This window comes from Malaclemys terrapin, chromosome 13 (assembly GCF_027887155.1).
Source record: "Malaclemys terrapin pileata isolate rMalTer1 chromosome 13, rMalTer1.hap1, whole genome shotgun sequence".
NCBI lineage: Eukaryota > Metazoa > Chordata > Testudines > Emydidae > Malaclemys > Malaclemys terrapin.
The window spans coordinates 38,683,435-38,747,448 of NC_071517.1; the positions used below are offsets into that span (position 1 = coordinate 38,683,435).

Genomic DNA, 64,014 nt, shown 5'->3' on the forward strand with positions numbered 1-64,014 from the left:
GGGAGAGGGGGGCTGGGCGGGGAGAGGCTTGGCTGAGTGAGAGGAGAACCAGGCCCTGCAGCTCAGAGCAATGCTGAACCAGAGCACAGGGGTCTGGGACACGAGGGACGGGGCCTTAAACTGTCTGCGCTGTTTTTTTGGTGAGCTGTTCGGGGCAGGGTCTGTCTCTCACTGCAGGTCTGGGCAGTGCCCGGCCTGACGGGGCCCTGATCTTGGTTGGGGTCTGGGCAGCGCCCAGCACAACGGGCCCATGATCTCCGCCAGGGCCTTTAGGGACCGGTGTATTAAACAGTAAAAGACAAACCCGAGCACCATCTGTGCAAAACTGCTCCGTGAAGTCAGGGAGTGAATTAGCTCCGTGAGCGGGTGCAGGGCAAGCACAGCTGGGATCTCAGGGCAGGACACCGGGGCAAAGCCCAGGCAGGGCATCAGCCTGGGAAAGGCCCCACGGTGGCTGGGCAGGGAGATGAGACACAAAACCTGCGAGAGCCGGGGACTCAGGAACAGAAACCTCAGGGTGTTTGAGTCAAATCTCTGTAACAGCCACCGACACCCCCAAATCCCTGTAATACAGCCCCTGGCACCCCCAAATCCCTGTCACACACAGCTCCTGACACCCCCAAATCCCTGTAACACAGCCCCCAACACCCCCAAATCCCTGTAATACAGCCCCTGGCACCCCCAAATCCCTGTCACACACAGCTCCTGACACCGCCAAATCCCTGTAACACATAGCCCCCAACACTCCCAAATCCCTGTAATACAGCCCCTGACACCCCCAAATCCCTGTCACACACAGCCCCTGGCACCCCCAAATCCCTGTAACACAGCCCCTGGCACCCCCAAATCCCTGTAACACACAGCTCCTGACACCCCCAAATCCCTGTAACACAGCCCCCAATGCCCCGTCACAAATTGCTCCCAATGCCCCCAAGTCTCCGTCACTGTCAGACATGAGCACGATGGGTGCGGAGCCCGGCGCCCCCGGCAGGAGGATCGGGGGGTCGGGATCTCAGGGTTGCCAGGGTGCGTAGCTGGGGCAGGGTCGTTCTGTGCTGAGCACTGGGGTCCCACGATGGGGTCTCCGAGAGGACAGGGCCCCTCCGGTCACGACGCGGCGCTGGGACCAGCATCCTCTGCAGCCGCTGCTGGGGAGACAGAAGGGACCAGTCCAGAGGTGGCATCAGTGTATGGGGTGGGGGGGTCAGGGTTGGGATCCCCCCACAGGAACCCCCCTCCTTGGGGAAATCAGTGCCATGTTCACCCACTGCCCCTCCCCCACAGGATCCCCGCCCCCCTCCATGGCACAGGGGATCAGGGCCGCTACCCTGGAATTTACTCACAGGCTGTTGGGGTGTATCTGGGTCCGACGGGGCCTGGACAGAGAGAGGGAGCGAGTCATTGCAGGGGAATGGGAGGTGTTTGACCTGGGAGCGACCCCCCATCAGACCCCCCTGCTGCCCTGGGGCCTCACCCAGATGGGAACCCCCTGGTGACCCCTTCCTCCCAACTCATCTAGATAGAGACCCCCAGTGACGCCAACCCCTGACCTCACCCAGATGGAGGCAGCCCCCCCCCGCCCCAATGATCCTGGCCCCATCTCTCCAGGCCAGACCAACCTTCAGTGCCCCCAAAGAGAGCCCAGGAGCCCCTGCCCACCTGCCCGCACTGCGCTCTGCTCAGACAAGACCCTGCCCCTTCCGCTTCTCTCGCTGCCCCCTCCCTCTTCCCCCCAGCCCTGCCCCCTCCCTGGGCTCTGCGCCCCCCCCCAGCCCTGCCCCCAGGGATCTTCCTCCATCCCTTTACCTGGGCGATTTCTCCTCCACATGATAACACCGGCTACTGAGGCACCAGCCCCAGCCAGCATGGCCAGAAAGAGCGGGACCAGGACCCCAGGGGGCAGGAGGCCCTTCTTACCGGGGACTGTGGGGATGGAGACAGGAGATGGTTACTGGGGGGGTGAGAAGGGAGGGAGGCTGGCGCGTGGAAATGGAGGCAGGAGGGCGCATGGGGACAGACCCCCCTCCTTACCCCAGATGAGTGTGGGCTCCGGCAGGCTGGTGTGCTCCACCCGGCAGGCGTAGCGGTGCCTGTCCTGCTGCAGGGAGATCTCCAGGGACGACTGCGTGTAATAGGTGCTGTCGGCGTTAGGCAGGATCCCGCTGGAGTCTGTCTCTGCCAGGATGTCTTCTTCGTCCCGCACCCAGGAGACGTGGATGGGACGTGGGTAAAAGCCCCTGGCGTGGCAGGAGAGGGTGACGGAGCCGTCGGGGGCATCTCTACAGGAAACCGAGACCTCGGGGGGCACTGGGCGGAGACAAGACGTTAGTGAGTGTGGGAGCATTTTTCTGCACCAATCCCATCTCTGAGGCCAGGTATGTCCCTGCCAGCTGACTGTGCTCAGGTTCCCCTGCCCAGCTGGGTCCCCCCGGGACAGACCTGGCTGTTTAGGGGCCCGCGGTCCCCTCCTCCCACCCCCAACCCCCGATGCTGCCGGCTGCTCCCACTCACGCTGGCGCCCCAGGGTCTCCCTGCCGTGCCGGACGAGGCTCCTCAGCGTCTTCACACACTCCTGCTGCAGGTAGTGCTGCAGGAACTGGCACCAGGGCCGGTCGGCCTCCCAGCGCCGCTTGGACAGCACGGCTGGCTGCACGGCCGCCACCCACAGCCCCCGCTGCCCGTCAAAGCCGATGAAGTCCTGGCTGTCGTAGGCATATTGCAGCACCCCGGCTTGGGGGGAGTCGTCCCGCAGGGAGCAGCCCACCCGCAGCTGCAGCGTGTGCACCCCTGCCAGGGAAGGGAGAGAGAGGCAGCGTCACACGGTGATTGTGGATGAAGAAGTGCTCGGGGGTCTGCAGAACTATCTGTCACAGGATATTACCAGGGTAGCACTGACAGCCCCACCAGCCTCTCTGTGCCACCTCTCCCATTAGCCCCCCATAGTCTCCCTCGGGCTAAACCCTCTGCCCTCTCCCTGCCCCACACGTCCAAGACCTCTGCCAAAATCCTCTTCCCAACATGGCTCGTCCCCCTGGGTCTCCTGGACCTCACTGTATCCAGTCCAAGCTCCTCTGCCCCCTGGCCCCTGCTCCAAGGCCCTTGGTAACCTTCTCCCCCCAGCTGTGTCTCTGCTTTCACAACCCCCACACCCTTCAGCTTTGTGTTCCCCCGGATCACCCTCCCAGCACCCGCTCTCTCCTCCTTCAGATCCACTTCCCCTCGCCCACTCGCCCCGCAGCCCCCGGCACCCACATGCCCTGCCCTCGCCGTGGTCCTGTCCATCTGCCCCGTCCCCCTCTGCCCCGCCTGCTTCCTTCCTTCCCTCCGGTCTCCTCAGCATCGCCCCCTTCACCTTCCCCCTCGATCCCCGCTCCCGCCTTGGATCCTAGTTGCTCCAGCCCCTCGCTCGGTCTCCCTGCCTTTCCCCACCAGGTAGCTTTAGCCCCCGACTGTAACTCACCAGCTCTCTGGGGGTGGGGCCTTTCCCATTCCTGCTCTGCATGGGCCGTGCTGTAGGGGGGTTGTTTTGTTACCACCACCACCCCCAATCGCCTTCCCCTTGCAGAGCCCTTTGTACCCACAGCTCATCTGGGGAGCGAGAACCCCCTCCACCCCGGGCTGAGGGTCAGACCCCTAGACAGCCCTCCCCCACCCAGGGGCCTGTCGAGCTGGATTGGGGGCCCCTCAGGAGTCACCGGGGTCCCTCACCGCCCGTCTGGTTGTAGCGCTCCAGCAGCCGGCCCATGATGCGCTGGAAGCCCTCCTTGTACCCCAGCAGCTCCTGCGTCTTGCTCCGGAAATAGCCGGGCTCTACAGCCTGGCGCATCCAGTCCCGGGTGGGGATCAGTTCCAGGGTGGTGCTGTCGTAATAGGCCACCCCCAGACCATCCACCTGCCCGAGCACAAAGAAGCTGGGGATCCCCTTGGAGCCCTGCACCCCCGTGAACAGGATGTCCCAGCTGTGCTGCGCCACTGGACCTGGACAAGAGGACGTGGGTTAGACTGAGCCCCCAGCGCACCCTCTGGGATCCAGAGAGCAGGACGCATAACCCCTGATGCTTCCCATGTGGGAGAGCCTCACAGCTAGGGAGAGAATCCAGGAGTCCTGGCTCCCAACTCCCCACCCCTACCCACCAGACCCCCAACTCACCAGACCCCACTCCCCTCCCAGAGCTGGGATAGAACCCAGAAGTCCAGACTCACAGTCCCCATCCCCACCCCCCTGCTAGAGCCCACACCTCTCTCAGAGCCAGGAGAACCCAGGAGCCCTGGCTCCGAGCCCAGCTCTGTGGTGTGTTGAGGGCGGTTGGGGTTGCAGGGTAAGAGCCAGAGGGGCTGTGGGGCCGCGTGGGAGCAGCAGTCAGTGTGGACAGAGCAGCCCGAACACGGTGGGCTGAGCGCTGACCCAGGGGGCAGCCTGCTTTGTCTCTCCCGGGTCTGGGTTCACGTTACCCGCCAGCTCTCAGCAACACTGGAGCCGCGGTACGGGACGGCCTCCCAGCAAAGCCTTGATCAGACTTCCCTGTGTGTGGCCGGGAGCACAACAGATCTCCCTCCCCCCCCCCCGCGTCCCTCTGTCCTGTCCCAGCCCCACTCACCCGCAGCTCCCGCCGCCCCCAGCAGGCAGAACCAGAGCCCCAGCACCAGGGCCATTCTCCTGGGGAAGGGGCTGCGGCCGCTCTCCCCCCGCCCTGGGGAAGGAGAGACAAGCTGCCTGCGAGCCTGAGCCTGGTACCCACCCCCCTCCCCGCGGCTTCTAGTTTTCCTTTCGCTTTCGCAGGGTGCTGCCCATGGGAGCCCGGCCAGCCAATGAGAGCGAGGGAGGGGGTGCAGCGCCGGGGGCTGGCGAAGCAGCATCCCAAGGGGTGATAACGGGGCTCGGTCGGAGCAAGGGCACCCTATGAAAATACCCACCGGAGAGGCGATAACGGTGAGTAAGTGACAGAGCTCGGATAGAACCCAGGAATCCTGGCTCCCAGCCCCCCCCCACTCTCCTGCCCCTCCCCTCCCAGAACCAGGGAGAGAACCCAGGAGTCCTGGCTCCCAGCTCCCCCGCCGCTCTATCCTACTAGGCCCCTCCCCTCCCAGAGCTGGGATAGAACCCAGGAATCCGGGCTCCCAGCAAAAGGGACCTATCTCTACCATCTACAGTTCAGGAACAGGGCCAGCAGACGGCCTCATGCTGAGAGCTGGACCTTTTAGGCAGAAAACAGCTTTATCCCAACCCTGGTGGTCTGGTGTTCTTGGGGTGGTGTGGAGGTGGGATCCCCGTATGACTCACCGCCACCAGAGCTCAGTGAGGCCAAGATCACCACAGAATTCAAAGCAAGACCAGGCATTTATATGGCTAAGGCGAGGATCCTGTTATACCAGAGGGGAGAATATAAGGGGTCTGAACTGTGCTATGTCAGGGGACAAGCCCGTAGCTGATGGGGTTAGGGGAAACGAGAGGAACTTTAACCCCCACTCTTCACACAGTCTGTTGAACACCCGGGGTCTGCTCCAGGATGGCCGTAGCGGGGTGGGGGAAACCGGGCTAGAGGGGCCCAGTGGTTTGACTTTTTGTGGAGGTCTCTGAAGGGAGCGCTCAGATCATTTCGATGGGCCTCCTGTGGAACAGTGCGTCACAGCCAGGGAGCCCTGTATCCAGCCCATATCTGCTGGTTGAGCTAGAGCGTGTTTTTAAAGAGACGTCCAAGCTCGATTTAAAGACTGTACGTGTCTGTAAATACACCACAGCCCTAGATAAACTGGCAGTGGGGAGAGCCTTTCCTTTCTTTCTCTCACCTCAATTAACAAAACACAGTCCCCAACCTCAAATGCATCTTCCTATAGATAGAAATCTCTTCTATAATCTCCACTTTTTAGTTTATTTTTCTTTATTTTCTTTAGAAATATTATTTGCAGGCAATGGACTGTCAGTGTCCACTGCTGATTTCAATGTTCTGTTGGGCTCTTCATGTTCTTGGTTATAAGGACACAACAAATGTAGTTTGATAAAGAAATATAGGATGGGTTCTACTTTACTGAATCATCACAAATTAACTTAATTGTATTAAAGACACTGGCACTTAATGACACATAACAGGACATTTGGTGAAGCTTTATTGGGAAACTTTTCTTTTCAGCCATAAATCAGTCAAAAGGGCGATATTGTTGTTGTCATGTGAGGTTTAGAGTACAAAGAAAAGAAAGTTGCTCCTGGAAATTCATCACAATTCCTCTGGGTTCTGTCTGCTGTTCCCTCTAAGCTGTGTGCGTCTTAAACCCCGCGCCCAGATCTTAACCCCCGCGCCCGGATCTTAACCCTGCGCCCGGATCTTTAACCCCTGCGCCCGGATCTTACCCCCTGCGCCCGGATCTTACCCCCTGCACACATGGCGAAACACCGCACGCACAAACATTTGCACAGAAGCAAACAATTTGCACAGAAGAATTTTTTTGCGCACGCGGTCTGTCAAAAATTAGAGGGAACATTGGTTCTGTCCACCACAACCAAGTAGGGAAGCAAATCCCACGACTCTGCCCCCCAACAATTGCAGCTGGAAAACTATAAAGGGACAAATCAGAATTGTCTTTTATGCTTTATTTACCGTGAACACCTGTCAGAGCGAAAAGGAGCCAAGAAACAGCTTCAATACCCACCCCAATGGAAAACAGACCCACAGGTTTTGGGAACAGTTTTTTTTAATGACACTGAAATGGCAACAAAGTCAAGGAAGAAACATATGAAATGAATGAGTGACAGTCTCACCTTCAGTGACATTTTATAAATCTCTGTGCTGCAGGGAGGGAGGGGGGAGGAGTTTCTAGGGGACATAGAATTAAGAGGCCATAGGTCTGGGTGGACTAGATGATGCCAAGATCATAGAGACTGGGGTGTGGGAGACTAGAGAGGCTGATTTCAGGGTCCCCAGTGGGATATACCCCCCATCTCTCAGGGACACAGTTTGAGCCGGCTTTCCATCCCCAGCCAGAGCCAAGGGCGGATTCTCTCCCCAGGGACAGAGCCCGGCGGGAAAGTGAAGATCGGGGCCTCGTCACCAGCATCGATAAATGTCACCTGCCCCCATTCACAGTCCAGACAAACCCGGATCCTGCTGGGGGCCCGGCTCAGGAGCAGGGGGGTCACAGGGGTGGTGAGAGCCTGGTACTGGCCCTGCCTCTGATCCACAGCCCAGATCCCCTCCTCAGGGCTAAGGCTGATCCCTCCCTTCCTCCTCACAGACTCTCTGGCCACCCCCACAGCCCAGAGTAGCCCAACTCCCACCTCCACCTCCCAGTAATGTCTCCCTGAGGTGAACCCCTCACAGCCCAGCACACAGTGCTCAGTGTCAAATCTCTTAGGATTGTTGTCGGGCAGATCCTGCCGTGTGTCGGCCCATCTCACACTTTTCCGATCCTCAGACAGGACAAGTTCTGGATGAGCCGTGTCTGGATCCAGAGTCACATTCGCTGGGGGGGGGGGAGAGAATCAGAGCGTTAGGGGCACAGCTCCACCTTGGGGGAGTGTTTCATTATATCAGTGACAGAATCTGTCCCAGGGGGAGAGTGAACCAGGAAATATTCCTCCAGGATTTACCTGGCTCTGAATGGGGAGCAGCTCTGAGATCTCAGCATTCACTCCTGAGTTTCACTCCCCAGTCAGAGACAGGTCAGTGACAGAGCATAAAGATTTACTGACCCAGTTCTGAGACTCATAATCTTTCCCCTCATGCACCCATCTATCCCCAGAGTGGGGATTAGAGACCCTGGAATCAGGGAAGCCCTAGTTGATTTCCCCTCACATCACTCACATGGTCACAACTATCTTTTCTCTGATGTGCCCTCCCTCTCTTGTATTTAAAGTCCTGGCGCTTGGATGTCTCTTGTTGATGCCACCCTGACACCTGCTCCATCCTGCCACATAGCTGAGATCTGTCGATAATGACATGATTCAATAGATTCCCTAATTAAAATTCTGTAGCTAGTCATCAGGGCCAGACCAAGAGAATTATCACTCTAGATTTCATTTCTAACATAAAGATTTGTATTTATGAGCAAGGGGCTTCTACAAGAGAGGAGAGTTGGTGGTGGAGAGAGAAGAAAGAGGGTTTGATATAAATGAATGCATGGAGGAGAACGTGGATAAGATGGTTAAAAACAGCAGGAAGCTGGGATCTGACAGAGAGAGCAGAAAGGGGAGATCACTGGATGGAGAGAAGAGAAAAGAAGCACAAGCTGAACACTGATCACAGGGACTCCTTGGTTTGAACTCGTGTGTCTGGTCAGCGCTCTTGTTCCTCTACCTGACACTAGGGCGGGATCCTAAGAAACAATAACTGCTCAGTCACTCGGAGCAGGGACGTTTCCAGAGTTATGGGAGCAATGTGTAAGGACGACATACGAGGATGGTCCATTCCTCTGCCTCCTTTGAACCTCAGCACCCTCCCTTCTTCCACCTGAGACATATTATAGTTTTCTCCTTGTTTATTTGCACAGCGAAAGGGAACATGATCCCCCCATTGATTAAATATGATTTTTAATTACCTGCATCACCCAGGGATCTCCTCCACTCTGGAAGCAAACACGTAGATGGGGATGAGAATTAAGCCAGACAAATGCAGTATCAATTGGATTCATTATCATAGAAAAGGTTGCATCAGTGTGAGAAAAAAATCAAAACAAAAAAATGCCCTTACCTAGCTCTGTTTGAAGTTTACCTAAATAATAAACAGAAAGAAAATGCCTCACTCAAGATACATGTACAGTACTGGCTTCCTACCCATTACCGACATAACAAGTTATGCGATTAGTATTGGTTGTATTGCTTATGATTTTCAAGTTGACATGGTCACAGTCATTCAAAAATCTTTCATAACATAACATCGGTTCTACCAGGAGCAAAAATGGAACTTACGGATAGTGTTGAGATGTTTCCCTAAAAAAAGAAAACATAAATACAATTATTTAGAGCCTTTTTCAGTGACTCCAGATTTAAAAGGATCTTTTCATTATGAGTCCTCAAGTAATAATAATGTTGCCCGTCTACCAAGCCATTGCAGCTCTCCAGGGACTTGCAGTTTGGGTTCCCAGTGGAAGAGAAATCCGTGACACAGAGGCTGGGTACCTTCTAAGTGTAATTTGATTATTTACACACATAGACCTGTCCTAGAACAGAGATGGTCACAAACAGCACACAGGCAATCAAAAACCCCATAAGGCAGGGATTTTCATAGGAGCCTAGGGGAGTTAAGAGCCAAAGCATATTGAATTCCAATGGGAGTTGAGACCCTAACTCCCTCAGGCCCCACTGAAAATCTAGTTAAACTAGTGCAAACCTAGTTTTAGGCTTATATTAAGATGATAGGAACAGTTTTAAACTAAACTGAAGTAAGCTCTTCTTAAACTGACGTTTCCACATAGGAGCTTGCTCTGGCTTTAAAAATCAATTTAAATTCACACCTTAAACTGGTGTAACTTTCTCATGTAAAAAAGTCTAAAACTGTCTTTTCTAAGGAGAAAACCTCATTCTGATTACACTGTATTTTCCCCTTTGGAGATTTACCTTTTAATTTGAACAGAAAAAGAGTAAGGACGATGAACACCAACAAAATCACCAAAGTCACACTCCAACCCACCATCCAGGGAGATACTCTTGGGAAAAAAGAATCTGAAACACAAAGCCCACATTAGTTTGAAAATAGTAGTAACAAACAGTACACTTTTATTGTAGGAAAATGCATCATATCAGGATTTGTGTGAAATACGTGTGGAAAAATTTCCTCCGGGCAATATAAAAACTGGCAGAAATTAATTTTAAAGAGAGGTTCTGCTCACACTCTTTTGGTAGTACCAAATGATGTATTAAATACTATCAAAAGTACTACCACCCAACACCTCATCCCCTCCTCCCTCTCTCTAGGTGGAGCTAGTTACATCACTTGTTATTAAAGTTGTTCGACACGTCCCATTATAGGGCCTTCTTTTCATTTGCTCATTACTTTGCCAAACTTTACCATTTGGGGAGAAAATTCCCATGCTTGTTGTCTGCCTCAGGCTGAATTTTTTTTTGAAAAGTTTCAGCCAAAATGGCTCCATGATTTCTGAGAACAGGGTTAGGGAATAACACATTGTTCTGATACTTAAAAAAAGAAATATCAATATGTGTGCACACATGGCTGTGTGTGTGAATATATATATATATATATATATATAAAAATAAAAATTAGTGGTGGGTTTATTTATATTTTAATTCTGCTTGCCTTTACACACGTTCTTAATGTTGTTGGATAACCAGGGCTTCTGACCCCATCACCCAACCCAGGAGCCAATTCAGGGAAACGTGCTTCCTTCTTTTTATGAAATTAATACTACAGTTAAAACATGTAGGAAGAGAAATTATAGTTAATCATTAAATTTCCCAACAGAAACCTTACACATAAGTAAAATTTAAACTTTTGTTACACCAGGGAATTTCATAGTAAAAGAAAACCTGAGGCTTTAAGAGAGGAAATCAATAATTAAGGGAGAGCAGATAAATATCCAAATACTCATAGACTCATAGACATTAAGGTCAGAAGGGACCATTATGATCATCTGGTCTGACCCCCTGCATGCTGCAGGCCGCAAGACCCTTCCCTGGACTCTACCGTTGAAGTCCCCAATCCTGTGTTTTAGTGACTTCAATCGGCTGAGACCCTCCTGCTAGTGATCCCTGCCCCATGCTGCGGAGGAAGGCGAAAAACCTCCAGAGGCTCAGCCAATCTACCCTGGAGGAAAATTCCTTCCCGACCCCAAATATGGCGATCAGTAATACCCCGAGCATATAGGCAAGAGTCTCTAGCCTGACCCTTGTTGGCCATTATGCTGTTCATGTACCATTGCTTGGTTTTCCTTGGCTAGTATGTTTTATCATTAAACCATTCCCTCCATAAACTTATCCAACTTAATCTTAAAACCAGACAGGTCCGTCGCCCCCACCGTTTCCCTCGGAAGGCCGTTCCAATATTTCACCCCTCTGATGGTCAGAAACCTTCGTCTAATTTCAAGCCTAAACTTCCCCCCGGCCAGTTTGTATCCATTCGTTCTCGTGTCCACATTAGTACTAAACTGGAATAATTCCTCTCCCTCCCTTGTATTAACCCCTCTGATATATTTAAAGATAGCAATCATATCCCCCCTCAGCCTTCGCTTTGTCAGACTAAACAACCCAAGCTCCTCTAATCTCTTTTCATACGACAGGTTTTCCATTCCTCTGATCATCTTAGTCGCCCTTCTCTGCACCCGTTCCAGTTTGAGTTCATCTTTTTTAAACATTGGAGACCAGAACTGCACACAGTACTCCAAATGAGGTCTTCACTCTTCACTTCAGCACAGGAATTCCTGGCATAGGAACTTGTGCAAATCCTATTGATGTCTTTAACGGGCTTTGGATCAGGCCCACAGGGTTTTGTTGCTATGGCAACCCCTTTCCCTGTGAAGTTTGCTAAAGGGTGAGAAATCAAACTTCATATTAAAACGTGGAGCTTTTAGTGAGTGACACTCAAATGACTGTTCCCGGGGCTGCAGATTTTCATGGCCCTGCCTTGCTTCTGACCTGCCATGAGCAGAGATTCAACAAATTTCCTCTGTGTTGAAGAGATCACAGCAGATCACATCTCCCTCTGCATATTCACTGGGGCAAGAAGCCTGGACCTTGATTCACCAGTCTACTAGGCGGCAGAAAGTCCAACCAATCAGTAGGGCCCCCAATATACCTTACCACTGTCCTGTGGTGACTGTATGAGAATGAAAATTGAATGTGACTTTAAATATTCGTTTAATGTAATATGGGACTACAAACACTAACCATCATGTTTGAATCACAATAATATACATATATAGTGTTACTACAGGGCATTTCCATGCATTAACATATTTGGATTTCTTTTCAATTTAACCTTAACCCTGAATCTACTGGGTTTAAAATGCTTGTTTTTGAGATAACAACAATACCCTTGGAATGCATTTTATCCTAAAGTTTGCTCTCAACCTAAACTCTATCTTAATGTAGCTTTTTGTGAGGAAATATTTTAACTTTTGTTATTATTTAACAATCTGATTTCTTCCTCTTGGATAGTACAGTGTGTGGTTTGGGTGGTAACTGACCTGATATATAAAATGTTATTGATTCTTTTTCTTGGTTCAGGTGGGTGTTCCTTATAGCACAGGACAAATTCTTGTTTGAATTTTCTGTTATAATGATAGAATTTTTTATTTCAAAGAGACCATGTTCCTCTTCAGATTTGGTTTTAGTTGACGAAGACAAAGGCTGCTCTTTGAGATTTCTCCACAGCACTTCGGGCTCCGGGTACCATCCGGCCGACTGACACACCACTCGGATCCCTCCATCCTGGTGACCCTCAACAGAGATGTGAGGTGCAGAGCCTGAAGCTAAAATGAATCCGTGTTAAATGAGATTAAATATACAGCCCAACATATAAAAGTTTACATTTTCAATAAAACAATTGAATACACTTTCTTTATGGCTGATATTCATGGAAATGTGTCTTCAACGGGACTTCAGCACTTGTTAAACCTTTGCTTAATTGTGCTGCAGCGCTGGGGCCTCAGCAATGGAAGTGGAAGCCTTACAGAATGTTGGAGCGTGTTATCAGCAGGGTTGTCGGTGATGTGAAGGGGACAAGGAATGCAAGGGATTTCCCCCTCAATTTCTGATTTTATAATGTTGGAGGCATGTTTGTTATGCTCATTACCTCCGGGTGGCCAATGTGAGGTAGCTATTTACTGAGAGAGGCCTTAAGGGTGCTCCAGGGAGTTGTGGGGCATGTGAAGAAGTTTCTCAAGATGGAGGCTCAGTTAGTTGTCACTGTGAATGTGTACCAGAATAAAAGATCCCCTTTTCAGTTCTAATCTCTTTTGGGTCTCCATGTCCACTGAAGGCAGGAGAAGGAGTAATGGGCTTAATCTGCAGCAAGGGAGATTGAGGTTTGATATTAGGAAAAGCTTTCTGACTGCAAGGATAGTTAAACTCCGGAACAGGCTTCCAAGGGAGATTGTGGAATCTCTGTCAGTGGAGTTTTTTAAGACCAGGCTGGACAAACCCCTGTCTGGGACGGTCTAGATTTACTTGGTCCTGTGTCAGCGTAAGGGGGCTGGACTTGATGACTTCTCGAGACCCCTTCCAGCCCTACATTTCTAGGATTCTGAATCCTACATAGGTGATGAGGATAAAATGAAAACCACAGGCAGCAAGTTCCACACACTGCGTAAGTGAAAACCTTTTTATTTTATTGTAAAGAAAAAATGGTTGCATATGGAAAAAATGAAAAAGAGTATAATGTATAGCAGGAGGACTGGATTCAGTACTCAGAGACAGACTCTCTTAGTACTTCATCACAAATGATATAGAGGATGATAAAAAGAAACACGCCATTTTATTGAGCATTTGTAGAGCAAAAACCTATAGTTTGGTGGCCCTGGAAAAGCCCAGTGCCAAATCTTTTGATGAGCCGGTTAAAGTTGTCAGGTGCTATTATAACCACCGTGGGGTGAGGGAGCCTCATGGGTGCCTGCATGGGAGACATTAATCACCATCAGGGGGTGATTGCTGGGCATGCATGAGTGCCAACAAGTGAAAGAGACTCTGTCCCTCTCGCTTGCTACTGCAGCTTGCCCAGTGCGGAGGGATAAGGCTTTGGGTTGTTAGGCATGAGGCAGGCTCTGTCCCCTGAGGCAGAAATGTAGCAGCCTGCCTGCCTATGTTCCTTCATTGCAACGAACCAATCAGCTGTTTTGCCAGGGATGGAAATGCAATTAGCCAGTGCTATCCCTTCAATTGCCTGGATGCTCATTTTATAGCAGACAACAGGAGTTGGACTGAAACAAAATTCAGTCAGTTTTTGCTTGAGAAGGGATAAGGTATGAAAGAATAAGAGTTTGCTCTGTGCATTCCTGAAAAACTGTTTCAAGGCTTGAAATAAAACATTGTTCTTGATGTAAAAAACAAAAACAAACCATTGTTAATGGTGCGATTGATAGTTAATTGATTTCATCCTGAGGCAGAAATTTAGCAGCGTACCTGCATAGTAACATTGTTAATGTTCCTACTGTTACTTAACTGTTCCCATTCTCAGTCTATTCCCCCAGGAGCATAAAACCTGTAAAAGTTTTAAGACCTGGAGCACCCACAGGGTCGGCACCTATGGTACTGAGCATGCTCCAGGGACTGGGGTGTGAAGAATTTTTTCAAAATGGAGGCTTCTTGGTTGTCTATATGAAGCTGTAGCAGAATAAGAGATGTCCTCTTTCAGTTCTAATCTGGTTTGGGTCTCCATATACTACAGACTTCTACACTTTAAAGCTTTTGCTTTCAGAGAGTCAGAGATGTTAAGGCCAGACGGGACCACTGTGATCATCTGGTCTGATGTTCTATCTAACACAGACCATAGGGGTTCCATGAATTAATTCTGTTTGCCAGAAGCTAGGAATGGGCAACAGGGGATAGATCACTTGATGATTACCGGTTCTGTTCATTCCCTCTGAGGCACCTGGCATTGGCCACTGTCGGAAGACAGGATACTGGGCTAGATGGACCATTGGTCTGACTCAATATGGCCAGTCTTGTGTTCTAATTGTTCTTCAAGTCCATAAGCTGTGATTCAGCTACAGCACTTTTTAGAACCACAGGTATTAGAGCTGGTGCAGTGTGTCTGGGTGCAAATGTTAACAGTCACTAAACAAAGATTTTTTTGTTTTTAATGCAATTGAGGTGAGGAAATGGGCTCTTTTCACTACTGTCCCAGCTGAGACTAATTGCAGATCAACTGATACCTGCAGCAAAGAGTGACATGTTTTGGGAGCAAAATCATCTTTAGGCCTGACAGAAGCCTGCTGTGGATTTTCAGAGTTTGTTCTGATAACGTTTAACAGCATAAGCAGAACTGGGGGGAGGGATTTTATAGCTACTGGCTGGCTGGGTGGCCATAAAAAGGGAGCTACCGCCCCCCCCCCCCCCCCATTTATCAGACTAATACATGCATATAATATAACAAAAAGTTATAAATAAGCTTGGTTAATAAAGGGAGGTTGAAGCTGTATTGTCCATTGTTAGAGGTGACTGATGAGATCATCCCAACAAGCTTCCCGCCTGTGAATAACTGATCGCTACTTGCTGAGTATTTTGCCTTAAAGATTTGTTAGACCCACCAGCTGAGTACATGAATCTCAATCCAACAACATGAACTGTTTATCTGTTCATTCTAAAATATTTTCAATTAAAGGATAATGACCTAGAAAAATCTTGCCTCTCTCTCTCTCTGGCCCAATAACTTTTCTACTATTTATAAATATTTAAATAGTCATTGGGCCAGAGAGAGAAATAGACTGTAGTCCAGTGGCTAGGGTACACCCATGGGAGGTGGGAAAACCCCAGTCCAGCTACCCTCCTCCAATGACTGTTTATTTGTCCAGATTGGATAAATAATCAAAGATTAATTAGCAGGACGACTGGCCCCTGGGTCTCCCACCTACCAGGTGGGTACTTTAACCACTGGACTACAGAGTCTCTCTCTCTCTCTCTCTCTGGCCTAATGACTATTTAATTTAATGACTATTTTGAGGATCTAAATTTTGGACTGAAGTGGGGCGTTTGGTGCCCAAGTGCTTTTTTGGGTCCGGGTCTAAGAGCCATCTAAAAAGAGACAACAGACACATGTTACTGACCTGCCACCTTCAATTCCAATACAGCTTCTTCATGAAAGACACCATCTTGAACAAAACAGCGGTACTGTCCCTCATCAGAAAGTCTGATATTGACAATTCCCAAGGCAACATTCCCATCCACGATGCCAGCTTTCAAAAGCTCTGTCCTTCCATGATATTCTGGCATCTGCTGCCCATACTCATCCTTTCCATGCTGATAGAGGTGCACAAATGAAGTGAACTCAGATCGGAACCATCTCACTTCCATGTTCTCAGCGCTCATCTTGGGAGACAGGTGACAGGGTAAAATGATGTCCTCACCCATGATGGCAGTGACAGGGTGATCAGGTCCAATCACTGTGAACCGGGCTGTAAAATGCACCAGGGTACCGAAAAGATAAAATAAATATATTACGTTTTCTGTGCATCTATTGCAGTGCTCTGTTATCGATTAGGATCTGTCCTGAATTTATATATGAATTTTACAACAAACAATGCATTTGGATAACCAGAACCGACAGATTTCAGGTTGTTTGTGCTGCTCTATTTCTGTCCACTTGTGTGTACGATACAGACTTCAGTTACGTGATATTACTCGCCTTTCTCCAGGACCCCCACTTCATTCAGAGCCTGTTCAACTGGCATCCATGGAGAGGAAGAGGAGAAGGTTTCCTTCAGCCAACCGCTTGCTTGACTTGCTGCACACAGGGCGTACTTTGCACTCGAGTTCTGAGAACTCAGCTGGGGTGTTTGAGCCAAGACTCCCCCCCCCCCCCCCCCCAGTTTTTAAATGGGAGATAGGGAGGTGGCAGGAAAACTTCAGTGAAGTCTTCAATACTAGAACTACTTTGCTCCCTGGTTCCTATGGAATCTGGATTTCCAATCCAAGCTGATGAGGTTTTTGAGAAGAAAACTGGCATGTTAAGGAGGACATGCAAGGAGGGCCATATTAAGAACCTGGACGGATGGGATGTGGTGGCTGTGACTCTGGCAGACCAGGTGCCAGCTCTTGCCAAGACTGCAGCTATTAGCTAAGAACTGACAAACTCCTAGCTGGTGATGTGACCAGTTCACCTGTACGTTAGTTTTGTGCAAAATAGCTAATAGTCTTATTAGAATGTATTTAGTGTTTAGACTCTATGAAATGCTGGTAAGTTGCTGCATTCATTGATCTCACTTGTAATGTCTCTATTCCAGGCTACAAGAAAATACATACATTTTGCTTTATAACTTTGAGGATGTTTGCTCTGAATTTATAAACCCAGGCACAGGAATAATCTTCCCCCGCCCTCTCCAATCCATCCAGGAGATCAACATTTATATGGGCCATTATAAGACAAAAGTTTTGTTAATTGCCTCATCCACCCATGGAGAAATATGTGCAGGAGGCCTTGTCCCATCACTTGGAATGATGGAAGAGGGAAATAATGTAGCTTACACATGAAGATTTTTCGTCTCTTTGCTGTTTGAACTCTCACGGGGCTAGAGAAACCAAGCTGAAGCCAGAGATCCCCAGGGGTTCTCCTGGGTCCACCCTGAAAGACACTTTGAATGGGCAGATCTCTACAACTCTGCCACTCTTAGGATTTAGATGGTAACTCATTTGTATATATATTTGCTTGTTTTAACCTGTAAATAGCTCATTTCTTTTTCCTAGTTATTAAGCCTTTTGATAATTTATTACAGGATTGGCTTCAGGCATTGTCTTTGGTGTAAGATCTAGGGTACCAATTCATCTGGAGTAAGAGACTGATCTCTTGGGACTGGAACAGGGCCGGCGCTTCCATTTAGGTGACCTAGGCGGTCGCCTAGGGCAGCAGGATTTCGGGAGCGGCATTTTGCCGCCCTCAGTGGCAATTCGGCGGCGGCAGCGGGGGGTCCTTCCGCGCTCCGGTCTTCAGCGGAAATTCTGCGGCGGGTCCTTCACCCGCCGCCGAAGTGCCCCAAAGACCGGGAGCGCAGAAGGACCCCCTGCCGCAGAATTGCCGCCGAGGACCGGAAGTGCGGAAGGACCCCCGCCTAGGGTGCCAAAAACCCTGGCGCGCCGCTCCTGGACTGGAAGCAACCAGTGCGTGATTTTTCATGTAAGTGACCATATATCACCAAGTCCAGTTTGTCTGGGTGACAAGATAGGCTGGAGAACCTAAGGGGATTTTCTGTGACTCCATGGTAAGACTGGTATAGTGACCCAGGAGTGCACATTTGTTACTGGCTTGGTGAAATTAATTATAGGCCACACCGCCAGCTTGGGGCATCTGCCTTGTTTGACGGTCTGCCCTGAGGAAGGCATTCATGGCCATGAGTCACTCCAGACAGCGTGACACTGGCTGAAGAGTTATTAATCCTGAAATCATGGGGAGACATTTTAATGTTACCACATTTCAACCTCATCAGCTAGTCAAATTTTGGAGCTCCAGGGATGTTCCTGTTGGATGTACCCCAGGTCTACACTACAGAGTTAGGCCAATGCAAGGCAGCTTATGTTAGCCTAACTATGGAAGTGCTACACTTTAATTTTGTGCCTTCTGACATAATAACCCCGCTACAATGACTTAATAACTTCACCTCCACAAGCGACATAGAGTCAAGGTTGATGTAGTTGGGTCAGCGCAGTGTCAGTGTAGACACTGCATTGCTTACATCAACTGCTTCCGGCTCTCAGGAGCCTTCTCACAATGCCCCACACTGACAGTACAATCGATACAAGCACTCCTGGTGAGGATGCACACCGCCGATACAAGGAGCAAAGCGTAGACACGCACAAGTATGCCGATGTACGTTAGGTAGATGTAATTTTGTAGTGTAGACATGTCCCAAGAAATTGGCATAGCCTGGTCTTCTCTTTGATGCAATCTCGTTTATTGAAAAGGAATGTACCAAGTCCTGCTTTTCCAAATGCAGGACCAACCAAGAACAAAAGGAACAGTTTCGTAGCTTACAGTCCCAACCCTCCCTAACCAACAGACCCAGAAGTTCTCTCTAGCTTCTCCCAGGGTCACACTATGCTCACAGGCTCCTGCTTGGCTTCCCTGCTTGTTTGTCTCTGCCTCTCTCTCTCTCCTTGTCGGTTCTCAGTTGTGTGTGTTCGCTCTCTCACACCCCCATCGGGTCACAATACTCAGAGGATTCCTCCCTGCCCATGTCCTTTCACCCCTCACACCAATGGTGCTAGTCCCTGGGCAGACTCGATTAAGCCTTGTTTAGGTGTGGCCCCTTTTATTGCCTCTTACAACTATCTTAAGTGAAAGGACAAGGAGTCTGGTGGCACCTTAAAGACTAACAGATTTATTTGGGCATAAGCTTTTGTGAGTAAAAACCTTTACCCACGAAAGCTTATGCCCAAATAAATCTGTTAGTCTTTAAGGTGCCACCAGACTCCTTGTTGTTTTTGTAGATACAGACTAACATGGCTACCCTCTGATACTCAAGTGAAAGGGTGCATTCACACATCAGTTTGAATAAGATTTTAACTCAACCCATAACAAACTTTCACCCAGCTCATAACAATTGTTATTTATATTTTCCTAGTGTTGATACACTTGGGGATTTGTGCTAATTTTTGTTCATTTTTGAATAAACTAGTGAAACAGGGAAATTTTATAAATCAAAACAAATACATCAATCCTGTAAGAAGCAGCAGAAGCCATGGACATTCCTACCTGATTCCAGCTTGTGAACAGAAAACGTAATGAAGAAAATGATAACATCAGGTAGAAGGGATCTGGCTCTGGAGCTGTGGCAGATTGAGAGAACTTTCATCTCACTGTTACTTGATCCAGATGACAGGAGAAGAGAGAGAAAACAAGCAGTGTATTGAATTTAACATGGCTGCAATGATTTAAGACAACCTGGATACAGAGAAAATGGAAAATTCTGAACAGGATACATTATTGGCCAAGCAAAAGAAGGCCCTTTATGTAACTTAATTGCATTTCTGTGTCACACAATAACTTTTGAATGCTGCAGCTGATGAATTCCAGCATTTCATGGAACACTCTAGACAACAGTGGGCAGAACCCTCTTAACTTTAGGAAAAAATCAGAAAACCAGACAGGGGGAATGGGGCACACATGGGCCCCTGGCATCTGTTTACAAGAGCCATCAGTTTTAATCAGGTCTCCAATTGTCTATAGATAAAGAACCAGCTGATGGCTGCCCATATTGATTAACTGGGAGGTGGGCGGGCTTACCCGCCCACTGCTAAAGGCCCCTCCCCCAGCCTAGCGGGAGGGACCACTGGACCCAGGAACCAAGTAACTTCTTGGGACAACTAATGAAAAAAACAGAGAGTGAGGTGATGGTTAAAGATTCAAAAATAGGGTGCCAGATGGGGACACCGAGCAGAGAACCCCGGACAGCGCCCACTGCTCCTCAAAGGTGGCAAAGGAGCCAGCGGACGCTGCCCAGTGGAACTCTGCCCAGAGACGTGAGACCAGGGAGGTACGGAAATAGGCCCCACAGTCGCAGAGCACCCCCTCATCCAACATCCTCTCCCTGGTATTATAGCTGATGGCTGCCATTAACACCTTCCAACATACCAATAACCCACCACCCCATCTCCTGATTAACGAGAAAGTAGGGTTGACCTAGGAGAGAAGGCCTTAAAAGCCAGAGGCTAAGCAACCAAGAGGAGGTAGTGAACAGGGAACTGCAAACAGGGGATTTTGAGATGGGGAGAAGGAGATCCCCCTGCTAAACGAACAAGGTGTGAGTACTAACTTTGGGGTGAGTAAGTTTATTTGGCTGTTTGAGTTTTTCTCTCTCACAGGTTACTGGGTCAGTTAGGATTGTGTGTCTGGGGATTGTTTGAGCCTTTGTTCCCTGGATCATCCTTGATCATCTTTGATCAGCCTCAGTCAACACTGTGATCACCCTCTCCCTGTGTGATTAACGAGGGGGTAGGACTGACCTAGGAGAGAAGGCTTTAAAAGCCAGAGGCTAAGTGACCCAGGGGAGCTAGTGAACAGGGGAGTTTGAAAGGGAGTTTCTGGAATGGAGATATAATATAATCGCTATGGTTAGGAAGGGCGACATTGCCAGTGCCAACACTCCTCCTGTCTCCTTCACCTGTGCCTGTATCCAGACACACAACCTAACCATGGATGCCTCTACCCAGATCCTCGTGTGGATTTGCAGAGACTGTGGCCTGCATTTCCCACTCACAGGCCTTGGCTACACGGCAGCGCTGTAAATTGCCAAGTGTAGCCAAGGCCACAGAAAGCCAGGCTGGGGGGGACCATCCAGTGTGAGAGGTGCCTGCTGATGGAATCTCTTAGGAAGCAGGTGGGAGAGGTACAGGAGGAGGTGGCTAGCCTGAGGAACATCTGAACCCACAAGGAATTCCTTGAGAGTTTTCATATGGAGACATCCAAGGCTGAGGAAGCTATCCAGCTACAGAGGACTGCTGTCACACCACCGGGGGAGGAGGAGATGGCTCGGATACAGGGAGGACATTGGATGCTGGTTACTTCTGGCAGCAGGCAGTTCTCCACCGCTACTCCCAACCCACACACCATGGAGATAGAAAACCGATATGCTGCCCTGGCAACGAGCGATGAGGAATCACCCCAAAGGTGGAGGAGGGGAAGCCATGTACCCTCAAGGCTGGGAAGATCACAGCTACCACTCACAGGAGGAAATGTAGGGTAGTGGTGGTTGGTGACTCTTTTCTGAGGGGCATCCATCTATCACCCTGACATGGCATCCGGGAGGTATGGTGCCTGCCAGGGGCCCATTTCCAAGACCTTACAGAGGGATTGTCAAGGACCATATGGCCCTCTGACTACTACCCAAGGCGGGCACTAATGATACTGCGAGGTATGACCCTCAGCAGATGAGAAGTGACTACAGGGCTCTGGGAGTAAGGTGAAGAAGTTGGGAGCGCAGGTGGTGTTCTCTTAGATCCTTCTGGTCAAGGGTAGGGGCCCAGGCAGAGACAGATGCATCTTGGAGGTGAATGCCTGGCTGAGAAGATAGTGACACCAGGAGGGCTTTGACTTCCTTGACCATAGGATGCTGTTCCAGGAAGAAGGACTGCTAAACAGAGATGGGGATCACCTATCAAGGAAGGGGAAGAGCATATTTGGATACAGACTGGCAAACCTAGTGAGGGGGTTTTTAAACTAGGTTCAAAGGGGGCAGGTGACCAAAGCCCACAGGTAAGTCAAAAACATGGAGTCCTGGGAGAAGGGTCAGTATTTGGGGGGAGCATGGGTTGTTATAGCAGGGATAAGGGAGAGACAAGACAGAACTAATGGGAAGGAATCAAATCAGTATTTTAGATGTCTGTATACTAATGCAAGAAGTATGGAGAATAAACAGGAAGAACTTGAAATGCTAGTAAATAAACACAACTATGACATAGATGGCATCATAGAGACTTAGTGGGATAATACGCGTGACTGGAATATTGGTATAGAAGGGAACAGCTTGCTCAGGAAGGACAGGCAGGGAAAAAAGGGAGGAGGTGTTACTTTATATATTAAAAATGTATACACTTGGACTGAGGTTGAGATGGAAATAGGAGACAGAGTTGTCAAAAGTTTCTGGGTAAGCATAAAAGAGGTAAAAACCAAGAGTCATTTCATGGTAGGGGTCTACTACAGACCACCTAACCATGAAGAAGAATAGGTGGATGAGGCTTTTATTACACAACTAACAAAATCATCCAAAGCACAGGATTTGGTGGTGATAGGGGACTTCAACTACTCAGACATCTGTTGGAAAAATAACACAACAGGGCACAGATTATCCAACAAGTTCTTGGAATGCATTGGAGACCATTTTTTTATTTCAGATGTGAAAACAGCTATTAGGAGAGAGGCTGTTTTAGATTTGATTTTGACAAATGGAGAGGAACTGGTTGAGAATTTGAAAGTGGAAGGCAGCTTGGGTGGAAGTGATCATGAAATGATAGAGTTCATAATTCTAAGGAATGGTAGGAGGGAGAACAACAAAATAAAGACAATGGATTTCAAGAAGGCAGACTTTAGCAAACTCAGGGAGTTGGTAGGTAAGATCCCATGGGAAGCCAGTCTAAGGGGAAAAACAATTGAAGACAATTAGCTATTTTTCAAAGAGACATTATTAAGGGCACAAGAGCAAACTATACCACTGCATAGGAAAGATAAGATGTATGGCAAGAGATCACCCTGGCCTAAACAGGAGATCTTCAATGATCTAAAAATCAAAAAAAGTCCTACAAAAAGTGGAAACTAGGTTAAATTACAAAGGATGAATATAAACAAATAACACAAGAATGAAGGGACAAAATTAGAAAGGCCAAAGCACAAAACGAGATCAAAGTAGCTAGAGACATCAAGGATAACAAGAAAACATTCCACAAATACATTAGAAGCAAGAGGAAGACCAAGCACAGGGTAGGCCAATTACTCAATGGGGTGGGGGGAAACAATTACAGAAAATGTGAAAATGGCAGAGGTGCTTAATGACTTCTTTGTTTCGGTTTTCACCAAGAAGGTTGGTGGTGACTGGACGTCTAACACAGTGGATATGAGGTAGGATCAGAAGCAAAATAGGGAAAGAAAAAGTTAAAAATTACTTAGACAAATTAGATGTCTTCAAGTCACCAGGGCCTGATGAAATGCATCCGAGAATACTCAAGGAGCTGACTGAAGAGATATCTGAGCCATTAGCAATATCTCTAAAAAGTCATGGAAGACAGGAGAGATTCCAGAAGACTGGAAAAGGGGAAATGTAGTGCCAATCTGTGAAAAGGGAAATAAGGACAACCTGGGGAATTACAGACCAGTCAGCTTAACTTCTGTACCAGTTAAGATAATGGAGCAAATAATTAAGCAATCAGTTTGCAAACCTCTAGAAGATAGTAAGGTGGTAAGTAACAGTCAGCATGGATTTGTCAAAAACAAATCATGTCGAACCAACCTGATAGCTTTCTTTGACAGACTAACAAGCCTTGTGAATGGGGGGGAAGTGGTCAATGTGGTATATCTTGACTTTAATAAAGCTTTTGATACCATCTCCCATGACCTTCTCATAAACAAACTAGGGAAATGCAACCTAGATGGAGCTACTATAAGGTGAGTGCAAACTGGTTAGAAAGCCATTCCCAGAGAGTAGTTATCAGTGGTTCACAGTCATGCTGGAAGGGCATAACAAGTGGTGTCCCACAGGAATCAGTTCTGGGTCTGGTTCTGTTCAATACCTTCATCAATGATTTAGATAATGGCATAGAGAGTACATTTATAAAGTTTGCGGATGATACCAAACTGGGAGGGATTGCAAGTGCTTTGGAGGATAGGATTAAAATTCAGTATGACCTGGACAAACTGGAGAAATGGTCTGAAATAAATAGGATGAAATTCAATAATGACAAAAGCAAAGTACTCCATTTAGGAAGGAACAATCAGTTGTACGCATACAAAATGGGAAATGACTGCCTAGAAAGAAGTACAGAGGAAAGGGATCTGGGGGTCATTGTGGATCACAAGCTAAATATGAGTCAACAGTATAACACCATTCCAAAAAAAGCAAACATCATTCTGCGATGTATTAGCAGGAGTGTTGTAAGCAAGACAAAGGAGGTAATTCTTCCACTCTACTCCACGCTGATTAGGCCTCAACTGGAGTATTGTGTCCAGTTCTTGGTGCCACATTTCAGGAAGGATGTGGACAAATAGGAGAAAGTCCAGAGCAACAAAAATGATTAAAGGTCTAGAAAACATGAATTATGAGGAAGATGGTAAAAATTGGGTTTGTTTAGTCTGGAAAAAAGAAGCCTGAGAGGGGACATGATAACAGTTTTCAAGAACATCAAAGGTTGTTTCAAGGAGGAGGGAGAAGAATTGTCCAAGAAGCAATGGGCTTAAATTGCAGCAAGGGCTGTTTAGGTTGGATGTTAGGAAAAACTTCCTAACTGCCAGGGTGGTTAAGCACTGGAATAAATTGCTTAGGGAGGTTGTGGAATCTCCATCACTAGAGATTTTAAAGAACAGGTTAGACCAGTGGTGTGCAACTTGCGGACCACACGTGGCCCATCAGGGTAATCTACTGGCGGGCCGCCAGACAGTTTGTTTATTTACATGGCTGCCCGCAGCTCCCAGTGTTTAAACAAAATGTTTAAACAAAATAATTTTTTCATTAGAAAATGACCTTTAGAAAAAACATTAAAAATGAATTTTCCTATTATTGGAATGTTTCTAATTTTTCAATGAAATGATGTTAAACGAGAATATATATTTCAAATTGATTCAAAATAGGAATTCTAATCAAATCAAAACATTGTATTGACCCCCTCTTGCTAAAAGAAGAAGAATTATTTTCTTTTTTCAATCATTTTGTTTCAAAAATATTTGATTAACAATGAAAACATCTATAAAATATTAAACAAAACAAAAATGAATTATTGTTGTAAATGTGTTTTAAAATTAATTTTTTACTACCTTTAGTCCCATAGATTCCCTCAGGAAATCTCCACTCCAGTGACTGTTCACACAGTAGGAGATGATCTGTCAACCAATGTATAAATATGCCTTTTTTTAAATTATGACAGGAAATCCCTATTCAGAAGTGCACTTGACCTCATGATCTGCTTTAGGCACATGCTTAATTCCCTCTCATTTCAGAAGGAGAACAGGATGCAATTTTCTGTTTTGATTGATTGTGGAAATAATTTTCCTTTTTTCCCTTTACAGGGTCAGAAACAAAAGGATTCAGCCCCACAGTCAGAGGTAGAAAACTGTAACGTTAAGAGGCAGAAAGACAGAACAGCTGGAAGTGGCAGGGTAAATCTCTTCCAATATTCTCAATACAGGAAGTTATTTCTTACAAATCTCCGTGGGCCGTCACTGAGAACAAGATCGGGCCCAGTGTTCTTGAATGAAACATACCCGCAAAAGAAACAAATGACTAATTCAACATGCCGCACAAATCTCGAGTGACACGGCTAGGACAATAATCGGAAAAGCACTGGAATGTAAATCATTGTGAATGTCCTTGTAATGTAGTGTTTCCATAACGAGTAAAACAAATTTCACAGGGTTATTTAATCTTTGTGTTATTTACAATCTGGCGAAGCAATAAGCAGTATACACGAGGGGATATAAGGAGACATTTTGAAGCAAAATTAACCTACCTGATTGTAAAACTTCTCAGAAGGACCAATCTTCAGGGGGTGATCAAACCCCAGACGTTTTGTTGCGATGATTTACATTGTGACTATTTCAGTTGATCACATTCTAGGGTTAATTCCCTGGCTATCAAATCGCTGCAGTTTTCTCAGCTTTTCCTCGCCCTTTGGAAAAGGAAACTTTGTATCCAGACAGAGAACCGGGCTCTCCTCTCCCAGCACTGCCCGAGATGGAAAGTGAAAGGAAAGTCACACAGGCGGTCACGTGACCAGATTAGCCTTTTCTCTTAAAGAAACAGCCGCAGCCCTGCGGCGCGGGAGGGGTCCTGGCCAGGCCAGCAGACTCCTGCATTCAGGCGGCCCAAGACACCCAGAGCCATGGCCGTTCTCTGCAATGCTCTGCCGAAGCGGTCTAGGGAGGGCTGCGTTGGGGAAAGAGCCCAGTGTCCCAGCCCAGGCCCTAGTGTGACAGTGTCCACATCCAGAACCCCCACCCCATGGGGAGTGACCAGGCCCCTTGGAGCTGAGAGGAGAAGCTGAGGAGAGGCTGGGCCTGGAGAATAGGCCCCTCTCTCACCCTGGGAGTGGCCCCTCCAGGTCTTGGTGGGGCAAATGGGCCTGGCCAGGTGTGAGGGGAGGTGGGGTTGGCACTTCCCTGGCTGTGTTTTCTCTCTGGATGGAGAGAGGCAACCAGTCCCCAGGCTGGGCCCCGGCAGGTTGTGCAGATGCTAAATTCCGTGGGCAGCAGAGGTCACAGCCCTGTTAGCTCTGCCTGTGGCTCCAGCCCCCACCCACTCCCCTTTCTGGCTTTGGGATGGGAACGTAGGGCCGAGGAGGGAGAGGAATAAACACACTCGTGTCTCTGCAGGGACGAGGAGGCGACGTCTCCGTGTCCAGAACCCGAGTCCTCGGAGCTGGAAAAGAGAATCTGGGATTTCCCTTGACAGAACAATCTCCAGCAGACCGTGATGGGATTCCTGGGTAAGGGGTGCTGCTGGGGGTTTCTCTGAATCTTCAGGTGCTGAAATGCCTATGAGAAGCTGGCTCCTTGCCCTTAGTCCCCATGGTCCCTATTGCATCATCTGACAGAGCTGTGACTTCTAGCCCTGGTGACATCACGCCAGTGATGGGTTTTTCTCTCTTTCCTTCCAGAGGGGCTGGTTGCAGAGAGAGGTGAAAATCCTGGTGGCTGTTCTAGGGCAGGGCACAACAGCTGCTGGGAGCCTGTTCCCCTGTATGGAGCAGCCCCTGGGCTGGGCAGGTATGATGTGATCTTCACAGGAGAGAAACCCAGCAGGTGAACGTGGGACAGAAAAGATGAGGGGGAGTCGGAGCCTGTTGAACCCTGGTCTGTTGTGAGACGGTGCAGAGCTGGGTGCTGTGGGGAGGGGCTCGTGTACATACCTGATCCCCGCTCCGGGTGACTCTGCTGTGTGAACTCTCCACGCTCTCTCTCTGCCAGTTGTTCCAGGACTCAGAAGAGCCTGAGGATTCGCAGGTAACTGAAGTTGATCTTGTATTGGTGACTCCAACTCCCTTACCAGGGAGAGATTCGCTCCCTGCAGCCCTTCCTGGCACCATGCCCAGTGCCCCAGAGCTGGGAGATGGCACAGCTGGGGGGGGGGAAATAAACCCCCATTGGGGGAGTAGGAGAAATAACAACAGACCGTAGGGCCCATCCCTGTGCAGGCACAGCACAAGGAGAGGTGAGAGCAGCAGCATGACTCCAGCCGAGCCCTGGAGAAACGAGTCCCGATCCTCCCTGAGCCCGTCCCCTCTGCCTGGTTCAAGGGAATTGCCAGGAGCAGGTCGGTTAGACGGGTTCCAGTTTGTGCCCAGACTCCTGGCTGAGCTCGGTTCAGCTCAGGTCGGTTCCTGACCACCATGAAGCTAAACCCGACGAGCCCCGTCCACACAGAGCTGGGAGAGTCCCACAGGGGTTTGCACCGGGGTCTCTACATCAATTTTAGAGCAATTTGAGTTAACCCAGGGCAGCTTTCCTGGGGAACACGGCCTGGGGCTCTCATGACTAGAGCAGGCTCTGCAGGGCCCCTGGCCTCCTCGCCCTGCTTGTCTGCAGCAGGGAAATCTGGCCTGTCTCACCCCACATCCACCCACCCACACATGGTCTCAACAGCGCAGAGACGTGTCAGCCACCATGTGGGTCAAACTGGACTGGAGCAAGGCTGATTGCTGTGGGGCCCAGCACCGAGCCAGTCTGCACTGAGATCACTGGCATAATAGTCCCAGCAGTGCACATAGTCCCCAGCGCTATCCCACAATGCTCCTGTCCCGGCTCTGACAGCTCAGAGGGTGAAGAGAGGGGCCCTGGGGCTGCTGTTCCCTGTCCCAGAAATGGGGGGAAGGGGTCGCGGACACAATGTCCCTGCGTGCACTGGGAGGGGCAGACCCGGCTCTCCCAGCGGGTGCAGCCTGTCAGCTCCACAGGGGCAGGGAGAGCCAGGCCAGGAGCAGAAACGCTGTCAGAGCTCCGGTCCCAGAGAAACCTCTTCCTGTCGGGGCCTCTGGAACCTGTCAACTCTGTGGGGAGCAGCTGGGCAGCCCCAGCCTGGAGCAGCTGTTTGAGCAGCGCATGAGCCCTGCAGACTCACAGGGCAGCGTGTCAGCGCCACAGGCCAGAGATCTCCATGGAGGGGACTCACACACTCTGCTGGCAAAGCCGGGGTGGCTAGATCCCAGGGGAGGAGCCAGGGGGTGTCACAGATCCACAGCTCTGGTACAGTCCCCTTGGGAGGAACCCCATCAGAATGTGAACCCCCTCTGGCATCACACTCTGTCTCTGGGGTAAGCCCATTGGCTTCATCACCTCCTAGAACCGGACTTTGGGGCCGTGAGTCCACCGGAATCGGACCCCTGAGAAGAACTTACAGACTCAAGGGAGCAATGCAGCTCCACCTTCCATAGACCAGAGTGACTCCCAGCCAGCGGTGTAAAACAGGAGGGTTTATTAGTTGTCTGGAACACAGCATAGAAAGTCCTTAGGTTAGCACAGAAAACAAAGTTACAGCTTAGTCCATCTGGGTCAGACCAGAGACCAGGGCTCTCAGACCCTGAGACCCAGTCCAACTACATGTGTCTCTCTCTGTCCCACACGTAGGCACCCCAGCACAGTTCTTTGTTCTCCAACTGGTCAGAACAGGCTGGTTTCCTGCCCTGGCCAGGGCCGTGAGTTGCCAGGTAACAAATCGCTGGGCTATTCTCTGGACCCAGGCCCCAGTCAGGTAGGCTTCAGCCCCAGCTGGATTCTCCTGTAAAGAAAATACCCTTTTCCCCACCACCTTTTTAACCCTTCCCTATATAGGGGAAACTGAGGCACACACAGTATTCAAAAAATATTATGACAATTCCCACTCCATCACAGGGGCTTGTTATTATGGAGACTGGTTGTGACTCCAGAGCTAAAGCCAGGATACACTTCCCATGTTAACCCTGATCATCCCCCATCTCTGTGTGACATTCAACTGCTTCCCCCCTACAACGGCCCCTTAGCGCTCCCCAGCCTGGGGAGAAAACTCTGGACTAGGCTGTCAAGCCATTAAAAAAATTAACCGTGATTAATTGCAGTTTTAATCACACTATTAAACAATATTAGAATACCATTTATTTACATTTTTGGGGGGTTTCTATATTTTCAAATATAGCCTCAGGGCTCGGGCCTCAGAGCTTCAGCCTCTCTCAGGGTGTGGGGTTCCTGCGGAGCTGTGAGCTGAAGCTTCAAACCCCCCCCCAGCTCTGCTCTGGGTCCCGCTGCCTACGGAGTTGCAGGCTGGGCCTTCTTCAGCCTCCCAACCTGCCCACAAGTATGCAATTAACTCCTTTAAAAATTAATGCATAATTTTGTTTTCAGTTAATTGCAGGCATTAACTGCAATTAATTGGCAGCTCTACCCTGAACATTTATGGCCAATCTGGCTTGGCACGGGGAGAAAATCGAGTTTCTGGCTTTGTGAAAAGTCTCATGTTTTAAGCATGAAGGTTTCGTCTACACAGGCCACAGCAGTGAGTCTCAGAGCCAGGGCGCCAGACATGGGCTCATGGGGTTTGCGCTATAGCATTAGAAACAGCTGTGTAGACATTGTGTCTGGGGAATCCCACCCGCTCCACGGGCTCCAGTGCCCGAGCTCCAGCCTGAGCCCGGACATCTACACGGCTATTTTCAGTGCCAGATTGAGAGCCCCTGTCGACCTGGTTCTGAGACTCGCTGCTGTGAGCTGTGTAGAGACATACAAAGTGTCTCCAGAGCCTTGGTGTGAAAGTTCCCATCTCTGACCAAGGGCTGGTTAATGAGAATGAGGGAGGTGGCTGGCACAGTCATTAGCTGGAGACACATGATGAGCAGGGTGACAGACTCTGCCTAAAAGTGGAGGGCCACAAAGCCCTGGCCCCTCCCCTCCCCCTGAAACCCTGTCCCCAGGCCAAGCTGAAATCCGGAGCTAGGCCAGGGAGCCCAGGCCCCTCCACCTGTGCATTTCTGGGCATTTTCCAGTCACTCACTGCAAATCACTGGGATTTGGGCTCCTAAGATGCTCAAACAGGTTTGAAGAGGAGCTGGGCAAAATGTTTTGGAGAAATAGTTTATTAGGGTTACCATATTTGAACATTGAAAAAAGAGGACACTCCATGGGGCCCCGGCCCCGCCCCAACTCCGCCCCTTCCCCTCCCCCGGTCCCACTCCTTTCCCCACCCCCGGCCCCGCCCAACTCCGCCCCTTCCCTGCCCCCATTCCAACCCCTTCCCCAAAGTCTCCGCCCCCTCCCCTGAGCACCCCACATTCCCCCTCCTCCCTCCCAGCCACACGAAACAGCTGCACCAATTCTAAAGTCAGGCACTCCACTAGTATAGACTCCCATGACTTTAATGAAGCTGCTCAGTGGAGGATCTGCCCCGGCGCTCAGTTTTTGGGAGCGGTCAGGACACGCAGCTCACACTGTTCTGTTTCCCAGCTCCCCAGATGCCTTGGAGCACCCAGTTCTCCTCCCTGCCCGGTAAAATCCCGGACATTTTGAGCTATTTAATTCTTTAATTCTAAAACGTAATTCTTTATATGTAGTGAACTTTGTATTTTCGTTTTGGCATTGTGTTTGCTCCTAGGATCAGGGGCAGCCAGGGTCTCCACGTGCTGGGCCCACCACAAGCCAAGCTCAGAGGCTCCCATTGGCTGGGAAAAGCTCCAATGGGAGCTGTCGGAGCCAGCCCCTGCAAGCCCTGCCCCCGCAGCTCTGATTGGGCAGGTATTTCGCAGTGATCCACCACACTGCTGTGTCTCATCACAAATGGGGAGCTGAGTGCCATACAGCACACCCCAGCCCCAGGAGCTCTGATCCACTTGCAGGCAAGGCAGCCCGATGCCCATCGCAGCCAGAGCTCTGATCCCTCTGCACACTCCTGCCTTTTTCACACTGCCCTCCCCTCCTCCCCCACCACAGTCAGTGCTTTTTGGCGACTCCCCGGAGCAGCTCCCCCAGCGCTGCCCCCCACCTGTGCAATCAGCGGCGCATGGTACTCCCAGCTTTGCTGGCATCCCTGGCTTACCTTAGAGCAGGCTCTGGCGACTGCTGCTGCTCCCTGACTCTTCGGCTCTGTTTAAGAGCCAAGCTGCCCTAGTGCTACCGGCTTCAGGCACTTCTCCTACCTGGGCTCCAGCTGAGCTGCTCCTCCCAGCTCAGACTGTAAGAGCTGAGCTGCTGGCTTCTGGCAGCCCTCCCCTGCCTCAGGACCCAGAGCTGGCTGGACACGTCCCTTCCCCAGCTCCAGCCGAGCTGCTCGGCTCCGCCCCCTCAGACTTACAGAGCAGAGCTGCAGGAGCCAGCGTTACCGGCTTCAGGCAGCCCCCCCTGCCTCCGGACCCTGCACTGTGGGAGCAGCTCAGCTGGAGCCGGGTAGGAGAAGTGCCTGGCTGGGGGCTCGGGGTCCGGAGGCGGGGGGGGGGGAGCTGCCCGAAGCCAGTAGCGCTTGCTCGGGCAGCTTGGCTCTGTAAATCTGAGAGAGGAGGAGTGGAGCAGAGCCACAGGGGGAGAGGAAGTGCCGGCCATTTTCCCGGACATGTGTGGCTTTTCAGCAATTCCCCCCGGACGGGGGTTTGATTGCTGAAAAGCCGGACATGTCCGGGAAAAACCGGACGTATGGTAACCCTAAGTTTATTTGCCAAAAAATTATATTTCAGGTTGATTTAAATTATTCCTGAATCCACGTCGAGTCTGCGGAATAGTTTCAATTAACAGAAAAAGGTGCCACTGCTTCCCTTCTAGCCTTTAGCTCAGTGGCTGGGCCCTCAGCTGGGCGCCCCAGGTTCAATCTCCCTGTGTGATATGGGGCAGGAATTGGAATGTGGGTCTCCTCCCCTCTGGTGAGGGCTGGAACTGCTGGGCCCTGATGTGGGGCTCCCTCAATCTGGATATTTCTGTTATTTGTTCTAGAAATGCCTCCCCTACCTCCTCCTCCTGATGTGGTGGTCTAGAGTAGACCCCCTCTCATGACATAGCCTCTATTTTTTCCCCTTTTATCTTAAACCATTTTAAGGCACTGCTGCCACCCACTAGATACACACATACCTATCTCCTGCCCAATCCCTAGGACGAACCAAGAACCCAGGGAAAATAGGTGCCCCTCTGCTTAGCTTACCTTCCGGGCCCAATTCAGCAGGTCTGCTCAGAGGCAGACCATCAGTTCAGGTCCCATTCAGAATCTGGCCAGAGGAGGGGTGCCTGCCTCTCGTCACTTTCAGCCCAAGGATTAGAGCACTCACCTACAATGTGAAGGGACCCAGACTCACTTCCCCTCCCTCTGAGGGAGAGAAAGGACTTGAACTGGGGTCTCCCACACTTCCTAGGAGAGTGCTCGAAAGATATGTTCCAGCAACTGAAGTTAGGCTGGCTGGTCTATAATTCCCTGGGTCTTCTTTGTTCCACTTTTTTAAGATAGGTTCAATGTTTGCCCTTCTCCACTCCTGGGTCCTCATCCCTCCTCCATGAGTTCTCAGAGATAATCATTAACAGTTCTGAGATTGCTTCAGCCAGTTCCTTAAGTGCCCTCAGGTGAATTTCATCAGGCACCACCAACTTGAATACACCTACCATATCTAACTATTCTTTAACCTGTTCTTTCTCTAGTTTGGCTGGTGTGCCTCCCCCCTTGCTGTTAATATTAATTGTGTTGAGTATCTGGTCACAATGAACCTTTTTAGTGAAGACTGAAGCAAAATAGGCATTAAACACCTGAGTGTCAGTGACTGGGACATGGGTGATCATGCCTAGTGGTCAGAGCAGGAGTCAGAGGCTTGATGCCAGAGCCAGGGGTCAGAGCTGATGTCAGACGTCAGGAATCTGAGTCAAGGGTCAGAATTGGGTTAACCAGAATGAGGCAAATCAGGGACAAGGCCGGGGCCAGGACAGGCGACAGAGCACGGGAACAAGGCAGGTACAGACCTTAGCACAGCTCTGAGCAATGGTCTGAGCAGCAGCTTGCTGTTGGGTTCAAGAGCTGCTCTGCTGACCAATCAGGTGCTGGAGCCAATCACACAGCCTAGTACAGGCCAGCTGCATACATGAGGTTCCCAGAGACTGGCTCTGCTGCAGGCCCTGATTCCTGACCCAGCCGTCTTGAGGTTGTCTGTTATTAGCTCTCCTTTGCTAAGTAGAGGGCCTGCACTTTCCTTCATCTTTCTCTTGCTCGTAGCATATTTATAGACTCTCTTCTTACTGCCTTTTTTGTGCCTAGCTAATTTTCTGACTTAGCCTTTCTCATTTTGTCCCTATGTGCTTCTGCTAGTCTCCTGTACTCGTTCTTAGAAACTTGTCCATGTTTCCACTTTTTGTAGGATTCACTATTGGTTTTCAGGTCATTAAAAAGCTCCTGATGGAGCCATATTGGCCTCTTACTGTTCTTCCTCTCTTTCCTTGGCATCAGGATAGCTTGCTGTTGTGCCTTTATTAGTGTCTCTTTGACAAACTGCCAGCTCTCCTGAACTCCTTTTTCCTGTAGATTTTCTCCCCATGGGACCTTAGCTGCCAGTTCTCTGAGTTTGTTGAAGTCTGCCTTCGAAGTCCATCTTCCTTATTCTGCTACTCTCACTCCTTCCTTTCCTTAGAATCATGAAATCTAGCATTTCCTGGTCACTTTCACCCAAATTGGCTTCAACCTTCAGATTCACACCAATTCCTTCCACCCCATTAGTCAGAATCACGTCTAAAATGGCTTTTCCCCAGTTACTTCCTCCACCTTCTGAAACAAAAGGTTGTCCCTGATACATTTCAAAAACTTACTGGAACCTTTTGTGTTTTGCCGTATTGCTTTTCCAACAGGTATCTGGGCAGCTAAAGTCTCCCATTACTACCAGGTCTTGCGTTTGGATTGGGCAGGAGATCGGCATGTGGGTTCCTAGTGGGTGGCAGCAGCACACGTGACTAGAGGCAGAAACAGGCACTTAGGGGACTGTTACTGCAAACACTTAGGCTCCAGAAAAAAGGAGCACAGCTCTGAGCTGCACCCATGATGCACTCTTAGCTCTGCCCCGAAGAAGCCCAGTGTCAGCTAATGATCACCTCTGGAGCTGGCCCCTGCCCATGGAACCTAGCTGCCATGGTGCCAGAGGTGCTTGTTCCCCTCCCTGACGATCAAGCCCAGTGGCTTCAGCAGGAGCAGAGGGGTCTCAGCCCCCTCCCCCACAGGTTCAGGCCCAGCTGCATCAACTGGACCAGAGGGTGCTCAGCCCTTCCAAGATCGGGCTGAGCAGTGTCAGCTGGAGGGAGCCCAGGGTGCTTAGCAGTCTCCCCTCCCCGCAGGATCAGGCCCAGTGACCCTGGCTGGAGCAGGAGTGCTCCCGAGAGTGCTAGGACCGTGCGGCAGTGGCAGGGAGCTGGGTGCCACAGACCTGTGTGTCAGACGCGCCCCCTGCCACCTCCCCACGTCTGGTGGCCTGTGCGGTGGTTGGGGCAGTTTTCATTCCATTCTCATGGCCTCGGCTTCCGGAGCTTGTGGGAGTGAGTCCACCCTGTCAGCAGCACCCGCCTGCCCCCAGCACCTGGGCTGGACACTGGGTTCGCACAGCTGGGCTCAGAGCTTGGGCCGTGCGATCACAAGCTTGGCAGCCACAGGTCGGGGCAGGGCAGCCAAGGGGAGCAAGGGACAGTTCTGCTCTGTGCACAGGGAGCATCGGGAGGTCAGAGCCCCGACTCCTTCCAGCAGCCAGTTCTTATCCCCCACCTCCCACCTCGCCAGTTCTTTACTGAGCTGGGGAATAGTGCTCAGCTTCCCTATTAGAAGTGGGGAAAGCCCTCTGAGTTGTTAGTTGCTAGATGTCAATGTCCTGGTTTCTGGATTTGCCATTATCTTCTTAGATGCTCTATCGATATGGGGAGGGGATTAAAGCCCAGACAGCAAATGGCTAAATGAAAGAGCAATAGTGTGTTGGACTTGTGCAAAGAGTCTCTCTGTGTGTGAAATGTCTTGTCTACACTGGCAATTCACAGCACAGTAACTTGCTGGCTCAAGGGTGTGAAAAATCACACACACACCTGTAGGTGTGCACAGCACATGTCATTAGAGTGTGCACCCAAGGAATTTTATTTATTAATTTTTTTAAGGTGAAAATTTATTGAATACTCAATCATAAAGGACATTATTTTTATTCATCAAACAAACTAAATAAACTAAAACTTAACTAAACTTAATTTTTTTTAAATTAACAACTAAACTTTACTTAAAAAATGAGACACAAAATACCAAATTTTTGCTGTAGTGACAACCAGGCGTATACAAAGATACAGTCAATTTTCATGATCTTTATCTTTAACCAGATAATGAGCTAACCCAAATTGACCAAAACAGATTAAGGTTTCTTCATCTTCCTGTCCTAGAGAATGAGACGTCTCTCACCAGGTGTTATGGACTTAAATTCCTCAATCACATCATTGTAATTAACTGACGAATCGAATTCTTGTTCAATGTACAAAATCATGAGTGAGTCGAGGCGCTGTTGGGACATTGTACTTCTTAGTTTGTTTTTTACATGTGCTAGTTTTGAAAAGGCTCTTTCACATGAACAGCTTGTAACAGGTAAGACTGCAAAGCATTGAATAGATTTGTAAAAGGCCTGGAACATGGAAGACTGATCTGATTCCTTTAGCCAATAAAGTCACTCTCTGGTGGTGTTCGTAGTGCTACCTTTAGGAACAGATCCGTCATAACCCCGAAGCAATCCGACTTCAGCTTCCAACTCATCCAAGGACACTTTAAATTTGTTGGCAATGATTCTCATATCATCCCTGCCAATGTCTAAGCTCAGCAATTTTCCCATTGCAGTCACAATTTTACAAGTCTCCTGCTCAAATCGCTGGTCAATGCCAGTAATCACTGAGTCTAGGAGTGGGTAAAATGAAGTTATTCTCTCCTGCTCCTCTTTTGTATCAAAGTGATGCTGGAACTCAAATGCGTCATCAATACGAGTGGACGTTTTTCTCTTCTTAACTGGGGGAATCGAGATATCAGTCTCTACACACCTTTTCACACTGTCATTGAAAATAGATTGAAAATATTCTGGGCCACTTCTCATTGCAGTCAAAGAGTTACGCAAGCTTTTCACCCCTGTCATTGCAGTAAGTTGAGATCTGGAGCTTGAAGAGCCTTACTCACTTTTACCACCATCTGGAGAATAGGGGCAGCATGTGAAGGGCAAAGATGAACTTGAATGAATTTAGTTCATGGATAAGGCCTCTGGCTTTTATGCTAGCGTCAGCAAGGCGAGTTGTTTCTATAATCTCTTGGAAAGCTTGTAAAATGATGGAGTAGTTTTGTTTTACAGCAGCCACTGCTTCTGCTCTGCATGTCCATCTTGTGTTTGATAGTGACTTCAAAGTCTTCAACTGGGATCCTACTTCTTGTGAAATCTTCTCCATTACTGCATGTCACACAGGACTCCCCTCCATGAAGGCATAAAGAGTCTGAATAACACCAAAAAAATCAAAGACAGTTCTGTTTTGTTTACTTGAAGTGCATGCATCTACTAGGACAAAGTTCTACCCCAAGCAGCAAAAAAAAAAAAAAATGGCCGTGATCGTGATCTGCGGCGGCTCTACCGCCGCCACTTCAGTCTTCGGCAGCAATTTGGCGGCTGGTCCTTCGCTCCCAGAGGGAGTGAGGAACCCACCACCGAATTGCCACCAAAGAGCCGGACATGCCACCCCTCTCCGTTGGCCGCCCCAAGCACCTGCTTGCTGAGCTGGTGCCTGGAGCTGGCCCTGGCTGCGAGCGAACGCGGGCTTTCTATACATTTCTACAACATCTATATTACGCAATTCAGCGCTTATTGCATAATACAACAATCCATACTTGAAAACTAAAAGAGCATATCATGCAATTACATTAACATGCAAAGCCACTTTTTTTTTGAAACATTAGGGCAGGGGTGGGCAAACGTTTTGGGCTGAGGGCCACATCAGAGTGGGGAAATTGTATGCAGGGCTGGGGCAGGGGGTTGGGGTGCGGGAGGGAATGTGGGGTATGGGAGGGGGTGCGGTGTGCAGGAACGGGCTCAGGGCAATGGATTGGGGCAGAGGAGGGGTGTGGAGTGTATGAGGGGACTCAGGGAAGGGGGTTGGGGTGCAGGAGGGGTGTGGAGTGCAGGCAGGGGGCTTAGGGCAAGGAGTTGGGGTGCATGGGGGTGCAGGGTGCAGCAGGGGGTTCAGCGCAGGGGGTTGGGGTGAGAGGTGCAGGCAGGGGCTTAGGGCAGGGAGTTGGGGTGCAGGAGGGGTGCAGCAGGGGGCTCAGGGCAGGGGGTTGGGGTTCAGGAGGGGTGTGAGGTGCAGGCAGGGGGCTCAGGGCAGGGAGTTGGGGGGCGGGGTGCAGGAGGGGTTCGGGCTCCGGCCCGGCGCCGCTTACCTAAAGCGGCTCAGGGTGGCATCGGCGCGCTCCCTGGCTGCCTGCCCTGCCCCCACTCCATGCCGCTCACCACATCCCTGTGCAGCCCCTGGGGGGGGGGGGGGGGGATGACATGGTGCCAGCCACTTCTGAGAGTGGTGCGGGGCCTGCGGCACCATGGGGGGCAAGTCCTGTGGGCCAGATCCAAAGCCCTGAGGGGCCGGATCCAGGCCATAGTTTGCCCACTCCTGCATTAGAGTGTGCCTGGCCACACCCGGCACACCCCCTGCGCACGCCTATGCACACACCCCGAGCATAGCAAGTTTGAGCACTGTAAAGCACTAGTGTAGACAGGCTCTGAGCATTGATCTGTTTTACCAGGAGTCCTGGGAGATGTCTCTTCCCAGCGCTCGTGGGTGACCACACAGGCAGTGCTTTGCTGTCTAGTGTAGACATAGCCAAATGCATCACAACTACTGTGTGCCTCCAGAGGGAATTCTGCTGAAACCAGAAGGCTCTCACCTTGGTGTGGAATTCTGGGAGATGGTGTGTTTAAGCGTGCAGGAGTCTGGAGGGTCAGCTCTACACCAGGGGTTAGGCAGCGGGTTTCACACCTCAGATAAGGGGAGAGTCCCCAAAGAATGTGCCCAGGGACCCCAAGACTGGAGCCGGGGGTGAGCTCTGTTCCAGTGCCAGAGGCTTGAATTATCTGGGGATCCTGGGGCTCAGATGCTTGGGTTCACCTTACTGCAGTCCGGTGGCACCTAACCAGGTCTGGGGTATATATATATATGTTTGGATGCTGGTCACTGAGAAGGTTTCTCTTTACTGGTGTGTGTGTGTATATATATATATATATATATATATATATATATATATATATATATATATACACACACACACACCCCAGTAAAGAGAAACCTTCTCAGTGACCAGCATCCAAACACCCTTAGCTCTGACCAGGTGGGTTCTGGAGATGTGAATGGAGAGGTCTCCCCCTCAGGGCTGCCACATCCCTTTGAATTGGGCTGAGGGGGGCTCTTTCCTGGATGCTTCTCCCTGTGTCTGGATAAGAACATATGAACATAAGAACAGCCGTACTGGGTCAGACCAAAGGTTCATCTAGACCAGTCCATCTAGACAGTCTACCAACAGTGGCCAATGCCAGGTGCCCCAGAGGGAGTGAACCTAACAGGCAATGATCAAGTGATCTCTCTCCTGCCATCCATCTCCACCCTCTGACAAACAGAGTCTAGGGACACCATTCCTTACCCATCCTGGCTAATAGCCATTAATGGACTTAACCTCCATGAATTTATCCAGTTTTCTTTTAAACGTTGTTATAGTCCTAGCCTTCACAACCTCCTGAGATAAGGAGTTCCACAAGTTGACTGTGCACTGTGTGAAGAAGAACTTCCTTTTATTTGTTTTAAACCTGCTGCCTATTAATTTCATTTTCATTTGGTGACCCCTAGTTCTTGTATTATGGGAATAAGTAAATAACTTTTCCTTATCTACTTTCTCCACATCACTCATGATTTTATATACCTCTATCATATCCCCCCTTAGTCTCCTCTTTTCCAAGCTGAAAAGTCCTAGCCTCTTTAATCTCTCCTCATATGGGACCCATTCCAAACCCCTAATCATTTTGGTTGCCCTTCTCTGAACCTTTTCTAGTGCCAGTATATCTTTTTTGAGATGAGGAGACCACATCTGTATGCAGCATGTGGGCGTACCATCGATTTATATAAGGGCAATAATATATTCTTCTTATTATTCTCTATCCCCTTTATAATGATTCCTAACATCCTGTTTGCTTTTTTGACCGCCTCTACACACTGCGTGGACATCTTCAGAGAACTATCCACGATGACTCCAAGATCTTCTTCCTGATTGGTTGTAGCTAAATTAGTCCCCATCATATTGTATGTATAGTTGGGGTTATTTTTTCCAATGTGCATTACTTTACATTTATCCACATTAAATTTCATTTGCCATTTTGTTGCCCAATCACTTAGTTTTGTGAGATCTTTTTGAAGTTCTTCACAGTCTGCTTTGGTCTTAACTATCTTGAGCAGTTTAGTATCATCTGCAAACTTTGCCACCTCACTGTTTACCCCTTTCTCCAGATCATTTATGAATAAGTTGAATAGGATTGGTCCTAGGACTGACCCTTGGGGAACACCACTAGTTACCCCTCTCCATTCTGAGAATTTACCATTTATTCCTACCCTTTGTTCCCTGTCTTTTAACCAGTTCTCAATCCATGAAAGGAGCTTCCCTCTTATCCCATGACAACTTAATTTACGTAAGAGCCTTCGGTGAGGGACCTTGTCAAAGGTTTTCTGGAAATCTAAGTACACTATGTGCATTGGATCCCCCTTGTCCACATGTTTGTTGACCCCTTCAAAGAACTCTAATAGATTAGTAAGACATGATTTCCCTTTACAGAAACCATGTTGACTTTTGCCCAACAATTTATGTTTTTCTATGTGTCTGACAATTTTATTTTTTACTATTGTTTCAACTAATTTGCCCGGTACCGACGTTAGACTTACTGGTCTGTAATTGCCGGGATCACCTCTAGAGCCCTTTTTAAATATTGGCGTTACATTAGCTAACTTCCAGTCGTTGGGTACAGAAGCCGATTTAAAGGACAAGTTACAAACCCTAGTTAATAGTTCCACAACTTCACATTTGAGTTCTTTCATAACTCTTGGGTGAATGCCATCTGGTCCCGGTGACTTGTTTATCCATTAATTTCAAACCCTCCTCTAGTGACACTTCAATCTGTGACAGTTCCTATGATTTGTCACCTACAAAGGCTCAGGTTTGGGAATCTCCCTAACATCCTCAGCCATGAAGACTGAAGCAAAGAATCCATTTAGTTTCTCCACAATGACTTTATCGTCTTTAAGTGCTCCTTTTGTATCTCGATCATCGAGGGGCCCCACTGGTTGCTTAGCAGGCTTCCTGCTTCTGATGTACTTAAAAAACATTTTGTTATTACCTTTTGAGTTTTTCGCTAGCTGTTCTTCAAACTCCTCTTTGGCTTTTCTTATTACATTTTTACACTTAATTTGGCAGTGTTTATACTCCTTTCTATTTACCTCACTAGGATTTGGCTTCCACTTTTTAAAGGAAGTCTTTTTATCTCTCACTGCTTCTTTTACACGGTTGTCAAGCCACAGTGGCTCTTTTTTAGTTCTTTTACTGTGTTTCTTAATTTGGGGTATACATTTAAGTTGGGCCTCTATTATGGTGTCTTTAAAAAGCACCCATGCAGCTTGCAGGGATTTCACTTTAGTCACTGTACCTTTTAATTTCTGTTTAACTAAACCCCTCATTTTTGCATAGTTCCCCTTTTTGAAAAGAAATGCCACAGTGTTGGGCTGTTGAGATGTTCTTCCCACCACAGGAATGTTAAATGTTATTATATTATGATCACTATTTCCAAGCGGTCCTGTTATAGTTACCTCTTGGACCAGCTCCTGCGCCCCACTCAGGACTAAGAACAGGAGTACTTGTGGCACCTTAGAGACTAACAAATTTATTAGAGCATAAGCTTTCGTGGACTACAGCCCACTTCGTCCACGAAAGCTTATGCTCTAATAAATTTGTTAGTCTCTAAGGTGCCACAAGTACTCCTGTTCTTTTTCCGGATACAGACTAACACGGCTGCTACTCTGAAACCACTCAGGACTAAATCTAGAGTTACCTCTCCCCTTGTGGGTTCCCGTACCAGCTGCTCCAAGAAGCAGTCATTTAAAGTATCGAGAAATTTTGTCTCTGCGTTTCGTCCTGAGGTGACATGTTCCCAGTCAATATGGGGATAATTGAAATCCCCCACTATTATTGAGTTCTTAATTTTGATAGCCTCTCTAATTTCCCTTAGCATTTCATCATCACTATCACTGTCCTGGTCAGGTGGTCGATAATAGATCCCTAATGTTATATCCTTATTAGAGCATGAAATTACTATCCATAGAGATTCTATAGAACATGTGGATTCACTTAAGATTTTTACTTCATTTGATTCTACATTTTCTTTCACATATAGTGCCACTCCCCCCCTGCATGACCTGTTCTGTCCTTCCAATATATTTTGTACCCCGGAATGATTGTGTCCCATTGATTGTTCTCAGTCCACCAGGTTTCTGTGATGCCTATTATATCAATATCCTCCTTTATCACAAGGCACTTTAGTTCACCCATCTTATTATTTAGACTAGATAAGTCTCTCCCTCCAGGGCTGCGACCTCCTGCTGCCTTTGCCTCGGGGTGGGAAGGTTTCTATTAATGGTTCATCCTGGGCTGGGGAGAGGTTGTCTCTTGTTTCATGTGTTCCACCATTCTCTCTGGCCACGATAGAGCAGCTGTTGGCTTTAACTAGAGACACCTGTGGCCAGGAGCTGCCCCGACTCTGCTGCTGGGAATGTGGCAGCTCCAGCACAGGGAGCAGGGAGATGCAGCAGGTAGGAAGCAGAAAAGCAGCAAGATAGACCAGAATATCCAAGGGGACTGTCTGTAACTTCCATGTTCAGGCTGTTACTGTGCTTGAGAGGTTCACATTTGATACCTAGTGTGGGGTTTGTACCCTGGTTTGTAACTGTTTGCCCTGAGCTTGGTACTCACATTCGTGAACTACTCTAGACAGTGGAGTCAAACCTGGGTCTCCCACATGCCAGCTGAGTGCTCTAACCATGGGGGTAAAAGTTACAAGACAGGTGATATCACATAAACCACCTCCACCTTCTCCCCACCCCCACACTCACATTTTGTTTTGGAGCAAGGCAGGTGCCTACCTCATTCCAGCAAGAAACGCCCTAGGTGCCTGGAGGAGGAGGTGGCATTTGGTGGGGTAGCCCCATCCTCCTTCCCCCGTCAGCATCTTCTATTGGCTAGTTTACATAGCTCCCCACCTAGTGAGCTGGCTTTTGTGAATCACACTGTAAGGTGTCTAGGGAGTTTAGGCACCTAACTCAGCATTGCAGAATATGATTTTCTGGTTGCCTAAAAATAGGCCTTGTGATGCTCAGCATTGCAACACCTAAGTCCCTTCACGGACTGCACCTTGTGTAACCAGTCCCCTCTTTGCAGAGCACAGCTGAGCAATTCCTGATTGACATGGGTGTGTACAGGACCAGGGCCGGCTCCAGGTACCAGGTAAGGAAGCAGGTGTTTGGGGCGGCCAATACAAAGGGGCGGCACTCCGTCCGCTATTGGTGTGGCACGTCCGGGTCTTCGGCGGCGGGTCCCTCAGTCCCTCTCTTCCTCTTTGAGTTGCCACCGAAGAGGAAGAGAGGGAGTGAAGGACCAGCTGTCGAACTGCTGCCGAAGAATGGAGCGGCGTGATTGAGCTGCCGCCGAAGTGCTGCCGATCGGATTTTTTTTTTCCACCACTTGGGGTGGCAGAAAACCTGGAGCCAACCTGGTACAGGACAGAGACAGAGCACAAGCTGGATAGTGACATCACAGTAAACCCCAAACTCTCCTAGAGGCGCGATATTCCTTGTCGGGGCTGGGAGACACAACCAAGTCAGGAAGCAAATCCCACGGCTCTGCCCCGGACAACTGCAGCTGGGACATAAAATGGAGCAAACAAGAAGAATTGTTTGTAATGTTTTATTTACAGTAAGTAACTAAATGTGGTAAGTAAACGGAGCTGAGAAGGAGCCTTAATAACCACAGCATGGAAAGGAGATTCCCCAGCTACTGAGAACAGTTTTCTTAATGGCTCTAAAATAGCTCCAATGGCCAGGAATTGATATAGGGAATTCATGAGTTACAGTCTCACTTTCAGTAACATGTAATAAATCTCTCTGTTCCCTTTCCTTTCATACTGTCCTTTTCTAGTCATGTTTCTAGCCCTCATTTCTGATCCCTGTTTATTTTCCTGTCTCTCTCCCACTCTCCTCTCCTCCCTGTCACAGATCATCCCCCATGGCTGCTCCATTCTTTCCCCTGATTTTATCCCTTCCCCTCTTGCTGCCCCTGGGTTCCCTGCCAGGGATATTTTCCTGTCACTCTGCCCAGTTCTCTTTTCCACCATTTCCCCTGGACTCTCCCTCTCCCTTTATTCTTGTTTTATTTTCATTCAGATTTGCCTTCTTGCTTCTTCTAATTCCCCCTGGATAAACCCGCCCTGCCTCTCCCAGTGCTGCCACCCTCACAAGTTTAAAAAAAAATCATGAGACTGACCCAATGATGATTTTTTTAAGGTTATATAATGGTTTTTCCATCAATCTGCTCCCCTTACCCATTCTCTCCCCCCCACCCCCGCTGTGTGTGTGACCATTACAGTGTTACCAGTTGTCCTGAAGTGAGTTTGGCCCCTGCAACAGGAGCTCTGGCTGGGAGACCCCATGAGATCTAATCCCACAGATCTGTACAAACCGCTCCCTGCTGCTGCTTCTCCCCAACCCCCCAAACCCTGATTGATTCACGCTGGGTCCCTGCCACCCCCACCTCTGCCTGCCCCCTGCCCGGCCCCCACCCCTGCCCCTCAGCTCCTCCTGCAACCTCAGGGGTTCCTCCCACCCCCAATCCCTGGGGCTGCAGGAAGGGAAGGGGAGGGGCTGCCACAGGTCATAGAGATGAGGAGCCAGGGGCTGGGTAGACGGGAGTCCTCCACGGTCATAGAGTCTGGGGTCCATGAGGCTAGAGAGGCTGATTTCCAGTTCCCCCCTCTGCTGTGTGTCTCAGGGACACAGTCTGAGCTGGGATCCCCCCCCCACCCCGAGCCAGGGTCGGATTCTCTCCCCAGGGATGGAGCCCGGCGGGAAAGTGAAGATCGGGGCCTCGTCACCACCATCGATAAATGTCACCTGCCCCCGGTCACAGTCCAGACAAACCCGGATCCTGCTGGGGGCCCGGCTCAGGGGCAGGGGGGTCACCGGGGAGGTCAGAGCCTGGAACTGACCCACCAACCACTCCACAGCCCAGATCCCCCCCTCAGGGCTGAGGCTGATCCCTCCCTTCCTCCTCACAGACTCTCTGGCCACCCCCACAGCCCAGCATCGCCTATCCCCAACCTCCACCTCCCAGCAATGTCTCCCCGAGGTGAATCCCTCACAGCCCAGCACACAGCCCCAAGAGTCAAATCTCTCAGGGTTGTTGGGCAGTTGCTGCCGTTTGTCTCCATATCTCACACGTTTCCCATCCTCAGACAGGACGAGTTGAGGATGAGCCGTGTCTGGATCCAGAATCACATTCGCTGGGGAGAGAGAGAATCAGAGCGTTAGGGGCAGAGCTCGGCCCTGGGGGAGGCTGCGACCATTTCTCACACTCCCCAGCAGCCCCGTCCAGGCTGGAACAGGCCTGGATCCCAGTGAGCTGCCTCTGTCCTGGGCCCCTGAGACTGAGCAGGGATGTCACTGCAGTTCCTCAGTCTCTGTAAGGAGACCCACTCCATTAGTTTCCCATTTGCTTGCATAAGCTTCAGCTCCCAGCTACCCCTGTTGGTTCTGCTCCATTCCCAGCAGGAGAAACACACCAAGAAAGGCTTTAGTGAGGAGGGAGCAGAGGAAGCAGGTACAGTTTTGAAGCCCAGAGGGAATGACTCTCCTCTAATGCAGTCTCCACTCCCAGGGCTGGGAACAGACAGGAAGGTGCAGCATTGGGGAAGAGCCACTTAATACCAGAGAGTAGGAGGTGGCATTGGGTGGGGTAGCCTCATTCCCAGCCCAGAGAGAAGGGAGGAGCTGCCAGCATCACAGGAAGAGCATCTCCCCAATCCAGGAAGCAGGGAGCAGCTCCAGTGGGAGAGCCCAGCCCTGCCCAGAGGAAAGGCAGGATGTTGGAGAAGAGCGATGGGGAGACCCCCTGCACCGGGTAAAGCAGAGAGATGTGTCAGCCCTCAGGGCAGGGAGCTCTGTTCGGGTGCTGCTCAGGGAGAGTTTCTGTTCAGCAGCCTGGGCATGAACTCAGCACTAGGTCGGTGTCAGGACTATTTGTGTAATGTCAGCTTGGGATGTCCCCAGCTGTTCTGGCACCTTGGTAGAAGTTGGGAGGGGGGTACTAGGTCGCACCACCTGTGGCCCTGTCCTCTCTGTGGCCCTGCCCCACTCTTCATCTTCCCGCCGAGGCCCTGCCCCTGGCCAGGCTGGGAGCCTTGGCCACTCTGGAGAGCCCCTGACCCTCCACCTTCCCATGTCCCCACTCTCCGGTGTGCACCACCTAGGGCAGATGGAGGGTCCAGGGGAAAAAGGAACAGAGGTGGGGCCACTGAGAGGGGCCAGCACCGGGAAGAAGCTGCACTAAAAAGGGGGAGCTGATCAGCTGCCCTTCCACGAAGCACAGCCACTGCCTGTGACGCTCCAAACCTGCCCAAGGCTTCCAGTTTGGGGCTCCAACATGGCCCCCTGCCCGCAAACTATGCCCATGTTAAAAAGTGGGTTGGCTTGTCCCCCTAGTCCCCCATGTTCCAGTGTCCCTGGATCTCCTCGCTGTTTAATGGGTTATGTTTAGGGCTGTGTGTGTCATGGCCACTGTTGATTTGGTTGGTAACTTTAGTTACTATCCCATGAAGATGTTTTCACTGGAATTTTCTCATAATTTAAAGACAATCTCCAGCTGCAATCTCACCCTGTCTGTGTGCTCCTAGGGGTTCCCCTCTGTTTGTCTCCAGTGCAGATGGTAGAGTGTCTGGCAGGGGAAAGGAGAAAAGAGACAAGATTTCAGACTTTCATATTTATAACAGCGTCCCCACGCTGAACGCACAGAACTGTGTTTTCATCATGACAGAAAGAGACCGAGAGGCACAGAGCCACACTAGGCATTCTCAGCTCCTCTGAGTTCAGATCAAGTGTAAATTAACTAAAACCTTCTCTTTCCTCTCTGATTCAGGCATCTCTCAGCAATGGAACCGACATCCTTGCAGTCTCACAACCATTGCAGGACACACAATCTGTAAGGGAGATTTACTTTTCCCCTCATCATCCCCTCCCACCCTTCAAACTCCAGTTGGTTTGTCTCATTCACTTACTGCCTTTTGTCAAAACCTAGACCCAGGTCATACAAAGAGTTTGTCATAAAAATAACTTTATTCACTTTGGTCCCTTTCGCCAGGGGTAGGCAGCATCATATTGTGCGATGGACACTTGACAAAATTACCGGAGTTAGTGACGGACATTGGGGGGTGGGTGGGTTATGTCATTCAGTCATCATTCAACCCGCAAAATAACACAATTTTCCACACTGAAAAAACCATAACCGAGCTAGCTAGTTAATAAATAATAAACAATCATAATCATAAATTCAACTCACTTCAGTGTTTTTGAATGTACCTCACTGCCAGTCAATATTTTTTTTGTAGGATGGGGGCATTGAAATAAATATTTATCCTAAAACCATATTTCAGTCCATTGTTGTCACTACTTTTTTATTTTTCTTGTTTAAATAATATGTCTTACGGGAGGATGAGTGTGTGTGTGTGTGTATATATGTGTTAGTCTCTCCTCTACACCGCTTACCCCATGTCTCTCCCCTGTCTGTGTCCCTTAAATAGGAGATCCCCCATCATGTCACGGAATGTGGGAAGCAGGGGGGGGTGTCTCTCAGTGGAGCAGGGTTTCCCATCCATCCCCTCACTGTGACCAGGGCACCCCTCTCTGGGCAGGGGTTATCCCAGGGTGGGTGGGAACCGCCTCCTGACCAGGACATAGGGACAAGCTCTGGCTGTGGACGGGGGTCTGTTGTGAGCAGGGGACAGGGTGGAACAAATTCTTGGGGGGGAGGGCGGACTCACCTCTGGTGGCTCCCTGAAGTGGCTTCCCATAGTCCCTCATCCCTGCTGCTTCTGGGGAGCTAGGCTGAGGGGGGCTGTGCAGATGAGGGAGGGGTAGCAATGAGGGGCTGGAGCTAGGCTGAGGGGCGCTGTGAGGTGGGGGAAAGACACTGAAGGGCTGGAGCTAGGCTGAGGGGGGCTGTGCAGTGGGGTGGCACTGAGGGACTGGAGCTGGGCTGAGGGGGGCTGTGCAGTGGGGGGAGGCACTGAAGGGCTGGAGCTAGGCTGGGGGGGGCACTGAAGGGCTGGAGGTAGGCTGAGTGGGGCTGTGCAGTGGAGGGAGGCACTGAAGGGCTGGAGCTGGGCTGAGGGGGGCTGTGCATCCAGCCACAGAGAAGTTAGCAAAGTCCAATACCCCGTGTGGAGACAAAGGTCAAAGTGACGTGTGCATAATCAGTGGTAATAAACCAATCAGAGATGAGAACAAGAACATGAAAATAGCTTGATCAAAAAGAGCCCTGCTAAGGAAATGTTCATGCATGTGTACTGTATGACCTATATAAGATACTTAATATTCATATCACTCAAAGATGATTGGAAAAGAACTAGTAAATATGCAATTTGGATGTGTATAATATGTCAGACATTGTAAGGGGTAATCAGAGCATCATAGGAGAAATCCCCCATGACCCGCCTATGCCCCGGGAGAAGGGAACTGGCCAGCACTTCTTTCTATATGCGATGGCTAGTAGCAAATATCCCAGCAGCTGGTGATGTGACACTAGACGGGGAGGGCTCTGAGTTAGAGAGAAATCTTTCCCAGGGGCCTGGCTGTTGGGTCTTGCTGAAATGCTCAATGTCCAACTGACCACCATATTTGGAATAGGGAAGGAATTTTCCAGCAAATCAAATTGACAGAGACCCTGTTTGTTTGTTTTTGCCTTCCTCTGCCATATGGGGCATGTATCATTTACAGATGTTAAACTCCAATAAATGGTGGACTCTCTGTAACTTGAAGTCTGTAAATCAGTATTTGAGGACGTCAGCAATTCAGACAGAGTTTAGGGGTAAATTGCAGGAGTGGGTGGGGAGGTTCTGTGGCCTGCAATGTGCAGGAGGTCAGAGTAGATGGATCATGATGGTCCCTTCTGACATTAAAGTCTGAGTCATTTCTTACTTTGTAATTGTAAATGAAAGGCATGTTTGAATTAACCTGAGTGTCTGGGACCCAAGTGTCTGGCCTTCTCACCCAACAATTAACTAGAAGCATCATCTAAGTGTGAACCAATTGACCAGCACCATTCTCTTCCCACAGTCTCAGAGGCTCATCCCAATTTCTATTCCTAGATCCATTTTAGGTACCTTTGAACTTCCTCAGAGTCTCCGATAGCACAATAGTTTTCTGGGAGAAATCGCTGACTTGCTCTTCCAGTTCAGGAGAAATCTCCTTTGGCTGCTGGAACTTCCCCTTCTCACACCTAGAGAGAAAAAAATTCATGAGATTCTATTTCATTGTGTGACTCATTATAAATTCTGGCTAGTGAGTCGCTGCTCAAATGGGCCTGGAGTTCGAATTCCTCGACTTCTCCCAGTCTCAGAGCAGATGCAAAACAGCCCATGGCTGCACAACCCTCCCTTCAAAGGATTCATTAATATTGTTCAACTCTGATCTGGTGAGATCATCTCTGGGGACAGAAGGGGAATTGAGTCTCCATGGCCAATTCACTCCTTGGCCTCCATGCTCTGAGGGACAGGAGGTTCCTATGAAAACGGAGGTAGAAATCTGTCCACTAGGGACTAGACTGAGACACCAACTCCCCCCTCTCCAGCTCATTCCTCACAGGTCTCCTAACAACCCTCAGGCTGGGAAAGACTCTGGTGGGAAAGACTCTTGACCACTGCTGCCCTGGGCTGAATGGTAACCAGGGCCCCAGCAGTGACAGGCCCATATTCCATCCCCACAATCCTGAGGCCGCCAGCCCCCCAGGGATGTGACATCTCTAGGAAACACTTGAGGTCAGTCCTTCCCATTGAATGGATAATTCCAGGGTGAGAACCTCAGGATTAAGTTTATCTGAGAGATTTGTATCCAAAATGTGACCTTCCCCACACATGTTGCTGTGGAGATGCAGTGCTAACATCATCTCCATGCTCTATCCCAGCATTGCCAAGTATGTGTGGGAGTAAGAGAGAGCCACGTACCTACTCAAGGTGCTTCTGACATCCTAGAGGAGAGAGGAGAGAGAGATTAAAAAAAATCTCAGCACCACCTGACTTGGGATTCCAGGAAAGAGATTTTGCAAATACAGGGAAAATCAGCCCTGTCCTGGCCCCAGGGCCATGGTTTCACTGAGCTAATGGGGCTTTTCCATCTCTAATATCAATGTGTCTGTGAGTCTGTTAAGTTAAAGCTGCATGAGCTGTCGGAGGTCTGTATCCCAAAAAAGGGAAAAAGATAACTAAACAAGAGATTTAGACCGAGCTGGATGAGCGACCGACTCAAAGGGGCGATTAGGAAAAAACAGAAAGCGTACAAAGAGTGGAAGAGGGGAGGGATCAGTAAGGAAACTTACCTTAGTGAAGTCAGAGAATGTAGAGATAGAGTGAGAAAGGCCAAAGGCCGTGTAGAGTTGGACCTAGCGAGGGGAATTAAAAGCAATAGTAAGAGGTTTTACAGCCACATAAATAGGAAGAAAACAAAGAAAGAAGAAGTGGGACCACTGAAGACTATTGCCGGAGAGGAGATTAAAGACAATCTAGGCATGGCGCAATATCTCAATGAATATTTTGCATCGGTGTTTAATGAGGCCAATGAAGGTATTAGGGATACTAGTGTGACGTTGTGCAGTCTATATGGTTTTATAAAAACTTGATAATAAGTCAATATAATGTAACTGAGATAGTTTTAGAGAAAATACGGTAATAAGTGAATGTAAGTAACTGGGATATGCCTCATGCAAAAGGTCTCTTGTAAGGTATCATTACAAAGCTTATAATCTACTGAGTGTGATCATCTGATTTGTATAAATGTACCACTCTTGTATCTAAAACTAGAAATATAAAATGTAACTCTGAGGGCCTATTGTAATTGTGTAAAGAGTGGACCATTAATGATGGTTTGGAATCTTGATGACTCCCATTGTCTGCAGATGGCTGTATTTACCTGTGAGTCTTCCTGTATATGTGTGTGCTGGCAAGTGAGTAATGAAGTCTTGCAGTGACATGTGATCATGTCACCTGAACTGGAATCCATCTTTAACCTGGTGCTTTTCATAGATTCATAGATTCATAGATTATAGGACTGGAAGGGACCTCGAGAGGTCATCGAGTCCAGTCCCCTGCCCGCATGGCAGGACCAAATACTGTCTAGACCATCCCTGATAGACATTTATCTAACCTACTCTTAAATATCTCCAGAGACGGAGATTCCACAACCTCCCTAGGCAATTTGTTCCAGTGTTTAACCACCCTGACAGTTAGGAACTTTTTCCTAATGTCCAACCTAGACCTCCCTTGCTGCAGTTTAAACCCATTGTTTCTGGTTCTATCCTTAGAGGCTAAGGTGAACAAGTTCTCTCCCTCCTCCTTATGACACCCTATTAGATACCTGAAAACTGCTATCATGTCCCCTCTCAGTCTTCTCTTTTCCAAACTAAACAAACCCAGTTCTTTCAGCCTTCCTTCATAGGTCATGTTCTCAAGACCTTTAATCATTCTTGTTGCTCTTCTTTGGACCCTTTCCAATTTCTCCACATCTTTTTTAAAATGCGGCGCCCAGAACTGGACACAATACTCCAGCTGAGGCCTAACCAGAGCAGAGTAGAGCGGAAGAATGACTTCTCGTGTCTTGCTCACAACACACCTGTTAATGCATCCCAGAATCATGTTTGCTTTTTTTGCAACAGCATCACACTGTTGACTCATATTTAGCTTGTGGTCCACTATAACCCCTAGATCCCTTTCTGCCGTACTCCTTCCTAGACAGTCTTTTCCCATTCTGTATGTGTGAAATTGATTTTTCCTTCCTAAGTGGAGCACTTTGCATTTGTCTTTGTTAAACTTCATCCTGTTTACCTCAGCCCATTTCTCCAATTTGTCCAGATCATTTTGAATTATGACCCTGTCCTCCAAAGTAGTTGCAATCCCTCCCAGTTTGGTATCATCCGCAAACTTAATAAGCGTACTTTCTATGCCAATATCTAAGTCGTTGATGAAGATATTGAACAGATATTGATTTCCAGTGAGGGGGGGTGGAAACCCAGAGAGACAAAGAGTTCCCGCCTTATGCAAAAGATATATAAAGGGGGGAAGAGAACAGAGAGGGAGAGAAGCCATCATGAAGAATCCCCTAGCTATCACCTGAGCTGCAACAAGAGCTGCACCAGGGGAAAGAATTGTGCCCAGGCCTGGAAGGTGTCCAGTCTGAGAAAAACTTACTGAAGCATCTCTGAGGGTGAGATTATCTGTATTCAGTTTGATTAGGCATAGATTTGCGCATTTTATTTTATTTTGCTTGTGACTTACTTTGTTCTGTCTGTTACTACTTTGAACCACTTAAATCCTACTGTCTGTATTTAATAAAATCACTTTCTATTTAGTAATTTACTCAGAGTATGTATTAATACCTGGGGGAGCAAACAGCTGTGCATATCTCTCTATCAGTGTTATAGAGGGCGAACAATTTATGAGTTTGCCCTGCATAAACTTTATGCAGGGCAAAACGGATTTATCTGGGTTTAGACCCCATTGGGAGTTGGGCATCTGAGTGCTAAAGACAAGCACGCTACTGCGAGCTGTTTTCAGGTAAACTTGCAGCTTTGGGACAAGTGATTCAGACCCTGGGTCTGTGTCTGGAGCCAGACGGGAGTGTCTGGCTCAGCAAGACAGGGTGCTGGAGTCCTGAGCTGGCAGGAAAAACAGAAGCAGGGGTAGTCTTTGCACATCGGGTGGCAGCTCCCAAGGGGGTTTCTGTGATCCAACCCGTCACAACTAGCACCACTACAGAGGGGCATTCAGGATGGGGGATTACCGTATCCGAGGTAGAAACAAAACTTGAACACCTTAATGGGGCTAAGTCCGGAGGACCGGACGATCTTCATCCGAGAATATTCAAGGAATTGGCGTGGGAAATAGCAGGCCCATTAGCGATAATATTTAATGAATCTGTAAACTCGGGGGTGGTCCCGTTAGACTGGAGAATAGCTAATGTGGTTCCTATTTTCAAGAAAAGGAAAAAAAGTGATCCGGGTAACTACAGGCCTGTTAGTTTAACATCTGTAGTGTGCAAGGTGCTGGAGAAAATTCTGAAAGAGAAACTAGTTGAGGACCTGGAGGTTAATGGCAATTGCGATAAATTACAACATGGTTTTACGAAGGGCAGATCGTGCCAAACGAATCTGATCTCCTTCTTTGAGAAAGTAACGGACTTATTAGATAAGGGAAATGCGGTGGACCTAATATACCTGGATTTCAGTAAAGCGTTTGATACTGTACCCCATGAGGAATTATTGGTTAAACTGAAAAACATGGGGATCGATATGAAAATCCAGAGGTGGATAAGGAATTGGTTAATGGGGAGAATGCAGCGGGTCGTATTAAAGGGTGAACTGTCGGGTTGGAGGGAGGTTACTAGTGGAGTGCCTCAAGGTTCGGTTTTGGGACCCATTTTATTTAATCTATTTATAACTGACCTCGGAACCGATTGCAGGAGTGGGCTGATAAAGTTTGCGGATGATACAAAGGTGGGAGGCGTTGTAAATTCGGAGGAGGATAGGGATCTCCTGCAGGGAGACTTGAATGAGCTTGTGAATTGGAGTATCAAAAATAGGATGAAATTTAATAGTGAAAAGTGTAAGGTGATGCACTTGGGGATGACTAATAACAATTTTAGTTACAAGATGGGGACGCATTGGTTAGAAGTAACAGAAGAGGAGAAGGACCTAGGGGTCCTTAAAAAGAAGAACAGGAGTACTTGTGGCACCTTAGAGACTAACAAATTTATTAGAGCATAAGCTTTCGTGGACTACAGCCCACTTCTTCGGATGCATATAGAATGGAACATATATTGAGGAGATATATATACACACATACAGAGAGCATAAACAGGTGGGAGTTGTCTTACCAACTCTGAGAGGCCAATTAATTAAGAGAAAAAAAACTTTTGAAGTGATAATCAAGCTAGTCCAGTACAGACAGTTTGATAATAAGTGTGAGAATACTTACAAGGGGAGATAGAGTCAATGTTTGTAATGGCTCAGCCATTCCCAGTCCTTATTCAAACCGGAGTTGATTGTGTCTAGTTTGCATATCAATTCTAGCTCAGCAGTCTCTCTTTGGAGTCTGTTTTTGAAGTTTTTCTGTTGTAATATAGCCACCCGCAGGTCTGTCACTGAATGACCAGACAGGTTAAAGTGCTCTCCCACTGGTTTTTGAGTATTTTGATTCCTGATGTCAGATTTGTGTCCATTAATTCTTTTGCGTAGAGACTGTCCGGTTTGGCCAATGTACATGGCAGAGGGGCATTGTTGGCACATGATGGCATATATCACATTGGTAGATGTGCAGGTGAACGAGCCCCTGATGGTATGGCTGATGTGATTAGGTCCTATGATGATGTCACTTGAATAGATATGTGGACAGAGTTGGCATCGGGGTTTGTTACAAGGATAGGTTCCTGGGTTAGTGGTTTTGTTCAGTGATGTGTGGTTGCTGGTGAGTATTTGCTTTAGGTTGGGGGGTTGTCTGTAAGCGAGGACAGGTCTGTCTCCCAAGATCTGTGAGAGTAAAGGATCATCTTTCAGGATAGGTTGTAGATCTCTGATGATGCGCTGGAGAGGTTTTAGTTGGGGGCTGAAGGTGACAGCTAGTGGTGTTCTGTTATTTTCTTTGTTGGGCCTGTCTTGTAGGAGGTGACTTCTGGGTACTCGTTTGGCTCTGTCAATCTGTTTTTTCACTTCAGCAGGTGGGTATTGTAGTTTTAAGAATGCTTGATAGAGATCTTGTAGGTGCTTGTCTCTATCCGAGGGATTGGAGCAAATGCGGTTATATCTTAGAGCTTGGCTGTAGACAATGGATCGTGTGGTGTGTCCTGGATGGAAGCTGGAGGCATGTAGGTAAGTGTAGCGGTCAGTAGGTTTCCGGTATAGGGTGGTATTGATGTGACCATCGCTTATTAGCACAGTAGTGTCCAGGAAATGGACCGCTTGTGTGGATTGATCTAGGCTGAGGTTGATGGTGGGATGGAAATTATTGAAATCATGGTGAAATTCCTCAAGGGCTTCTTTTCCATGGGTCCAGATGATGAAGATGTCATCAATGTAGCGCAAGTAGAGTAGGGGCGTTAGGGGACGAGAGCTAAGGAAGCGTTGTTCTAAGTCAGCCATAAAAATGTTGGCATATTGTGGGGCCATGCGGGTACCCATAGCAGTGCCGCTGACTTGAAGGTATATATTGTCCCCAAATGTGAAATAGTTGTGGGTGAGGACAAAATCACAAAGTTCAGCCACCAGGTTAGCTGTGACATTATCAGGGATACTGTTCCTGATAGCTTGTAGTCCATCTTTGTGTGGAATATTGGTGTAGAGGGCTTCTACGTCCATAGTGGCCAGGATGGTGTTTTCTGGAAGATCACCGATGGATTGTAGTTTCCTCAGGAAGTCAGTGGTGTCTCGAAGATAGCTGGGAGTGCTGGTAGCGTAGGGTCTGAGGACAGAGTCTACAAAACCAGACAAGCCTGATGTTAGGGTGCCAATGCCTGAGATGATGGGGCGTCCAGGATATCCAGGTTTATGGATCTTGGGTAGCAAATAGAATACCCCTGGTCGGGGTTCTAGGCATGTGTCTGTACGGATTTGTTCCTGTGCTTTGTCAGGGAGTTTTTTTAGCAGATGGTGTAGTTTCTTTAGGTAATCCTCAGTGGGATCAGAGGATAATGGCCTGTAGAATGTGGTGTTAGAGAGCTGTCTAGCAGCCTCCTGGTCATATTCCAATTTATTCATGATGACGACAGCACCTCCTTTGTCAGCCTTTTTGATTATGATGTCAGGGTTGTTTCTGAGGCTGTAGATGGCGTTGTGTTCAGCATGGCTGAGGTTATGTGGCAAGTGATGTTGCTTTTCCACAATTTCAGCCTTTGCACGTCGACGGAAGCAATCTATGTAGAAATCCAGTCTGTTGTTTCGACCGTCCGGAGGAGTCCATGCTGAATCCTTTTTTTTGTAGTGCTGGTAGGGAGGATTCTGTGGGTTAGTATGCTGTTCAGAGGTATGTTGGAAATATTCTTTGAGTCGGAGACGTCGAAAGTAGGATTCTAGGTCACCGCAGAACTGTATCATATTCATGGGTCTGGAGGGACAAAAGGAGAGGCCCCGAGATAGGACAGACTCTTCTGCTGGGCTAGGGGTCCTTGTAGACCGCAGGATGACTATGAGTCGACAATGTGACGTGGCGGTGAAAAAAGCCAATGCTGCCTTGGGATGCATTAGGCGAGGTATATCTAGTAGGGATAAGGAGGTCCTGATTCCGTTGTACAAGGCGCTGGTGAGACGTCATTTGGAGTACTGCGTGCAGTTCTGGTCTCCCATGTTTAAAAAAGATTAACTCAAACTGGAACGGGTGCAGAGAAGGGCCACTAGGATGATCAGAGGAATGGAAAACCTGTCATATGAAAGGAGACTAGAGGAGCTTGGGTTGTTTAGTCTGACAAAGCGAAGGCTGAGGGGGGATATGATTGCTATCTTTAAATATATTAGAGGGATTAATACAAGGGAGGGAGAAGAATTATTCCAGCTTAGTACTAATGTGGATACGAGAACGAATGGATATAAACTGGCCGTGGGGAAGTTCAGGCTTGAAATTAGACGAAGGTTTCTGACCGTCAGAGGGGTGAAATATTGGAACGGCCTTCCGAGGGAAACGGTGGGGGCGACGGACCTGTCTGGTTTTAAGATTAAGTTAGATAAGTTTATGGAGGGAATGGTTTAATGGTAAAACATAGTAGTCAAGGAAAACCAAGCAATGGTAGGTAAATAGTATAATGGCTAACAGGGGTCAGGCTAGAGACTCTTGCCTATATGCTCGGGGTCTTACTGATCGCCATATTTGGGGTCGGGAAGGAATTTTCCTCCAGGGTAGATTGGCTGAGCCTCTGGAGGTTTTTCGCCTTCCTCCGCAGCATGGGGCAGGGATCACTAGCAGGAGGGTCTCTGCCGATTGAAGTCACTAAAAACAGGATTGGGGACTTCAACAGCAGAGTCCAGGGAAGGGGTAGGGACGGTTTTATGGCCTGCAGCATGCAGGGGGTCAGACCAGATGATCATAATGGTCCCTTCTGACCTTAAAGTCTATGAGTCTGCTAAGAACAATCGTCATTCACATGTCAGCACACATTGAGTTACACTGAGATCTCCTGTCCCTGTGTTGGGATTTGGGAAGTTTCTAGCTCAGTCTCACCTGCAGGAATTCACTTGCTGGCTTCTGACACTTCCCCTCCAGCTCACTGATCAGCTCACTGAGATGGGAAATCTCCTCGGAGAGTTTACTGACATTTTCATTCTGTATCTTCACAATCTCCTCGTCCAGCTTTTCCAGCTGGGCCAGCAGGAGTCGCTCTTGTTCCTCCAGGAACTGCCGCAGTTGCTGAAATTCAGACACAATCTTCTGTCTCTCGGTTTCTGTCTGTTTCTATAAGAAATAAGGAAAGGGCTGGTCAGGAACATGGATGGAGCCTGATGACCTTTCATACAGTCTTACAAGAGAGAGTTTCTTTACAATCTCTAACACATCTGTGTAGGGACCAGGACATGAGCCATCAGGCCTAGTGCTCAGAGCTGCAGTTGGAAATTGGGAACTACGGCCAAAGTCAGAGCTGGAGTCAGTCAGGATCTCACCAAGGGTTGGGGCTACAGTCGAGCTCAGGAGTCATGCCAAAGGTTGATCCAGAATCAGTGTCTGGAATTGCACGGGGGGGGGGGTCAGGACTGGAGTGTGAGTCAGGCAGCCAAGCGAAGGGTCAAGCTGGAGTCAGATAGCAGTACTGCAGGTCAAACCTGAGTCAGGGACAACGCCAGGGCCAAGCCAGAATCAGGGTCCAGTCCAGCAGCAGATCGGGAGTTCACTCAGTTGTTTGGACAACTTCCCGTGACTCCTGCTGGCGTAATTCATGCATCCGAATGTCTGCTCCAATCAGGAGCTTCGTAGGCAGATCCTCTGGTGCGTCGGAGTTCCACTAGCCCCTCCCCTGCTGGCTCTGGAGAGTGGTTGGGTTGTAATGACAGTCTCTGTGGATTGAAGTTCAAAACCCAACATTCTTCACATCCTGACACTTGACTATACATTGCGATCACAAGAGAGAGGATTTTCTTACAGCTTCCCATTTGGCCCCAGTCTCTCTGAAAGGGCTGTCTTCATGTCTACTGGGATATAATCAGTGCAGTTTGGGAGAAATGTTGTGAAAGCCACCAGGGGTAGTAATTCACTCATTAATTAAAATGCATCGTAGATCCTGCAGAAGATGCTGTTGTCCTTCTCCAGGGAGAGAACATTTGTGATATGCACACTTGTACACACACACACACACACACACACACACACACACACGCACAGTATCCCATGATCATGGAGAAACACACACAAATCTACCAATAAACATCCCTCCCACCTCCATGTCCCAGCAGGCAAAGAACAATAGGCACCTACCAGATACTCCTGGCTTCTCTTCTCTCCAGTCACTTTAAATCCCAGCAGCTTTTCTCTCTCTTCCTTCAGAGTCTTCAGATGGGCTTGTATTTTTTCCTGACAAACAGAAATGATTTGGTGGGTTTATTTTGAGGGTTGTAGGGGGTGGTTGAGGGTTTTTTTCACCCAAAAGTCAAGATAACAGCCAGTCTTCCTAGATAGGCTAGGTGGGTAAGGCAATATCTTCTGCTGGCCCAGCTCCTGTTGGTTAGAGAGTTACACACAACTCAGCTCTGGGGAACATACTCTTTCCTAGGCCTAAAGAAGAGCTCAGTGTAAGCTTGAAAGCTTGTCGTTCACCCACAGAAGCCGGCCATGAGCAGATATTACTTCACCTCCCTTGTCTCTCTAATATCCCGGGACCAACACAGTTACAACAATACTGTGTACAACAGTGGGTCTTTCTAGAGGTAGGACATCAGAGACACCAAGGAAATGAAACCTTATTTATGGAAACTGGGAGTGTTTTATATTCAGAGTTGAGTTATTACGTCCACTTTCTCCATCAATTTAAACCGTCAGGAAACTGGTGTCACATGGTGGTGAATTTATAAAGCTGTTTTTGAGCAGATTTCAGAAACAGTCATATCAATCCCAGAAGCCTCCAGGGCAGCCATATAGGCTGGGATGCTCAAAGGAATCCAACTCCATTGACTTTCAGCCCTGTACCCCTGGGGATTAGACTGGTTGGACACTAATTCAAGGCCTAGGGCAAACCCCATTAGATGTGTTGATCTGTGTTAGGAACAGCTGGGGTTTGCCCTAGTGCTGTCCTAGCCCCTTTCTGTGGCAATGGCCTCTGGGTAGCTACACTAAAGTCCCTAGCAAAGACCCCAGAAGCAGTGGATTCTGGCAGATTTCAAAAGGCTGCCTTGTGGGACTAATGGAACCGCGTTGGCTGGTCCTTGCCCATGAACACCCTAGAACAGGTCAGACTGTCACAGGTCCACACTGCCATGGGGTTAGTTTTGCTGAAGATAAGTCTAATCCCAGTGGCATGTGGCATGGAGCTGCGCTGTCTGGAGCCCTTGTGGGTGTGGACTCAAGGTACTCGGGGTCCCACACAGGGTTCAGCCCAGTGACCTCCTCTAGTGCAGGCCAGCAGCATCTGAGTTTAACCCCTCATGAAGCAACACAGGAATTCCCAATCCCAGTGGGAAACCTCATCTCCCTGCTGGGCCTAGGACCTGTATCAAGGAGTCTTTTCCTCCTATTGTCTGCACTTCATCACTGCTCAGTGCTGCTGAAAGGGGCAGAGTAGCTAGTGGTTGGGGCACTGAACTGGGCCTTGGAAAACCAGGTTTTTATATCTAGCTCTGCCACTGATCTGCTGAGTCACCTTGGACAAGCCACTGCCCCTCACTGTGCCTCAGTTTCCCCTCCCACCCTTTGTCTGTCATGTCCAGTTAGACTGTAAATGGCTCGGGGCAGGGATTGGCCCTCACTGGGTTTTGAGCAGGGCCCCCCCACAATCGAGGTCAGATTTCATCTGGGGTCTGTAGGGGATGCAAATAACAATAAACACTGTGATACAACTAGTAATACCAGCCACAGCTTGTAACTCCCCTATCAGCTTTCATGCAATGAAGGCTACACACAGCTGAATGACACAGTTACACCATTAAGCTGTAATTGACATCCAGAGTTATTACCCATTAGACTGGACAGCAACTCGGTACCTTGTACTCCTGGGCAGCTTCCTGTATGGGAACCACTGTGTGAGAGTGATGAGCCCGGGACTCTCTGCAGATCACACAGATGGGGGTTTGATCCTCTTCACAGAACAGTTTCAGAGCCTCCTGGTGTTTCCCACACACCCTGTCCCCTCCTGCTCCCTTTGCTGCCTGTAAACTCAGCCGTTTGGCGATTTCTACCATGTTTGCCAGCTGCCTGTTGGGCCTGAGGTTTCTCTGTTGCACAGTTTCTCTGCACTGAGGGCAGGAGGCGGCTGTATCGGATCCCTCCCAGAACTGGCTGATGCAGGCTCGGCAGAAATTGTGCCCACACTCCAGAGTGACAGGTTCTGTGAAATACTCCAGACAGATGGGACATGTCGCTTCCTCCTGGAGACTTTCCACGGGGTTCTCTGCAGCCATGGCTCTCTTTGGGCAGTGTAACAGGGTTAGTTTCAATTTCCTGAATTCACACTATGCCCCGCCTGCAGCAATAAGGGGGTGTTTCCTTTCCTGAAAATGACTCATGCTGTTTGCTGAGCAGGAAAAACCCAACCAATTTTAGCCCTGGAGGCTTTGGTAAAAAAATTTACCATTAGGGCTCCGGTCCTGCAATCAGCCCCTGTGCTGGTGGTGGAGGGTCACTGAGGCAGTCCCCTGTGAGGATAAGCCTGCAGGAGCAGGGTCTGTGTGTCTAAGGAGTGATAGTCAGGCTTGGCAGAATTTTTTTTATAATCTAATTTTGACAGATAATGTTTATTTTAAGCAATTTTTATATTTATTGATTTAAACTTTCACAGTTGCACAACAATCTGGATTTTAAGCATTTCATTCCAATTTAAATTTTCACAGTTGTGGAAAATGATGGGGGGGGGAATCAGACAATATTTTGATCAGACCAGAACTGCACCGCTACCTTGATATAACGCCACCGGATATAAAACGAATTTGGATATAATGCGGTTAATAATGGTTAAAATTGTCTGTAAGCAGGTAAATCTCCTCCCTCCCCCAGCGGCACCCCCACAGTAACCCAGTGCCTCCCCCACCACCACAGGGACCGAGGCTGAAAGTCCAGCTGATGGCAGCTCAGGGGCCTGTGGGATGTGCTGGGATCTCAGCCTGGGCCCTAGTGGAGCAGGTGACCCTGTAACACAACCACACCCAGCAAGGCCTGCACCCATTTCCTCCCTGTTTGTCAGTCCCAGCAGAGAGACCAGGGACTGCAGGTGAGGGCTGGGGCCCAATGGCCGAGGGCAGTGGGTGTGCGGGGAGCTCGCACTAGGAGCTGCAGGGTACATGGTGTGGGATAAACAGAGACCTCTCAGGCCACTTGCCCATTGCAACTGCAGGAGGGGATGTGGGGACAGACTGAGGCGGCCTGGGGCAGTCTGGGAAGCCGCCATCGCGGACAAAGAGAGGGAATTCAGCTGTGGTGGGGGAGCCGTGCTGTGCAGAGACTCTGCTGCGGATGCAGTTAGTTACCCGGGTCACTGTTGCAGCAGTTTCAATGTGGTTAATAGACGTTGCAGCTCAGCTGAGGGAAGTGCTGCTCTTCGCGCAGCTTTCAGAGTAGCAACCGTGTTAGTCTGTATCCGCAAAAAGAACAGGAGAACTTGTGGCACCTTAGAGACTAACAAATTTATTTGAGCATAAGCTTTCATAGGCTACAACCCACTTCTTCGGATGCAGTGAATGGAACATGTAGTAAGGAGATATAGATACATACAGAGAACATGAAAAGGTGGGAGTTGCCCTACCAACTCTAAGAGGCTAATTAATTAAGATGAGCAATTATCAGCAGGAGAGAAAAAACTTGTAGTGATAATCAAGAGCCCATATCAGACAGTTTGACAAGAAGGTGTGAGGATACTTAACATGGGGAAATAGATTCAATGTGTGTAACGGCGCAGCCATTCCCAGTCTCTATTCAAGCCTAAGTTGATTGTATCTAGTTTGCAAATCAATTCAATTTCAGTAGTTTCTCATTGGAGTCTGTTTTTGAAGCTTTTCTGTTGCAAAATTGCCATTACAAACATTGAATCTATTTCCCCATGTAAGTATTCTCACACTTCTTATCAAACTGTCTGTACTGGGCTATCTTGATTATCACTTCAAAAGTTTTTTCTCTTACTTAATTGGCCTCTCAGAGTTGGTAAGACAACTCCCACCTGTTCATGCTCTCTGTATGTGTATATATATCTCCTCAATATATGTTCCATTCTATGCATCCGATGAAGAGGGCTGTAGCCCATGAGAGCTTATGCTCAAATAAATTTGTTAGTCTCTAAGGTGCCACAAGTACTCCTGTTCTTTTTGCGGATACAGACTAACACGGCTGCTACTCTGAAACTTAGACTCCAAGTGAGTTTAGGTTTTTGCTACTAGTAGCAGATTCTGATGGGAAGCAGTTCCTGACAGGATGACCAGCTTCACCTGCCTGGAGCTCAGCCCCTTCTCCACCTGTGCTCCAGTGCTGGAGTTCCCCCCTTCTCCCTCGCTCAGACTCCCTGTCATGAATCCTGCCTTCCCCTGTATGAAATATGGAGCAATAATATATGAGAGAGCCAACAAGGGCCTGATCCTGCAAACCCTCCCATTTCACACATCACGTTGGTCTCAGGGGGTGCTGCTGTGACCATAGGTACCAACTCCATGGGTGCTCCGGGGCTGGAGCACCCACAGAAAAAAATTGGTGGGTGCTGAGCACCCACCGGCAGCTCCTCTACCCCCTCGCCCCACCCTGCTCCAGCTTACCTCCACCTCCTCTGTGAGCGTGCCGTGGCATCCTGCTTCTCCCCCTCCCAGTGCTTGCGCCATGAACCAGCTGATTCACGGGGCAGGATGGGGAATGCGTCGCGCTGGGGAAAGAGGCGGGGCCAGGGCAGGGATTTGGGGAAGGGATCCAATAGGGGCAGGGAGGGGGTGGAGTTAGGGCAAGGACTTTGGGGATGGGATTGGAATGGGGGCGGAGCCGGGGTGGGGAAAGGGTGGAGTCAGAGCGGGGCCAGGGGGGCGTGGGTACCTACAGGCGCCAGAGAAAGTTGGCGCCTACGGCTGTGACTAAGGACTGCTGGGAAAGTGGCTGGGGAGTTGCAGGGGGTGTCGGTGGCTGGGAGCATCTGTGCTGAGCAGCAGGGACACGACACCTCATCTGGGCTATGCTCCCTCACCTGCTCCTGTTCCCTGTTTTGGAAGGAGCGGGGCTGGGGGGAGGAGAACTCGTGATTCACAAGGATCCAGCCCTTTGGCTCAATGCCCAGGGACTCTTCCTCTCCGGCTTCCTGCTGATTACAGCAGTGACGGGACCCTGCTGCCTCCCCCCAGGAGCTGCCTTCAGCACCAGCCTTGAGCCCCCCAGAGACGTTACTGAAATTCAGATTTGGCCATTAAAACTCCCTCTGAGGTCGGGGGTGGGGGGACTTTCTCCGGTGGCTGGAACCAGCCCCAGGCTCTGCTGACACCAGCTCCTGAGCCTGCAGCTGAGGGGAGCAGGGGCGGCGAGTTGTATGGGCCCGTGGTGCCCGGGCTCATGAATATTCCGGGCCCGTGGGCCTGGCTCCACCAATGTCTCCTCCGGCCCCACCTGCCATCTCTGCATGCCTCCCAGCCCCTCCTGCTGCCCCAGGGTGACTTTAAAGGGCCTGGGGGCCCCCAGCTGCCGTTGCCACCACCACCGGCAGCACAGTGGGACTGCCCATGTTACAGAGCTCTCCTGGCGATAAAAAATAACCACCCGGAATGGTTATCACCGGGCGTGCGGCTCCTGGTGATAAAGCGCTGCCTATACTGGCGCTTTTCAGCGCTAAAACTTTTGTCGCTCAGGGGTGTGTTTTTTCACTCCCCTGAACGACTAAAGTTTTAGAGTTGAAAGTGGCAGGGTAGACACAGCCTAACGTGGCTTCCTGCCTGCCTGCTCTGTGCCTCTCTGGGAAGCGGCCGGCACATCCCTGTGGCCTTGGGGGGGCGCCACGTTGCCCCCACCCTGAGCACCGAGCCGCTGCCAGAGGGGTGGTGCGGGTCGCTTTCAGGAGCTGGCGCTGCCCGATTTAAGCGCCGACCCACTGACCCCTCCTGCACCCTAACCCCCTGCCCCATCCCAGAGCCTGCACCCAAAGTCCCTCCCAGAGCCCGAACCCCCTCCCGCACCCAAAGTCCCTCCCAGAGCCTTAGGCAGGAGGAGGGGGCGGGGTCTTGGACCCATTCTGGGCACCA

The 64,014-nt window shown here is 49.1% G+C and overlaps 2 protein-coding genes across 4 annotated transcripts; both read right to left on the reverse strand.

The window, feature by feature from the left end:
- Window positions 1-562: 562 nt before the first annotated feature.
- On the reverse strand, window positions 563-4,726 carry LOC128847250 (class I histocompatibility antigen, F10 alpha chain-like). 3 transcript variants are annotated; one of them, XM_054046638.1, is made up of 7 exons: window positions 4,599-4,726; window positions 3,709-3,978; window positions 2,512-2,787; window positions 2,032-2,307; window positions 1,807-1,923; window positions 1,344-1,376; window positions 563-1,145 (listed from the first exon to the last, which is right to left on the reverse strand). In XM_054046638.1, exons 1-7 carry the CDS (start codon window positions 4,651-4,653, stop codon window positions 1,108-1,110), a joined length of 1,065 nt encoding a protein of 354 aa, XP_053902613.1. In that variant the 5' UTR covers window positions 4,654-4,726; the 3' UTR covers window positions 563-1,107. The 3 variants fall into 3 exon arrangements, with proteins under 3 accessions (XP_053902613.1, XP_053902611.1, XP_053902614.1); XM_054046636.1 differs by having other exon boundaries at window positions 564-1,148; XM_054046639.1 differs by lacking the exon at window positions 563-1,145 and having other exon boundaries at window positions 1,336-1,376.
- Window positions 4,727-6,573: 1,847 nt separating this feature from the next.
- LOC128847368 (zinc finger protein RFP-like) lies at window positions 6,574-60,222 on the reverse strand. Its single transcript, XM_054046757.1, has 15 exons — window positions 59,806-60,222; window positions 58,088-58,183; window positions 56,843-57,073; window positions 49,595-49,617; window positions 48,755-48,870; window positions 46,252-46,311; window positions 44,368-44,881; window positions 19,344-19,453; window positions 15,706-16,053; window positions 12,130-12,414; window positions 9,548-9,652; window positions 8,900-8,920; window positions 8,682-8,702; window positions 8,530-8,556; window positions 6,574-7,455 (listed from the first exon to the last, which is right to left on the reverse strand). The coding sequence occupies exons 1-15, from the start codon at window positions 60,220-60,222 to the stop codon at window positions 6,938-6,940; spliced, it is 2,892 nt and encodes a 963-aa protein (XP_053902732.1). The 3' UTR covers window positions 6,574-6,937.
- Between the last annotated feature and the right edge of the window lie 3,792 nt (window positions 60,223-64,014).

Bases quoted from the DNA above. Each gene is read 5' to 3' on its own strand.
- LOC128847250 (XM_054046636.1), bottom strand. From the start codon at position 4,653: ATGGCCCTGGTGCTGGGGCTCTGGTTCTGCCTGCTGGGGGCGGCGGGA. The intron at 3,979-4,598 runs GTGAGTGGGGCT...CCTCTTGTCCAG, and splicing joins GGGGGCGGCGGGAGCTGCGG to GTCCAGTGGCGCAGCACAGC. The intron at 1,377-1,806 runs GTAAAGGGATGG...CTCTCTGTCCAG, and splicing joins GTGGAGGAGAAATCGCCCAG to GCCCCGTCGGACCCAGATAC.
- LOC128847368 (XM_054046757.1), bottom strand. From the start codon at position 60,222: ATGGCTGCAGAGAACCCCGTGGAAAGTCTCCAGGAGGAAGCGACATGT. The intron at 58,184-59,805 runs GTACCGAGTTGC...TCTGTTTGTCAG, and splicing joins AAGCTGCCCAGGAGTACAAG to GAAAAAATACAAGCCCATCT. The intron at 48,871-49,594 runs GTACGTGGCTCT...TTTTCTCTCTAG, and splicing joins GTCAGAAGCACCTTGAGTAG to GTGTGAGAAGGGGAAGTTCC.